Consider the following 72,089-nt stretch of genomic DNA (forward strand, 5'->3'; position numbering starts at 1 on the left):
ATGCTGTAGGAGACAGTGTCAAAGGCTTTACCAACATCCAGGTAGACAACATCCACAGCCTTTCCCTCATCCCCAAAGTGGATCATCTTGCTGTAGAAGGAGATCAGGTTTGCCAAGCAGGACCTGCTTTTCATGCTGGGTCTGATCCCCTGATTGTCCTGCACAAGCCACATGATGGTGCTCAGGATGATCTGCTCCATAACCTTCCCCAGCCCCAAGGTCAGGCTGACAGGTCTGTAGTTTCCCAGATCCTCCTTCCTGTCCTTCCTGTAGATGGGCATCAGGCTGACTAAACTCCTGTCTTCTGGGACCTCCCCAGTTAGCCAGGACTGTTGATAAGTGATAGAGAGCAGCTTGGTGAGCTCTTCCACCAGCTCCCTCAGTACCTTTGGGTGGATCCCACGTGGCCCCATAGACGTGTGTGTCTAAGTGGAGCAGCAGATCACTAACTGCACTATGGGGACTTCATTCTGCTCCTCACCCCAGACTTTGACCTCAAGTTGCTGAGTACCATGAGGGTAACTTGTCTTGGTATTAAAGACTGAGGTAAAGAAGACACTAAGTACCTCAACATTTTTGTCATCCTTTGCAGCAATGTTTCCTGCTGCATCCAATAAAGGATGGAGTTTATCCTTAGTCCTCCTTTTGTTTCTAATATATTTATAAAAATAGCTTTGTTTTTATAAATCTGTTTATATATATGTATATATATTTATATATATAAATGTAAGTGCCCATCTCAAGTTCTAGTTGGGTTTTTACCTAATTTTCTCCCTGTATAACCTAACTGCATTCCTATAGTCCACCTGAGTTTTCTGCCCCTTCTTCCAAAGATGGTAAATTCTTTCTCACCCTCAGTTCCAGCAAAAGCTCTCTATTCATCCAGGCCAGTAATCTTCCCCTTCTGGTTTGTCTTTCACCATACATGGATAGCCTGCTCCTGCACCTTTAAGACTTCATTCTTGAAGGATGCCCAGCCTTCCTGGACCACTTTGCCCTTGATCACTGCCTGTCAAATGTCAACCAGTCTCCTAAACAGGCCAAATTCTGCCCTCCAGATTTCCAAGGTAGCAGTTCTGCTGATCCTCCTCCTTACTTCTTCAAGAGTCAAAAACTCTTATCATCTCATGATCACTATACCCAAGACTGCCTCGCCCACCAGTCCTCCTCTGTTCATAAAACAGTGGACCGAGCGGGGCATCTCCCCTGGCTGGCTCACTTACCAGCTATGTCAGGAAGTTATTTTCCACACAGCCCAGGAACCTCCTAGGCTGTTTCCTCTCCACTGTTTCCAACGGACACCTGGTAAGTTGAAGTCCTCCATGAGAACGAGGGCTAGCAATCATGAGACTTCTTCCAGCTGCTTGTAGAATGTTTCATCTGTCTCTTCAACCTGGTTGAGTGGTCTATAATTGAATCCCACCAGGATATCCATCTTGTTAGCCTTACCCTGATCCTTACCCATAAACATTTTACCTTGTTGTTACTATCATTAAGCTGTAGACAGTCAAAACATTCCCTGACATACTGAGAGCTACCTCACCACTTCTCCTTCCTTGCCTGTTCCTTCTGAAGAGCTTATAGCCATCCATTGCAGCACTCCAGTCGTACAAGTCAACCCACCACGTTTCTGTGACAGTGACTATTTCACTGTCTTCCTGCTGCACGATGGCTTCCAGCTCATGTTTGTTGTCCATGCTTCAGGCATTGGCATAGATACACTTCAGCTGCACTATCGATCTCACTTCCAACACCGGCATGCCATCCCCAGGCTCACGTCTAACAAGCCTGGGTTTATCCCCTTCTTTCTCTGAATCACATTTAAAGCTTTCTCAGTGAGCCCTGCTATCTCCTGACGTAGGATCCTTTCCCCTCTTTGAAACAAATGAATCCTATCTGTTGCCACCAGTCCTGGTGCTATGTAAACTGACTCATGATCAAAACCTCCCAACATTTAGCCCACGACACCAGGCCTGATGCCAGGTATTGATCTGTGACCTTCCAATTACATGCACCATTGTTCCCTGCAGTTGGCAGGATGGAAGAAAACTACTTGAAGTCCTGATCCCGAAAGCAGTCACCCTAATGCCCTGAAGCCTCTTTGGGTTGCCCTCAGACTTATTGTTTGGACTTCATTGCTGCCCAGCTGAAAAAAATGTTAGTAACAGGGAGACAATCTGATGAAGAAATGTTTGGTTCTCATTTCCAGCAGCGCTAAGCTAGAAGCGTTCATTCACAAATACCTCTAAGGAAACAGTTTCCAATGAAGACACAATAGCAAGAGTGTTTATATCTAATAATTTTAGCCATATCCAGTCAATCTAAAGGTAGACTTTACCTTTAGACTTCAGACATATCTAAATATCTATAGAAGGCAAGTGAATCTCAATGGTTTATGTAATCATATTCCTCACATATATTTTATTATATTAGCAATCTTCAGGTATTTGTATTCACAGAACTATGGGATAATATAAAGAAAAGAAAGATGACCAAACCTTGCACTTACTGATGTCTTAGGATACTTCTATAAACAAATGATACGAAAACTTTGATCAGTACATACAGGTACAAGGTGGTCTGTGCTCTGTGTCAAAATGACATAATAATTAATACCCCTAATAATAATCTAATGTGTTTCTCTACTTGTCTATAAAGCACGACAATGGAGTACTCAGTCTTTATAATGTTATCAGATTCTTTCACTTCTTTGCAAGAAAACTGAGTAATCTCACCTTCATCTATCAAACAGGGCAATTGAAAAGCAAATGAAAATTTCCCATTGTGTAATGGATAAAACCTAAATATATACTTTATCTGAGAAGTTTTTTATTTGGAAAAGACTAATGAGCATGGAAATTATGCAGCACAGTATACGAATCCCAAAATCTTTTTCTGAATAAAGGGAAAGTTCTAATGCATAAAACTGAATATCTGGTACAGCCTTTGTCTCTAGATTCTCATTATAGCATGAACATATTAATTTACCCCTTTAAGAAATCATGATTCTTAATTTTCTTGAAGAGTATTAATTCAGAGACTTAACAAGACCAATAACCCAAGTGAATAGCAGCAACAAGATCTATCCAAGTGAAGCTTACTCTGCCTCTCATAGACATGCAAATAAATAAAAATATTAGATTATTAAGCAGTAAATGTATATTCATAGCAAAATTTCTCATAAATACACATTCCTAACTCATAAACAGATGCACTCTACATCTGAGATTCAATATCTCTTGAGTCTCATTTTATACATTTTGCTATGCAACACCACAAGTACTCCTTTTGGTATAGTGAATGCCTTTTCCTAGTGCTGTTGATGAGCTTTTTCAGAAGAACAAGGTAACTTTTGATCTTTTCAATTTCCTCAGCTTGAAAAATACTTTTTCACTTTACAATCTGGGCTAAATATTTGCAATAGCAATACCCCAGGCATACCAAAACATACAAATATTTTTGCTTTTACCTGTATTTTTCACCTAAATGGTCACTTGCTTACACAGGTCAGGTAAACAGTCAAACACTAACTGTCCACTTCATCTATGGTAACATAGTTCCTTCTGTGGAGGCACTGTCTGTCTTTGTGTTTATAACTTGTCCATGGATGTTTAACAGCTACTGGGTAGATTCCTCAGGAATTTGGCCACTACAGTAATTGCCTCTGGAAAATGAAAAAAAGTGTCAGATATAATTCTCTCTTCATATTTTTTAAAATTACATAATCATTACACCAGTCTGTTTCTGGCATTACCGGGTCACAAAGGTATTCAAATCTTCAGAGCTAAACAATTGTCTCATTGCTGGTACTTCTTTTGCATAAAAGATTTGATAACTATTGTTTTTCTAATAATTACCATAAATTCTGTACATTGCTTTCTAAATGTAAATAACTTAAAATTTTATAACCCAGTGTTAGATGGTGATGGACTTACATGGATTCATCCTTCCTCTCAGCCATATTATACTGGGGAAAAGGGTGCTGCTAGGCATGGCTTTGTGTGTCTGAATCTGGCCTGCAGAAGTGTGTACATTTCTCTATTACACTATGGCCAAAACAGTGAGAGAAAATATTCCTCCGAAGCCAAACGGACAGAAAATATTACTGCAGAGGAGAATGAACTGGAGCCAATACAGAGTTAAAATCCCCATAGAAGCCTCTGAATAATAAATAGACATGCAATTCATCTAACACAAACAAAACAGTTACTTTAAACTTACACTGTTGAAACCTGTATATTCAATAGATGAGCTGCATAATGTACTCAGTAAAATAAATACATGAATAAATGAACGCATAAGAGCCTTTAGATGGTTCAGTTGGCTTCCTATGGAGCTGACACCCTTGGTTAATGAATTCAGAACATTTAATATTTCCAAATAGAAGAACAAGAAACTGAAATGAAAGAGAAATGAGGCCAAAGCCCAAATCATCCTGGCAGTAGCATGCCCAATAATTAGTTTGTCTCATCAGAAAGTCACTACTTTTCGATGTTATTCTTAAACATTTTGAATAGTCATGTTCATATACAAATGTGCCTGGTTTAGGGGAGTGTTCTTATTTTCTGTTGTGTCATTATTCGAAGAAGAGATGAATGCACGTGACTTTTGTCTTCACTGAAGTATTACCTTATTATAAGCAACTACTTTGTCACTGTATTTTAAAAGAAGTGTTTTTCTTTCCTATGAAACATTTGGCCCAGAGTTCAGTTATTCACTGCTGCCCAAATTAGATCTGTATTTTCCATTCTTATGCAAATAATTTTTTTGTTGTTGTCGTCTTTCAAGCTGGTCTTACATTCTGCTTCAGTGACACATACATGTTGGGGGCTGAGCTCTGTGGGCTAAAATGGCCTCTTATCAAAACTGGGAGAAATCCTAATTTTCAGAAATGTATCTACATATGTTATCATGCATATTTTTAAGAGAATATGACACTGAAAAACGGATACAGTTTGACTTCCCCTATGTTAGGGAAAATGGCAGCCTAGTTTTAAGTATTTTCCCACAAATCCTGTCTTTCAAGCTGAAGAAGAGAAACATGCATTAGATTTCATAGCGAAATAGAATAATTTCAAACAGAATATTATTTGACTGCTAGATAAACCTGTTAAATTTGAAGTTTTGCTGTATGCTTCATGAATGAAAAAATCTATAGTAGGTTGATGTTGGCTGACTGCCAGACACCCACCCAGGCACTCTATCACTTGCCTTCAACAGGGCAGGGGGAGAAAACAAGACAAAAAAGCTTGTGGGTTGAGATAAACACAGGGAGATCACTTATCAGCTATGGGCATAACAGATTTGGTCTGGGGAAAATGAATTTAGTTCATAGTAAATTAAAACAGGGCTGGAATGTGTGAAACAGACAAGAGCAGATAAGAAATAAAGGCCTGCTCTCAGCCCTTATCAGGCTCAACTTCGCTCCCTCATCCCTGACTCCTCTACCTCTTCTCCTCTGAGCGGGATGGGGAATGGGGGGCTGTGGTCAGTCTATAACAGCTCCTCTCTGATGCTCCTTCCTCCTCACACTTTTCCCCCCACTCCAGCGTGGGACATTCCATGGACTGCAGTCCTTTAGGATAAACCTGTTTCAGTGTGGGCTTTCCATGGGTGGCAGTTCCTTCAGGGAATATCCACCTGTTGTGAAACAGGCTGTGCAAATTACAAAAAAACAACAAACCCAAAAAAAGTGTACTGGGAGGAAAAAAAGGAAAGTGAATGGCTCACATATGGAGGAAGAATCAGAAGAAAGTGTTTTCATTTAAAATAAGCCAATGGCATTAAGTGATGGACTTGTTTTCCTTCCTATTTTTTTTGTGTTTAAAAAAATCACTTGCATATCCTCCAAAGTTATTTCTCTAATAGCCCATTACAAATTACTAAGTGTAATTTTCAAAGATTTTTCACTAGAATCTTCTATTAACTGACTGTATGGCATTTTTTCTAATAAATATCCTCATATTTCTTCTCCCTTGCATAATGTACTGTATACTGAACTCTTATTTCAGTATCAATCTGTTATAAGGGTGTTGAACTCTATTTTTATCATTTCTTAATAACATAGAATAACTAGAAGATAAGGTTGGATACACTGACCAAAAATGCATAAAAGGCAAAAATGGAGACTTCAGATTCAGTTATTAACTTTGAATACAATAGTGATCTCTCAGTTTATGGGGATAATACAAAATACTTTGTTGCTTCCTCATAGTCCTGTTCATTTGTTCAGCCTATTTAGGATGATCAGACTACTTTCTAAGTATCACCTACCATCAAACCCTTACAAGGGCAGAGGTGAACTGGGATGCACATCGTATACATTTATGTTCTGGGAGGATGATATCTAGAGAGAATGTATATTTTAGAACTAAACTTTTAAAAAACTTATATGCCAAAATCCCATCTCATTCTCTCTGTAAATATCTATGTTTCCATAAAAGACAGGAAAGTAAGTCCAGGCACCAGTTCAGGAGGTTCCCCCCTCCCAGCATCATTTCAGCATCTTCCCCATTTAATGTCTAATGCATTCATAGCCTTTGGAACAAAACCTTAATTTGTTTCTTTCCCTTTCTTAAGATCCTGTTCCTATGAAGCCTTAAACCATTTTGTGTAAGGAGAACCTATTTTCTCCGGCAATTGCTGCCACCTGGGAGCCATTATGAAAAAATTTGGGGTAGAAAAATGTTTCTTTGAGCTGAATTCTGACACCAAAGTACATACTAAATGGAGGGAGCCCTAGGACTCAAAGTGGAGCTTGGTTATTTACCATCTCATCAGCTGGATGCTTAGCAGCTCATTTCTGGAATTTAGTCTATTTTTAAATAACTGAAGAACAATGCATTCCAAACCAGAGATAATGACTCAGGCTAGAAGTACAGCTGTAACCACAACAGCAACTACAAAGCAGAGTAGTCTGGAGCAGGCAGCTCTGAGCAGTCTGAATAAATTTTCAGCCTGTCCATCAGAGTAAGCAATCTGTACATAATTCACAGTACACAGGAAACCACTGTAGCCCAACATAATGTCATACAAATAGGTAGTAAAACAGTAGACACAAGATCCTGCAGTCAAAGCTAGAATACCTAACACATATGTAAGCCTCACTCCTGCCAGAAAGGATTTGTCATGCATATTTTTTTTGAGGGAAAAGACTTTTTTTTTTTTTTTTTTTTTTTAATAGAAAGCCATGAATTGTCACAGCACTCCAAACTATCAGGCTGCAACAAGGTCTTTTACCATCTCATACCAGCACACTCTTCATACCAGTCCCTCTGCTGCCTTCACCTCACCTCATCCAGAGCCTACTCTCTCCTCTTGCTTCTTCCTCTCTCCCCTTCTTCCTTGGCTGCTCTCTCTTCATTGGCTCTCAACCACTTAACTTAACCAGCCACACTTGCACCTCATCTACATCAGCTAACCCGCCGCCCCTGAAGCCAACCCTCAGCTGTATATTATCAATGATAATTAACCCAGCTTCATTCTACTACAGTGAATCATTCACTATTAAGAAGAAAAGCAATATATAAAGAAAATAAAAAAAGAAGAAAAATATCTGTGCTTTCTTTGTGTTTGTAGAATCAGTCATAGAGCAGCCAAGGTTGGAAGGGACCTTGAAAGATCATCTGGTCCAACCTTTTGTGGGAAAGGGAGCCTGGGTGAGATTATTGAGAACCCCGTCCAATTGCATCTTGAAAACCTCACACAAGGGGGACTCTACCACATCATTGGGGAAGTTGCTTCAGTGAATGATTGTTCCCACTGTAAAAAAATATCTTTTTTATGTCCAGATGGAACCTCTCCCTGTGTAACTTACCCATTATCCCTTGTCTTTTTCATGTGGCTCCTTGTGAAAAGAGAGCTTTCATCATCTTTCTAGTCACCTTTAAGTACTAGACTACTGTGATGAGGTTCCCCACTGAGCCTTGTCTTCTCCAGGGAGAAAAGACCCACTCCTTCAGTCTTCCCTCATAAGGCAGGTTTTACAGCCATCTGATCGTCTTCATGACCCTCCTTGGGACGCTCTACATTTTGTCCATGTCTTTTTTGAATTGTGGGGACCAGAACTGGACACAGGACTCCAGGTGTGGCCTGACAATTACTGTGTTAAATTAGTTTACATAGTAGACATCATTATAAACTCTTTTCTAGCCCTTTGAGACCCTGTGTTGACGTGAACTTCAAGTTGTACCATCTTTGTTCCCTCTGATGAGGATTTTGGTGATGTTATTTTATTTAGTGTTCTTTGACTGAAATAATAATATTTTGGACTCCATTTGGATTATCATGTTTTACCTCTGTTCTTTAATGGTACAATATTGGGAAATTACCAGACCATAAGAAAAGATGAGACTTACAAGAAGTTCTACTTGCAATTATATTAACATTGGTGCTGCACTGCAAATTAAGAAACTCCACCTGATGCAGAACTATATGTCTTGGATTCCTTTAGACACCGTTATGTGTTCACTGTGAGAAGCTCAACCACCCAAGCACTTACTGGCTTTTATTAATTCTGCCTGATTTTTTTCATAGTTAGGAGATTGTGTTTTAAAATACCCATGAAGCAGCCACATGCTACTGTGCACAGTTAATCTAAAGTGGTCTCTAGCAATCACTAGCAGCTATTGAGTCGCTCTAGAATAGAGAAGACATGGAACATTTTGTCCTCTACTAAAACTGAATTAATCTGGCTCTGTTTCGCAGCTAATACCACATGCTCTAGTGAATAACTATGTCTATTTGCACAAAGATGTGCATACAAGCACACACACAAGTTAATTTATGGTAATCTCACTTTTTCAGACATCTGCCATCATGATCCCTGATCCTCAATAGGTTTGGAAGTTCATTTCTGTTCAGGTAAGTGTTCAGTTTACCGAATACACACACACAGTCTGAACTTCCCATGCCTCTGGACTCTGCAAAAGGTGGCTGCAGCTTTCTCAAGATCCCCTGCAAGATGTCAGGTACTTCATGCTATAGAGCCTGATTCCCTCCGGAAAAATGTACATGAAAAAGAACTGACCCTCTGCACACAATTCTTTCTTCTGCAAGGAACGAAACAATAGGATCAACCTTAGGGACACAGTGCTCTTGAATGGAAAGATAGTTGTGCAGAAAAAAAGTCCAACAATATTAGAGATCAGAGCAATATTTTTGAAAGCTGTGTGCTTGCTGCCAGAGACCTCCTTTCACACATTTCTAAGATCAGGGAAACAAAAGAGTCGGTTTGAGGGTAAATTGTTATAAGAGATATTGTACTATTCTGTTGAATCTCCAATTGATCTACACACTGCAAAGTCAATCCTGAATGATGAGTGAGTGAAGTGTTGAGGAGTTAACCCAGATTCATCTCTTTCAATTTAGGCTGATAACCTGGGCCCAGAACTTTACCTTCATCACTCCTACCTTGAGGGATTTAACTGAAGTGCTTGAATGAGGGGCTTGGCCCTCCTAGGCTCCTTCTGTAGTCAAAGGGAGTGTTACTTAAATTTTCTGAATCTTTCACTCTTATTGAGTTGAAAAAGAGGAGGATTAGGATACCTAAGCTTTATTTTATTTGCCTCAAGCAAATACTTCAAGTAAGGAGGATTAAATCAAAACTTTGGAGCAGAGCAGTCATGGAGGAGATCCTCACTGTTGTGTCCAATGTCAGCCAAGAACCTCTGGTTTGTAGAATGCAATGTTTTTGCAGGCTCTCTTCAGACTTCTCATGCTCTTTACAATGCTTTTCCTAAGCAACCTCAGCTCCCAAACCTGCGGCCTTGGCTTGGCCGAGCCTGTAGGAGAAGCCATACATCTGTCATGTTGCCCTTGCCAGTGCTGTAGCCTAGATAGGCCTCCTGAGTGTCTTCTCATACCCTGTGGGCAACCCAAAACTTCTGGACATTGGGGTAGCAGGGATGCATTCTGGAGGACTGTCAATACACAAATATTTAGCTTGAGTCTTCACTTCTGGGAAGTTTTCCAGATACTAAGCTGATTGAAAGGAAAGTTCTGCTAGGGCAAGGACACTACATTTCCCCTCCAATGTAGATGGTGGGTAGTGCAAAAAAGCAAGTAGCTAATGTGCTGTGAAACGTAACTAGCCAGCTGACAGCATGGCTCATCATGCAACTGTGTCTTCATTTGGACATTCCCCATCCTTCTGACTTTTTCAAAAAATATTAGAACTCTCTGACTTCCACATGTAATATTTCTTTGTGTTAAGTGTAGATTTAATTTTTTTTTTTCTTAAAATAGTTTATGTAAGTTTCTAGACAGGAATTGGAGTCAATAGCATTATGTTTACATGGAAATCACAGAAATCATAGTAAATAGGGTCCCAAGAGGTCATCTAATTCATGTAGTTGCCCAAAGGCAAGATCAACTATGATGAAACTATTCTTGACAGTTTTTTGTCTCACCAGTTCTTGAAAACTTAGTGGCAGAAATTTGCACATTGTCCCTTGGCAGTGTACATTAGTGCTCTGCTGCTCCTATAGCTGGAAAGATTTCTCCCCGTTGCCAACATAAATCTCTCTTGCTGTCATTTAAGACCATTGCTTCCTGTCCTATCTGTGAGAAATAAGTAAAACAGTTTATTCCAATCAAGTATTTTGGGGTTTTTAAAGTTATAATTTTACTCTGAGTACCCTCCAGATTTATAAAGAGCATACCTGTTAATCTGTCCAGTTATGATGCCTTCTGCTTCTCCCACACACACATTACCAGCTACCTTTTCTTAGAAACCCTAATCGAGCTGGTCTGATATAATTTCTTCTTGAGAACTGTTGCTTCTCATCTTATTATTCTTTAGAGCTTTTTAAATGGATTTTTGTTTTTGCTGCTGGTGGTCGGGTTTTAAAAATATTATTATTTTGTATCTTTTTCTATATCTTTCTAGGAACTCTGAAAGTCTGATCTATAACTTCCTTGTTCATGCTTTCTCCTGCATCTCCTTTTATAGACTAATATTCTTTGCCTTTTTGGAGTTTCCTGAAAATGTACCTGTTCTCCACCAGTTCTCATAGATAATGCCAATATTGTTTGAGAATGTTTCAGACACTCCATAGGTATTCTAGATCAAATTTTATTTTGTTCGATTTAGTTTCAGCAAAACTTTTACAAGGAGTCTCTAAGCAGTTCTATGTTGAACTGTGTACCCCACTGTGAATGAGGCTGTCAGCCATCGGATCAGAGTTAAGGCTTTTTAGTGAAATTTGTAGTTGAAACCCTTCATAAACCAAATCTCCCATCATTCTCACTTTCATCAGTCAATAATGTTTTCTCCCCCTGAAATCCAAGTGTTCTCTTCCTTCTAATGTGGTGCTAACTGGCTTACCTGAGAACACACATTTTCCTCATTGTGCATAGCAATCTCTGCGCTGATTGTTAAGACATACAACTTTAATAAGCTTATACCAAAAATCCCAGCTGCCTCTCATGCCTTGCTGACTGCCAAATGTTCTAAGTGTCCCCAGAAAAAATCCCCAGCTTTCTTCTGACAGTTTGTGTAATACAAGGAATATTAGCCATGGAAAATACCATGTGACATCAAATAGTTAGCAATACAGAAATTAACCAAATTGAAATTTCAGTTAAAGAAGGGGTACTTGAACACTGTGTATTTGCTTTTACATTTGTATGAGTAGCCACTTGTATTTTCTAATGTGTCTGGAGCTGTGAAAGGCTCGCTGTTCTGTTGCAGTAGGATACCATGCAAAGTAATTAGCTGGTATTTTAATCAACATATAGTCAATAAGGGATAGTGCCTGAGAGTCTGCCAGACCATAGGAATCCATCTGACTAGAGAACTGGGGTTGTCTTCCTTTTCTGACATGAGTAACAGACTCAACTCTGCTGACAGTAAAACTCTGTGAGAACGGGGGAAACATACCCTTTCTTTGGACCAAAATATTAACTTCACCTTTTCTAATATTACCTTTTCATTCTTTCTCGAAGTGTTGTCTGGACTCCATTGGACACAAAGCTGGAGAAAATAAGCATGATGTAACAGAAAACCACTTTGTAATACTAGTTTTACCTTTCTATTGATGTTTTTTCCTGATCTCGCTAGAAAGTTACAGGAAATTAGTCCAGTCATTTATTCTGTCTAGTTCTCAAAAGGGGTTTAGGTCATGTTTACTTTGACAAAAGAAAAAAGTTCACTCTTTTTTTTTTTTTAAATTCATACTGCTTTGTTTGCCCTAAACTTGTGATAAAAAAGAAGTCATTATTCTTCCTTAAAAAAATTTAAGCAGGTTTGTAGAGCTTAATTTACAACAGAATTTTCAAACAAAAATTCAGAAGGGTGAGGTCCCATTTGGGAGGGGATTTTCATCAGAGAAATGTTCTCAGATATTAATTTTATGGCTTATTGAGAAAATACTTCTTTGAAATCTGACAATGTTTATGAAAAGCAAAATTGCTTTCCCCACTGGATGAGTCATACCTTAAATATTTATCTTCTATCTACTTTGCATTAATTCAAGATAAATATAGTGTGTGGTACAAGTCTTGATTTTATTTTGTCTGTGTTCAAGGACCCCAAAGAATCCACAGAAGATTTATTTTCTGGGAGGAAAGATCTGCTTCTCATCATCCGGTTACTCAGGTCGCATAAAAAAAGTTCAGTGCTTGACAGAATCTCAACTTCTAATCTTTGTTGGCAAGGTAGTGTCCAAATAACATGAAACCATGGCTTTTTGGCATTCTGCAATGAAAACTTAAGTGGTCTGTATTAATTATAAATAAACTGGCATGTCAGGACTTCAATGATACTGAACATTTATTACAGCAGTAAAGATTTCAGAGACATAAAGGGGCATTCAAAATTCACTGCCAGGGTTCAGTGCTCCAGAACAGATTGGAGTGAGACTGTGGACATACTGTTTCAGCATATAGAGGAGGCAAGGTTTGTGGGATTATCTTTCCAAACCAAATTAAACATGTTTGAAATTTGCTGACAAGGTTGATGGTCTTAATTTATTTTTTTTTCAGTGCACTTTAAAAATCTGGTCATGAAGAGATTTAAATTGCAGCTTATTCCATCCTATCTGTCCCAAACAAGTCAATCAAATTTCAGTCAGTGGCCAAGCAGTGAAGCAGGAATTAGATATTGTGAGGTATCAGCAAAGTCAAGATGGAATTGATAGTATTATAAGGACATGGAGAAATAGGGAACTTAGACTTGGGGAACAAAAGAAGATAAGAGAGGAAGTAGTTGTGGACCTAGCCACAGCAGAACAGGAAAGGTGGTAGGAAGGCAACCAACCAGTCCTGTAATGAAAGGAAGGCCTGAAAGAGTGAGAAACAAAAAATATAGAAAAGCAATTCCTAATGAAAAAAAGAAACACAGGGAGAAATAGTTCTCAACCAAATAGTTCTGGTACAAGCAGGGAAAAAAAGGCAGAGTAGAGCCATGCAAACTATAGTAATCCTGGTAAATATGGAGAGTTTATAGTCTCTTGGAACATATTATATGAGGTAATTTAACTTTTAAATCTTTAGAAGGTACCTGTTAATATTGTTTTGTCTTCAAGATATTTACAGATGTAAGAAGTAAACATTTTTCATTCAAGTGCATTATCCATCATGAAAGTGTAATATTTACTAAGCTCAAGGAAAATGTAATTTCAAATATATGCAGTCCTAGTTTTACATTGAAAGCAGAATTCTAATTCAGTTTCTGAGTTATTAAGTCCAAAGGGTAGCCAAAACAAGTCCTGAAGGCTGAGGAAAAGAAGACCATTTAAACAACTGGCAGTAGGAAAATGGAGTAGGGAGTAAGGCCAGGATGATGGCTCATGGTGTATGTCTGTTCCTGCCCATGTTCAAGTCATAGTTTATACACAAGCAGTCAAATTAAGATCAACATGAATACACAAAGCACAACACTTGTTTTCTAATGTGAACCTAGGGGAATACTGCTGTCACTGATATGTAAAATCAGTCTTAATTAATTAACATTGCTTCCTATTTTAGATTAATAACCATATGAGCCTTAAAATCATCAGCTTTGACTACTTTTTTTTATATACTACTACTGTATATTTACCTAAAACAGGTGCAATCAGTTGCCTCCTTACTGGCTTGAGTCTTGATTTTGTTTGGAGATGTACAGAGTTCAATGTTTGCAACAAAGCATTTCAGTGAAAGATACAGGGCTAAAGAAAGATGAAGTGATCACACTGTGTATTTGGCAAAGAAGTTGAAATAAAGCCCAGTATCCTGATTTCATGATTGCAAACTAATGCTGCCCATGCCCTTTTGCATAAATCTTAGCATCAGGCATATTTTTTATTTTTTCAAATATTCAGTGTACAGTCCTGTCCTCCTGCACTGGTGACCCTTTAAAGGTTTTCTCCTTTCTTTGAGAGATATTTCCTGGATGTCAGGAAAGGAAATTGAAGCAGCAAAAAATGTTTTTGCACACATCATTGCTGCTCAATTATTTTAGCTCCTGACCTCACCCTAGTCAATTAAGAAATCCTTGGAGCCTCAAGATAGCATCTGACTTGTGGAGTACTGGGTGCTTTCTGCTTCATTTGTTGTTCATAGTGCCTTAACAGGAAAGCATGCTTCACAAATTAAGAATGCTATGGAGACTGTGTTTGTGTCTGTGCACACACACACACACACACATACACACATGCTCATATACACATGTGCAGGTACACATGCACATATATATGTACACAAACACTATAACTGAATACAGTATATATCTCTTGGACATTGTGGTTTGATAACAGACCTGAAGTTTCTCAAATATTTTGTCATTTATTAGAAAAAATATAGAGACCCAAATAATTCTGTGTTTATATACCTATGTGTAAATATATATTTTAATGTATAAAGATATATCTGAATGTGTAAATGTGTATCTTTATATGTATGTCTGTGTCTAAATACATGTGTATGCCCTCTATACACACAACTGATGGCACGTGGGTTCAGCAGTTACTTTAAGCTTTGAAATAATATGACTAAGCACAGAAATAATGTAGATGTAAATTTCAGTTGGGAAGGAGGATACATTTTTATATATGTATATATGTATATATATATATTTAGCAAAAAATGGGGTCTGTTAAATGAATGCAGTTATTCTGCGAATAAAGGAATTGTGCAACTGAATGTAATTCCAAGCCATGCAGTAGACAGCGTGCATCCCACAGAGGGAAATGGTAATATGGAAAGGGCTACAGCCTTTCTATCCTACTTAGTAATTATCTATTTGTGGGCTTCATGGCACTAATTTTTCTTTTCATCTCTTACCCCTAGTCTCATGCAATGTATAAGACTTCAAAGAAAATGCTTTCTTTTCTTTGACCATGTAATTTTCTTCAACGGCCTCGTACAGGCTAAAGGATAAATAAAGAGTTCATCAGATATAATACCAGAAGACTAAAAGCAGAAACCCCATTTTCATGTGAGGTTTACTTCTTCAAACAGTGTGGCAATAACTTGGCATACGGCTATAGCAGGAGGCAAGGAGGGGACCTGTGTTTGCAGCATGCTGGCTTCTTGCTGTATAGGTGAGCTGCCAAAGATTGATCATACAGAGCAGAAGTGCAAATGAGTGCTGAATTACAACCCTATAGCACTAATGAGAACCCAAAGGCTACCTCCCCTGAAAAGCTGCAATTATTGCTGCTGGATCAGGCCCCAAAAATGCTGCTGACACAATATACTTTAAATTACATATTTATGTTGCAGGAAATGGCCCCTGTGGAAAATACATTGAACTGACCTTAAGACCATAAACCCATGTCCTCTCATCCCTTACTAGTTATGGAATTGATCCCCAGAAACCTTTTTAATTTTACTGTCATTTTACTCTTTCTCTTTTTAAGGGCTATGGGATAGCAGAGAGGAGTCTGAGAAGGGTGGAGCTGAGGTTGCTGTTAAATAACTGAATTTTAAGAAATTAACCTTGAAGGAAAAAAAAGAAAATTTCCAGTGAAAAGGGAGAGCTCACCTTTTTTGGCTTTCTCCTCTACTGAAGGAAAACCTCAGAGTCTCAGCCTTGGAAAAACACATCCTAAGCTGATACAAAGCAGCCTAGCTGTGCTGAGTGCAGTGCTGCTTCACTAGTGGAATTAGTTTTTCCTAAGCCTCGGAGTAGAGAAAAACCTTCATTGTCCTTTCCTTCATTTTCCTCATGCCTGTCATGAGAATCTTCTTTTACACTTCCCTTTGTCTTATAACTCACTGTCCTGTCAAATTGTCATGAGTAGTGCAACACCTGAGTCACCGATGTCAATTTTGCTTATTGTGCCTGACGTTTCAGTGCTTATTTGTGCTCTTTGTGGGCATATCTCATGTTTCTGTTCCTAGAGGTGGGACAGGAAAAAATAAGTTGTTTATTTTTCTTATTCATTAAAATTTTGAAATCTACTTACTCTTAAATGAAGCATACCTTCACATCAATGTAACACTTTTCTTCCTCTAGTGTCCTATTACCTTTGGAATTATGAATTAATTGTGTATCTCATACTAATTCTGAGCAGTAAAACCAAGCAGAGGAAGAAAAGACAAGATTCTTGAGTTCACACAACACATTTATGGTAGAACCAGAAAAAAAGCCAGACAGATTAAATCTTTTTCCTTTGCCCCTGTCAGTAAATCCAAGCCCTTAACAGTGTTCACTGTGAACAAGAGCTGGTTACAGCTGAAAACTGTGGGCAGGAGTCATCTGCATGGAATCACCATGAGAAAAACACTGTATGCATGGACAGAGTACTACTGAAGAAAAATAATCTAGAATTCAGGTTTTAATATCTTAATATTAAGGTCATTGGTTCCCAATAGGAAGTTCACTTTGAAGTATTTTCTTATCTTTGATTCAGACAACTTACCAAAGAGCTTAGATCTGAATAAAAAAAGTTTGATTACAGCCAGTATTTTGAATAGCCTGCCTAATGACTGGCGATTGTTCCTTCACAAGTGCACCTGAAGTGTGACACCAAAATGTGCCAGTGGCCAGATTATTTTTTTACATGTGTAGTTTTCCCCCCGTACATGACTTTAGTCATAAAACAAGTACCTTGTACAGTGAAAGTAAATGAGTCTGGCAGGTCTATGCTGGAAGTGAACATGGCCACAGATAAAGGTTCCTTGGCCTTCACTGTGAATCTCTGCTTTTTCAGAAAACTGTTCCTCTTTAGACCAGGTCTCTGAGAAGACTTATCTTCAGAGCTGGTCCCTGAATCTACCAGCTTTTCTGATGTTATACTTGCATCTATAAGAGTCCAGATGCTTAGTCAAGGCTAACGTGTTACAGGGATGAAACAATTTTGACTGTGACTGCTTCTATAAGTTATGTTGGAGGGGCTGTGTGAAGTTAACCTGGAGCTGTATGTGATCCAGACAAGAAGATAGGATGGGTAAAAGTGACTCAGCCTGTCTACACACACTATTTTGTTCTGGGTTAGCGGTGAATGAATGGCCTGATATGCCCTCAGTGCCATGCAGCTAGTAACCCAGGATCAGACTGGTTTTCCAAAGCACAGGAGTATATGTGTGGTGCTTGAATTGGAAGAAGAGCACTTGGAAAATGGGAGCAATAAAAGATGAAGCACTATACTAGTGTGCTTTGGATAAAATAGTATGGTTGTGGGGTCACAGCCTGACTATTTCCCACTCTCCTCCCTCTCCTGCCCAACTACAGTATAGCAGGACCCTGTTCTGGGCTGTGCTAATATGGAGTGCTATCCTAGCTAATTAGGTTTCCCTCATTTGGGCTAATTGGCCTGGACATTAAACTGATGTGCCTAAGCTATTTCCAATTCTAGACCCAACTTTTCAAGACAGATTGGGGAATTCTGCCCCAAGATATGTTGCATAGCTTAGGTAGTGCTTGTACTACCAAGACATATGGCCAGACACCACCTCCTTGCTCTTTTATTTTGGACCTCTGCATAGTGCCCTTTGGGTGTTTTTTTGAAAACCTGTACTTGGAAATGCTGCAAGAAACCAGTGGAACTGCCTGTTTGCCTGTCTCTGTGGACAGAGCCTTACACAGTGTGTGCTGCTGAAATATAAATAATAAATAAGATTCTCTCCTTGTGGATTCAGTTGTATGATCTACTAATGTAAAAGTGGTTTTAAGGATGCTTTTGTTGTGTATGTTGTTTAAAAATTAAGAAAGGTAGGTGACATATTTAAAGGCTTTCTTGAAAAGCAAAGTTGAAATTCAAATTTAATCTTACCCAATATTTGAAATGTTTTTATTTGGGGCCTGGGTTTAGCTTTGTCATCAAATTAATAGATAATTTTAAAATGCTCAGAGGAACAACTACGTCAGAGGGGAGGCAAAGACAGTTTAGAATAAGCTGATATAAGTACATATCAATATAAATATGTGTGTACGTATACATATATATATTTATACATATGCGTATAAACTATAAGTAGTATCTGTATAACTATACCACAATTTGAAAACTTGGCCTGTGTGACTTCCATTAAGGGCAATCTGTCCAGTAGAATGAACAGTGTATCAGTAAAATTAGTCTTACAGCTTTCCCATCACTTCTCTGATGCCTACTTACTTAAAAACTGAGGGAAGTGAAATCTTTAGACTTTCTATATGAGTAAAGAGAAGTTGACTTGCTAAGTTCTATGGGGTTTTTTGTTGGTGTTTTTTGTTTTTTGTGGGTTTTTTGGTGGGTTTTTTTTGTTGGTTTTTTTTGGTTGTTTTTTTTTTTTTTGTAGAAGACATTACTTGAGCTTCTTGACAGTGTGGGAGGGTGAATGGGAAGATTCTTTTGGACCAAGAAAAATGGCTTTAAACAAGAAAAGGAAGATTTATATGAACTAAGATATACTGCTTTAAAGATAAAAATTATGTTCCCTTACCACGAAAAGAAAGTATCAACACCAAAAAAGTCTTAAAAAATACAGAAGCAGAAGAGCACTCAAAAATTAAACATGACTGCAAAAGGACTTTGTCTGAAAAAGTTACCACTGAAAGATTCTTGCAGATCTGTCTGGACTTTAGTATTTTTATCTCCTTTCCCAGTAACATTTGCTAAGCTTTATCAAAGAAAAAATGCAGAGTGCTCTTGACTTCAGGAATGAAATCCAACTCCCAAATTATTTCCTGATTTCCAGTGAAATCTTTGGCAGTGGGAACTGTATTCAATTCATAGTACATAACCTATACAGAATAGGTTAACTTGCAAATGTATTTATGAGGTCCTTTTGAATTGTTTTCTGTTAGTGTTCTTCAAAATGTCAGGTAATGTGGAAATATCCACATACATTTGTATTGATATCACTGTTTCACTGAAGCTCTAAGCAATGCTTTATTTCTCATCTTTTAGTTTTAATGAGAGCATGCTGCTTGCTTCTAATAGAGCTGAGTAAACAATCTACGCACATTTTATTCAATTACTTTAGCTCTTTTTCTTCTTATGGTAATTACCTATGAGCGGACAATGATTGCTACCGTTTGTCTGTTCCTCCCAACTGCTCACTGATTATTCTGCACAAGCAACTTGTAGCCTGTGTTATTGCAAACCGACTGCTTGCAAGTATTCCTTTGGGGATCACTATTTGGTTGCCTACAGCCAAGTACTTGTTTCTTTTCCATGATTGGATGATCTACTTTGTCACAAAACACATTCTATTTAATAAATTCGTAGCTTCATCCTGCAACATACTCTTTAGACCAGCAATCTGGAGCTATGCAGTAATAATGGGAACTTACATATTAAATACAATATCTGCCATAAAAAAATAAATCCTGATAAATACAGTCATTCCAAAGCTGACATGCCATTCTCTGTCCAGGCATTTATTCAATTGTGCTGGTGGCGTTATCAATTAAAGTGTTTCTTTCATTCAGATTTCTGTCAATATAATTTCAATTGCCATTAGGGACTGAAAATTAGCTCATAATAAGACTTTTCACATTTGACATTGTTTCTTTAATGGATTGTAATGTTTTCTTTTAGCCCCAGGATTCACTTTATATGGAAAGTGCAATGGACAAATTACTAGGGTTTGCATCAAAGCAAACACAATTCTGAAAGTTTTGTGAAACAGTATTCTGAACTATTGGAAACAAAATTATTCCAAAATTATTAACCCATTTAAAAATAACTTTTGGTTTGAGTCATATTAAAAATAAATATGAAAAAAGTTAAAGAAAATCTGGATGATTTGGATCCTTAGGAGAGCCTCCTATGCAGTCTGGCTTTATCTGTGTATCTGTTGCCACAGCCAAGGTCACTCCTCTACAGTCAGCATGATTTGAAACAGGTTGCTGATGACCTTTTTCGATAATACAGCATGTAACACCATACAGATATCTGCTCTACCTTAACATAAAAACGCAACAGTAATTAAGCCATAGACTTGAATGTTTTTCTTGGAGCTCATTTTTCTCATCAAGTCTGGTTATTGGCTGAAGAAACTTATTTCAGTTCACCTCAGTTTCTTGTGTTTCTCATTATTTCATAGCCTGGTACCTGGTATTGAGGTTCCTATTTTGCTTCATAGTAGATGAACAGGTCTGTCCGCTTGGTAATGGATTGTGCTGTCAAACAGTAGGGCATGAGGAGAGTTTCCCAGGAGTGATTTCTGAGGCTTTGATTTGTCCCTGAACTGAATACTCTGTAGCGGGTGTAACAGAAGCAATTCTGAAAAGCTGCAGTAGATTACAAAATGCGTCTTTATGATGAGAGACCATGGTAACTCAAAATTCTTTTACAAAACTCTATAGATGAAATTTTTGAAATTTGATGAAACCTTTTGAAATTACCTCTCCTGCCATACAATTTAAGCAAATGCCAGTAGGCTAAGTAAAGTTATTACAACTTTTAAATTTAGTACTTGCTATGATATTTTCTACATCAGATCCAAGAAATTACTTAAGTCCAGCTCTGGTTTCTGTTTCCAGGCCTGCACCTCTCCTGTAGTGTAACAGCGCGTAGGGCACTTACCTTCAGACTTTAGTTTCTCCAGCTGTAAAATGATGTCTACCATTGTTTGGGGTTTTTTTTAAGGTGTTTGTAGACTCATGAATGAAAGGAACTATTCATAAGCCAGTGACTTTTGTCTACTACTTGACATCCAACTGGACATTTTGCCTTTAGCATACCCCTAGATATTGAACAGATTGTCTTAATTAATCTAAATAATTTAAAGGGATTAGGCCAGATCTTGACATTAAATTTTTGCTATAATATCTTGAGGCAGAAGGCATGGATTTGAAGTTTTATGAGACAAATATTTGAATATTCTAATTTTCCATGACAATAGGAAGTGATTCACAGCATTTGGGATCATCTAAATAAAAATAAATACAACATACATGTGAAGCTGACTTTAAGGAGTTCTTTGTGGTTTTAAAAGCAGAACCAAGTTTTCTGACCCCAGAAAGATAGCATCTTGTCATACATCAAACACCAGACAATCCAATCAGAATGTCCTTTAGGTGATGGGTACCAATGAAAAAGAATGAGAGGTTAATGTTGAGCCCTGCAGTGCTGTCATGGAAAGAAATAGATATGAAACAGTGGCAGCATTTATGAAGCAGCTTTGAAGTTTTGGTCCCACTAGACTTTAGATGGAAATTTGCCATGGCTTAGATTTCATTGTCTCTATTACTAGAGGTTTCAGTAGCCAGATGGTCAGGGAAAATCTAAAGTTGCATGCACACTTTTTAAAGGTTAGTGATATGTGGAAAAAGATACTGTTACTTACACATTATCTTTAAAGTGAAGATAATGCTCAATGACACAAGACCAAAGCATGTCTTATTATGCATTATGCTTTACTGTTATGCTCATTATTGCTGTGCTAATTCTTCCCAGGAAGGTTTTGATTTTCTTTCCAGATGCTGCAAATTGAACTGGATTGTTGTAGTCAAGAACTGATTTTTCAAGTTTGTTATTTTGTTTTTAACTCTATCAAACTTCAGCTTGCCAGAAATATTGAGAGTCTCCTGAAACACAATTCAGCTGACAAATCAAATGAAGCTGGGTTGTCAGGCTGTAAATTACAAATGTAAAAAGTCGTAATATCTCTAGAAATGCAAAAATAAGAAACCCCAATAAACAAATTGTATGTATCTTAGTAAATATAAAGATTGACTTAAATTTTCTAAGTCATACTATACTAGAGTAGTGTCTGACTATTTCCCACTTCTGGTCTTTTAAGACATTTAAAAGCAGATTGACTGTCCCTGCTGATTATGCTCAGTATTCTGTATCCTGAGACAAGGACAGAAAAACCCTCAGGAGCTGACTGCCTGTAATGCCCCTTCTCTTAGGAAGTTAGCTGAACTTCTTTTAATGAATATAAGAGCTCTTTGCTGTTAAATTACCTTCACTACTTTTAACTGAACACAGATTGTAAAAACTGTTTCTCCATGAAAGCTTGGAATTGTGTTTTTTTAAAATGTATATACAGTATGTATGTGGTAAAATTACCCACTTTCTGCAGGAGAGTTGACCACATAAGAAACAGGTTTCTTTTATTTTTGAACCAGAACTGAAAAATGTTTTCTTATGAAATGCTTATATTCCTCGTGTGAGCTATACTTCAAGTTTATTGTTTATCTCAAGAGGTAGAATACTCAAGTAGATTAGGCCATTTGTGATGCCCTTGTGAAAACTGCAAAATATGCCCTTCCTCTTCAAGGAAGAGGAGAAATAAAATTATAGAATAGGAAGTGGTGTGCAAATAAGGAACCTTCTACAAAGAAAACACTCAGTTAATTTTCTTTATACTTTGCCAAGACATGCAAAGCATAACTTCTGTGAAGTTCTATAGCTCTTCATAATTTATGATATAACAGTTTTGATACAGTATAAGTAATATATAAAAAAGTTCAAGGTTATGGAAGGGCTGCCTTTGAAAAGGAATGCCTTTCTTTTACAAGAAATACAAAAAAGATGTATCAACTAGGCATTGTCAATGGGTATAGTGCAGACACAAGAAAAACATGATTCTGTTCTTTCTCATCTGAGGGAGTCATGTTATTTCATTTTAACTCACGAGTGACAGCTGAGTATAAACTGAAACCAGGGACCATCATCTAAGTCTATTCAAGCCAACAGAAAGATCTGTACGGATCCCAGTTGTGGTCCCACTGAAGTCAGTACTAAAGCCCACAGTGGTGCCAACTTGTTCTCAAATCATATAGCTACAAAACATATGTGGTGCAAGGAAAAAAACCCCAATATTAAAAAAAAAAAAAAAAAAAAAAAAAAAAAGTGGCAGGTGTTTTTAGAACTGAATGGGGCAGCATTGCACTGTCAGTTACAAAGATACTAAACAGCAAGTGATCCTAGCGACTAATTTCTCAGTTCCAGGTAATTGTAAGCATGGTGAGGTAACAAAGCCAACAATAAATTGTTTTCCTATGAACAAAACAAGTGTGCGATTTTTTTAAAGGAATTTTATTGATCCAAATATTGATCCTTAATACAGCAAAACAACTTACTCCTTTCTTGCCAACCCCCAAGCAAACTGTAGTTAAAATTATAAAGCACAAACCCCTGTTTTTAAACTATAAAGTCTTGATGTATAACAGTAATAGCATAGCCCTGACTCTATGTAAGTGTTGCTAAAATCCTCACAGGGAAAAGCTGCAGTACACTATGGATGTCTACTGAGTCTTCATTGCTTATACATTCAGCCAGTTCCCTCATGAAATGCATTTTCTTCTCATTATTATTATTATACACATTCTATTGCTGTTGCTTCTTGTAGCAGCATGGCTTGTGGTACAGCCACGCTGGGGAATCTGTCGGGGATGAAAACTATCACTTGAGCAACCAGATGGGGCCTCATTCAGTAATGCATTAAAAGGCTCGCTGAGCATGCCTCATTTTTTTTCTGAGCAGGCTACTAAGGAAGAATTCAGACAAATTTCTTAATTTTCCTTTCAGAATGGTTTTCCCTATTCTACATAGATTTTAATGGGAAAAGGGCCTAGTTATTGCTGCCTCTCTACATGTCTTCTAGCAATATACAAATGCTGAAGACTAGATTGTGATCTCATTGTGTTCTAAGTTATGTTACTGAATGCTGAAAAAAAAAAAAGTTTGGCCGGTTTCTTTGTTTCTTTATCTCCACATATCAGGAGTAGAACTAATACTGTATTATTAGATGCCCACAGACTAATGATATAGTCTAAAGGATGGTCATAACTAATAGGCAGGAGCCAGGGTAGTCCCAAGACAAAGGACAGGAACATGGCGCATGAGCTCTTTAACAGTCAGTAGTTTGAAGAGGCTGAGCTCTGCCTACTTTTTGGTTTTATTTGCTCTCCTAATAGAGCAGACAGAGAACAGCAACAATAAATGGCTACCAAAGTCATAATATTTACAGAACACCATCTCTGTTGCAGGGATGCAAGCATACACCCCCCCCCCCCCCCTTACCCATAATGTGCCCCTACATCCTCTGGTGGACCTGATTTAGCAGGATAACAAGCCTGAGTAGCTCAAACCTTTCGTAGGGCATGCACCTCTGACATAGGCATGATCCTCCAGACCGTACCCTGCTCAATTAATCAAATACTGCAGGATATCTGGGTATATCCCAGGATCCAAAATAACCCAGCCACAATATTCCCTCCAGCCTTAGACCATAAGTGGAGGCAGAAGTTGAGGTTGTGGCTGGAAGGGATCTAGTTCAACAGGTTTAACATGGAGACATGAGCAACAGTGTAAGTCTGGAGAGACATGGAAGCTACAAGTGAAATACAACCAGACTAACCGAGGCCATTTTATATGGGTCCAGGTAACGGTGCTCCAAGTTTAGAGGGATGAACTGAACAAATGTGTTCACCAGATGACCAAACATAGTCCCCAGCCACAAAGTCCTGTGCTGGTTGCCTACATCTATCTGAACAGACCATGTAATCAGCCCCTGCTCTTTCCAGGTGCTCTTGAAGAAACTAATGTAGATGTTGCAGACACTCAAATGAATCCTCAGGGGAAAACTTCTGGACAGCTGAGAGAGTAGATGGGTGGCCACAGGGATGACACACACCATACTGTGTGTAAAGAGAGGTCTGCTGTGGGGAAGGGTGGACACTACTGTTATAGGCAAATTCTGCCAAAAAGAACAGAATTATCCAGTCATACTGGTGGCAACTAAAGAAGAGGATAATACTACAGGATCTGTTCACCCACTCTGTACAACCATTTGATTGCAGGTGATGCAGGGTGGGAAGAGAGAGTTGCACCCCCCGTAGGCCCATAAACCTCTTCCAGATCCAGGCATCGAACTGGGCCCCCTGATCTGTCACCATGTGATCTGACAGACCATGTCAATGAAACACATATTGCAAAGAAAAACTTGCAGTCTGAGGGGCTATGGGCACCTTCACTAGTGGAACAAAAATAGCTTCCTTCAAAAACAAGTCCACCACCACAAGCACTGCCCCTGGGACTTAGATAGGTCTGCATAAAAACTGAAATAATTTTCTCTTCAAGCAAGTTGTCAAGGCCTGTCCGAGAAGAGACAAGAACAAGGGATGTGAGTGATCAACAGGCAATAGATTAAAGAGGCTGAGCTCTGCCCACTTGCCAGTTTTATTAGCTCTCCTGATAACAGTAATAACAATGGCTACCAAAAATGTGATACTTAGAGAACATCATCACCTCTGAAGGGATACAAGCATAACCCTGACAGCAGAACATCTAAGATACATCTTTAAGACATGGGTTGAACCACTTCAAGAAATTAATTATGAGCTCATGTCTATATCAATACAGACAATAGGCAAAAGGAACATTTTTATAATTTGCTAGCAAAATATAGCATTTTGGTGCATTCAGTATTCTGAATGAATTACTGAAAAATTTCTTAGAGTTATTTTTCACAGTAGTCAGTCCTTGAAACCTGTGCCACTTTTACTGGACACACTTTTAAGTGAGATCTTTGGATAGTATAAGCTGCATAACTCCACTAAAATCTATGAAATTGCAATGCTTTACATGAACTGAGAGTTTGATCACTGCAAGCTATAAAATAAATTTAAGTTCTCTAACAGAATTGGCTGCACTCTTAGATTCCAGTTTCTACAGTGAAAACAGTTCCTATTATGAATTCAGATTTGGATTACAGCATGTATTTTATATTGCCCACTTAAATTTGTGGTTCCAATTAATATGTCTTCTGGGAAGCTCATTTGATGGTAAATCTGTGCCCAATTTTCACCTGTATCCATAAACCAATGTTAAAAAAAAGCCACAATACACTTTTTTTTACCACAAATGGGTATTTTGTATCCTTGCATACTCTAACAAGTCTCATGGTAACCGTGAAGTGTGTGATGGAATGGAAAACATGCAAGTATGTTCCTAAACTTAAGAAAGCTGACTTAATCCCATTTTTAAAACAACTGGCCTTTGTGGCTTGAGAGGAAGAAACTATGCTTTCCTTTTTTCTTTTTTTTTTCCCCTCCCATTTCAAAAAATCTGAGACACTGATCTGAGGTCTATTGAAGTAGAAGAAAAGACTCCCATTGATTACAGTAGGATTTGGTTCATTCTTTAAAGTCTTAAGCACTTACCTTTGAAAATAAGGAGTACATGTAATCAAGTAAAATGTCTATAGCATTTTCGTAAAAAAAACAGCAAGATACTTCTGCAAAATGAGTCAATAAATGTATTTGGGTTGTCAGTTCTGCATATCATAAAAACCTTTTAGATACACAATCCAGACAAGTACATAATCCTGGAAATAACAAGTATTAGGTAGAGGAAGGTGGAAATACATGAAAACTTTTCACTGTCTGCCCCACTGAAGAGATACTTCTGCTCATTCCATTTCCTGCTCCCTGTCTTACTGCCATTATAAATTGTAATCACTGTGATCACTGAGAAGAGACACCTTTTTTTTTTTCTTTTTTTCGTTGATTGCCAATGCATTAAGATCCTCATGAGAAGATTTACTAGGCAATGTAATTTCTTGTCTTGCTTCAGTCCACCTGAAAGAGAGGTGGGGCAGGCAAATCCTTTAGTTATGGCAGCCTGCATCTTTTTCCTGCCTGTGAACTTGTGCTACTACTGGAATCAAATCTTGAGTAATGAGCCTTTGTCTACCATGCAAAGGAGTTGTGATTTTAAGCCATTTATAAATATGTATTGGTTTGTTGACTGGAAATACTTTGGTACTGGAAGGAACAAAGGGAACACGTTCCATCTGTTGGAGGGCTTCATTCCCAGCTAAGCACAATCACAAAATACATCAGTAGACCTGGCAAATCTGCCTGGAATCAGCTTCAGAAGCTGATGTGGTCATGTTTCCTGGCACACCAGAGCATGCTAAAGTCCCTAAAGCTAAACCTCAGCTAAAGGTTGTCTATGGCATTTCAGGCATTTTGGAACTTTTTAATATGGAATGGTGTACAGCTCAAATCTGAACATAAATCCTTTCATGGTAGTTAAAGGGTTGGGTACATCATTCTAGGAAGGTAAAAGATATTCTGAAGGCAATGAAGGAGAACAAATGGCAAGCCAGTTAGAACAAATTCAGAAAATGACAGGTGTTTTCTCTAGTTGCCAAAACCCTAGAAGTTCAGATACAATCCCAACACTGTATAAACTTAAGAAATAATTGATCACATTTTACAAAATATTTAAAACATCCTGTACCTATTAATGAATAAAAAAAAGGGCCCCAATTCACACCTTTTTTGGAGAAGTTTTCTCCAAAATGTCTGATGTCATCTTCCTTTTTCTCCAGTGTTTCTTGCATAAAGCAGTGAAAAGTATTGCATGTGATGGGCATGAAGGTAACAATAGGTATGTTTAGATCTGTGGCAAAGGCGTTGAGTATTTTCGCTGACTTATTTCTGGCCTTCAAGAGGATTTTAAAAAGTAAGTTCTTCAAGGAGGGTCTGAGAGTCTTTGGCACTCATCTCTTTTTAAATTTATAATAGATAACTAAAGCCTGTAAAGACTTCTGAAAATTCTCACTCACAATTTTTAATACAGCTTTGTTTTCAATAAGTGTAAGTATGGACTTGTTTTATTCTTTACTGAATTTAGTTCCAAATCTCCCTAAAAAGTTTAAAGAAATAATGTAAAATATAAAAACAATATGAAAAAAGTGCCCTATTAAATTTTGACATATAAAAGAGTTCAAGCCTAAAACTGCAATGTAAAAAAATGTCATACTGATTATAAGAATAATAATAGGGATGACTGTAAATACTTTAGTGACTTCCATGATACTCTTCATCCATCCCTAAGCACAGTGAAAAGTATTTAGCCCTCCACAGAAGAACTGATTTTTCCCAGCTGGAGACAGCCTAAATAGAATTGAAAATAAATAGATCTGAAATTACCAAACTCCCAATTATTTAGTTTAAAATTTAAACAAAAATTGACTCCCTGTAACCTACACAAGAAATTAAATAACTATTATTTTTTTTTGTCCTAGTTCCACTCAAAGTCACCAGTGCAAACCTCCCTGATCTATGATATGGGCCAAGCTTTTGCAACTTGTACAGATGAAGTTCAGCACAAACTGAAGAATAAAAGTCAGAGAAGTGGAGGTGTCTGCTCCATTCACCCATTACATTAAGAAAGGAAAACACTACTCAAAGCTGAAGTTGTGAATGAACTTCACTTTTACCACAGTTCCTTTATATGCTTAATATCTGTGATGTTATTGAGCTGGACACTGAGATTTACATTAAGCTTAAACAAAGTATTTTCCTTTCCAAAATTAGCTTTTTCATCCTCCTTCTCCCTTCCATCCACTCACCCTTCAGGTTTTTGTGGTTTTGTCTGCTCTGTTTATTTATGTTTTCTTTTTATTTCTTTCTACCTTTATCTCTGCAAACTTTTGACTTTGAGACATATTAATCTCTGATTTTTCTTTATATAAACCCATTGAACATTACCTAAAATGGTAATGTTGTCTTTAAAAGTGATTAAACTAAAATCTAAGTATATCAAATGTCACAGAGTATATATATGTTTAATAAACTTGGGATTTACAAATCTTTTCTTCATTCTATACTCATAAAGCAATGGAAAATGTTTACATTGCTGCATGTCACATATGTTGTCTACACCCCCAAATGTCTAAATTACATAATTTTATACATTTTAACTAAAAGCTGCCAAGGTAAACTTATGAAATTAAATACAAATGTTAGTTTATAGGTCTATGCCTCCTACTGAACCAAGCAGGAGCAATAAAAAGGACCTTTCAGGACTAATGTTATACCCCTTCATGTGAAACCAAAGATTTCCTCCATCTAGAGAGCAAAATGCCTTAAGTTCTGCAACTTTATTTAACCATATCATGAGGATTTAGTCCCATTAGTTTTCTTCATCTTACCCAACTAGTAACAGCCATGTAACATGCTGTGATTTCTTTTGTTTATGTTGAAATCTTTCCATAAGCACTAGGGATTGCTCTATAAAATGCTGAAACAACGCAAACTAAAAGCCTGCCGTGTTCTTTCTTGCTCAGCCTACTGGTAATCTATCATTTGAGGATTACCATTATTAAGTTGACCCTAATTTTGAGTAATTACTGGAGACATTTAGACTTCAAACTGGCGAAGCTGGAAGTCCTGCTTAGAAGGTTGGGCTAGAGTCATTACAGAGAATCTTCTGTCACTGTATGAGAATTTCATCAGCTTGTTATTGGGTTGCATGCATTTCAATTTCCCTGGCAGAAATTCCTAAAGCTTTATTTTTGCTTCAACTATAAAATATATGATTGGGTTTGTTTATTTGCATTTTGTTAGCAATAGTTTTTCTCCTGCTTTTCTTGTAATAATAGTGGGAATTTGTGTTTGTTATCTCCTTCATCATAGGTATTCATAATGCTTCATTGCTTTTCAGCATGTTTTATGACAGTGAAGCTAATGGCATGCATTTAATGGACTGCAGTCACAATTCCTCTGTAGCTCATAAGAACATGTATACTAGTGAAGTATATAAAATACAACTTTTTCAAATTGGTAACATTTAGTAGAATTTATATCTTATTTAGCTTGGCATAAGAAAATATCATGCAAAATAAAAAGCAGTAACAAACCAAATCCTACATCGCTGGGTGTATATAGTTGTGCAAAACTCTCTCTCTCTCTCTCTCACTCTCTGTGCAAGTCCTCTTAAAAACTGGTAAATCTTAATTTAATCTACCAGTATTTAGCCTCAGTGGCTTCCCAAGATACTGTACACCTTATATACTTCTCATATTGGTATAAAACATACTTATCTGGAATGAAATTTTTAGCAAGTAACAAATTTTTAATTATGAAGTATTTGAGCCAATCCTATTACAAAAAGTACGTTTGAACGTCATAGAGGATAAAGCAGAGTGCTGCTATGTGAGAGCCCTTACCCTGTCTTGACATGAAACTTTCCTGATGATTTACAGCTGGGCAAAGCATGCTGCCTTTCTGAAGTTGTCAGTTTTCACTGCTGTAAGCAACTAAAAGTTTAAAGTTAAGTTAGTACTCATCTAGCTTGGCTTCTGTAGACAGTATCTTCTAAGTGGGTCAAGGTAAAGCTTTTCCGGCAAGTCATTTACTAAACTTAGGTCAATAGCTATCAATAATAACTGAATATTCTTCTGTAATGGCCTTCACTATAAATGAGAAGGTAGCTAGTTTTACTGTTTGTGGCTGATCCCACCAGAATAAATTGAGGAGAGAGAACAGAAGGAAAGAAAAAGTGAAAGTTTAAGGGGTCACCCCTCAGGGGAAGCTGTATAACGGCTCTGGAGAGTTCCCAGTTGGCTTCAGTTCTAGTAACTAGAGTAAAATCCTGGTTTCCCAGCTTTGTAGGCAAAATTTGTACTGATTTCCTCAGAGTAAAGTGTGGTCTTTCTTTCCCTCCATCCTTCTACCCTCAACTTATGGGCTTAAGCAAAAACATAAATCATTGCTCTTATTTATTGAGAGCCCAGTTGGGATTATTCCCCTGAAATCCTGTGCCAATAGGAGTGCTGTGAGAGCAGAACCAGTTCACGCTTCTGTTTTCATGTTTACCCAGCAAATCCTCCGGCACTACATCCTTGTATACACTATGAAATCAGGCATTTGTCTATTCTACAGGACACTTGCCTTGCTGGTGGCTAAGGACATTACAAAGCACAAGGCGTTTCAAGCTGTGCTATTTCTGCTTCCCTCTGGGAGCCATTTTTCTGCAGATAATCTGCTTTTTATTCCTCATATGATATTCTTGCAAAGTTTACATTTACCACAATACTTGGAACGTTATCTTTAAATAGATACAAGATTCATTCCTGTAAAGAAGCTCATTTAAGCACCGCATTATAAACAAAATACTACCAAATCTTCCCTTTGGAAGAAAAAAATAAACTCTGCAAATTTATTTAAAAAATAGCAGTGATGCTAATGATGAGTAGGTCAGATTTGCAGGTTATTAACCTCAAGAGTGCTTTATTAAACAGGCAAATATTATAGTAATTTTAATAGCTGGATTAATTCCTGAGTAGGTCACAATTAAGGCCTCTGTTAATAGGCTTTGGAGAAGACATTTTGAATATCTCATTGCAAGGGTTGTGAATAAAAATATTATTATGATACTTCAGGTCTCTGCACCTGGACTTGGGAATTTACACCAAAGGAAAAAGCATCAATAAGACAGAGTCCTGTTTGCAATGGAAATACAGTGCTTTTAGCATTTGTGGGCTTGAAATTAGAGCACTGGATCTTCATCATAAAAAGGTAAGCAATTTATAAGTTTATACTTAGAATGTATTTGTCAATTAGTTATTTGTATACATACTAATAAATTTAGTTGTTAGTATTTATACAAAGTGACTCATCACACCAGAGAAACTGAAAACTATGTAATTTATCTGATCAGTCAGTCATAACTAACCAAAATATAAATGTTGGATACTGTAGACATCAACATCAATCTTTTCACCAAAAACCCAATGAAGACAAACAAAGCCAGCAAAAAAAAAGATGGGGAAATTCTGATAACAAACACAAAGACAGTTCTGAGTTGCCATAAGCATGCAGTAAGTAAAACCAGTAGATTTGTTGGCTAAAGTATTTACCCCATTCTATTCATAGTACATTTTACTTCAGCTTTCAACAGAAATATATGAAGACCTGCTCAATCACAAGAAGTTTGGGGCATGTTTAGAGAAACATTACACTGAGATTTGTTTAATGCAGAAATTAACTTTTTTTTCTAAAGAAAACTCCAAAACTGTGACCTCTGTTATCCCTGCAGGTTTACATGAAAGGGGAAAAGGACTGTATAGGATGCACACAGCTCTGGAAAACTATAAGATTTGATATAATTATTTTAAAAAAAAAAAAATAAAAGCAGTAATCACACTGCTATGACATACCTGATTTTTTTTCTCTTAAAATATGTCTATATTTTGCTTTTTCAGCATTACAGTACCACTTACATCACCTTGATGCCTTCATTCTGATAGCTATGAGTCAGGGCATAATTTTTTGTGGAACATCCTCTAATTCTTTATAGTCGTAGTCTGTAATCCTTTGCACATTAAGTGTCAGAAATCATACCAACATGCCTGTATTTAACTACCCAGTCTTGTCCTGATGACTTTTCTGAAACAATCAGTAAAATAAAGTTTTATTTAGAGCTGAATCATATAAATTCCAGGTAATATCTTGCATTAGATATCTAGTCCACCAGGATAATCAATCGTTGCCAGTAATTAGAACATGCACCATTTTTTTGCAGCGAAAATGTTCACTGCACAAAGTTGACAGCCTGTATGCTAAATGTAGCTGAGTGACAGTTTAAACAGAAATTTTTTACAGTCAATCAGGCTACAAAAGGATTATTTAGAGTATCCTTGCCCTTTTTTTTTTTTTTCTTTTAACTATTGATGGACAGTCATTTCAACCATTAAAATAATGCATTGATGAACTTGTCCACCTCAAAGGAGCAAAACTCAGCAAAATGGGCTACCCTAATTAAGTTGATGAAATAACTGCTGCCTATTCAATCTCTATCAGTGCCAGTAGAAACCAGAAATATTTTAATTTATTTTGAAACTGTTGAACCAAAGAGATATTAGCTGTGGGGCTGTTCTTGCAAATTGCTGAGCACCTCTGGGAGACACTCTGTGTTTCAAACTCTCATCATACCACTGGGAATGGAGAATGCTGAATAGAGGAGAAAAATAATGCAAAATAGTTTCTGCAAATATTTGCCTATATTTGAAATAAGACCAGTGTTGCTTTGTTTGCACCTTATTTTATAGTGAAGCTCGATAAGCACTGGCAGTATAAAAGTGAATTACAATATTAATACTTGCAATACTAACATGATCATTCAGTCAGTGAAAAAACAGAAAAAATGTCATGACACACCTGACCGTCTAGGTCTGTTGGCACAGATGATTTTCTAACAGTGTCATAGGTAAGAGATCGAATTTTGTGCTGGATGAATTTTGGGGTTGCTCTGTGTTAAATGTTGCTAATGGAATTCCCACAACAGATGATCATACAAGGGTGGTAATGCAGAGATGATAATCAGCCCTCATTTATTTATCAGTATGATTCAGTAGCAAAGTTTTCAAATTTAGAAAACTAGATGCATTGATTACTGTAACATCACTGTTTTGTATCTTGCTTCTATGAGCACATTTCCTGTTTTGCAATAAAGCTCTTCTTTGTAATCTAGAAGTATCTGCCCATATACAAAAGAAGACACTTGGGTTCTAGATTTCAGTTTTCTGCAGCTTCCACCTGCTTGGTCAGGTCCACACCAGTCTTTTAAAATATGCTTAAGGATTATATGACATAAATAATAAGAATGAATTTATAGACTAATAAAAAACCCCAAAACCTAACAACTAGCAATTAAGAGAACAGGGGCATATATGATGTCAAATGATCTGTATTTTGTATTGTAATTTACTAAAGCAGTAATAAATAAAATAAAATAAAATAAAATAAAATAAAATAAAATAAAATAAAATAAAATAAATAAAATAAAATAAAATAAAATAAATAAAATAAAATAAAATAACATAAAATAAAATAAAATAACATAAAATAACATAAAATAAAATAATAAAATACTGTTCCATTTTAAATTCCTGTTGTATTTATAAATATCTCTTCTTTGATCCATTAGAGAAAAAAAGCAGAAAAATCACACATTTGCATTCTTTCTACAGCCACAAACCATAAATCCAGGCTGTTAGCACGACTTGAGTTATTCCCTCTTTGCATTTTTTGGTTTTACATCATTATAATTCCATTTGCTGCAGTGATGTTGCTCTTGATTTATCTTGGCAGAAGTTAATTGCAAATAAAAAGCTTTTTTGTTTTTCCCCTTTACTTTTCCCTCCTTTTTTCAAACAATTGGCTAGTTAAACCAGTTATGCTGAAATACACCTCTGTCATATTTCACCTTTCCCTCAAACACAGATATGACTGCAGGCTTGGCTTTCACAAAGTGATCCTGAATTAGAAATTAAGCTCAGCATGTCACATAGCAAACTGAATGAGTCTTATTCTGAGGAAAGTAAAAGCAGACCTGTAAAACTAACGTTGAAAACCTTACCTGACCGAGATGAAGGACTCACATTCTGTTCACTGTATGAGCATCTTGCAGTTCTCTTCCTCCTCCTCCTTTCCCCTTTACCTATCTGGAGTGTCTGCAGCTTGGGACAGGGTTTCTTTTCACAAGACCTGATAGGCCAGGGGGAGTCTTATGCAGGCTGAAAACTGTAAGCACCATTTCATCTGAACATAGCACATTGGAATGATCCCTAACTAGTGCTGCTGCATCCCTTAAAACTACCTTTGCAAAACTATGTTGCAAAACAGCACAGTCTAGCTGCAAAATTTCTGCGCTCTTCCCTTCATGCTGGTGTGCTTCTGCCACAGCCTACCACATCCTCTTGTCATCTGCCAGCATTTCCAGATCTTCACCACAATCTTCGCAGGTCCCAGTCTCCCCCCTAGCCAGTAGTCAAATCCTCCCTGGATGCCATTCATCTCAGTCAAAGTTACCAATCCCGCCTTATTGTAATGGAAAATTTCCTATGAAACACATATACATTTAGGGTTCTGCAGCCTTCTCCTGAAAAGACAAGGATGTTTGAGAAGGTAGGAAGTTCTTTGATATCACTTGGGTAACATTTCCTGATCTCATTTACTCCAGACTGAGGGTGTCTGCCCTCCGAGTCACCAATGCACTCATCGTCTGCCAAGGTTTAATAAAGAGCTATTAATAACCACATGGCAGCTTTTGTTTCAAGGTTACCAAATAAAAAATTACCTAAGCAGGTAGAGGACAAATAAGCTATAACTTCAGATTTAGGACTTACGTGAAGTCTTAGATCACTTTTCAAAGGGTAAGTATCTCAGTTGAGTGGGTGTCCCTGTCACAGTCTTCAATGAAAAAGCAAAGACTGAAATGATAGAGTGCCGTATATTATAAATCTTTAGGATTATTTCCTCTGGTGGACAAACTTAAGGAAGTTCTACATAAGATAACAGAAAAAAACCTGGCATTTATGTGTGAGGAGTTTGTGTTATCAGTCAGCTGGGCCCTATAATGCCCTGTGTTCCATTTTATACCTGAAGTATTAAATGGTTTCTGAATAACACTCTGTTGAGGAGAAGTAAGTATAAATTTCTTGGTTTTAAACTGAGTCCACGTGTGCAAAAAATATTTTCTTCTTTCTTTCATTAGAACAAATGATCTATCAGCTTGCAAAGAAAAACTCTCAGTTCTTGCCAGTTTTCTTCACGTATTTATAGAATATGTGACCAGGCTGTGCCTTCCAAGTTGCAGTTAACGTCTTTTATTTGCATTGTGCTGCTACTGAAGAGTCCAATGACAAACCTAGGCCCTATTTTACTGGATCTTGTGGAAATGACAGAACAAAAAGGACGGCCTAGCAGATAAGAGTTGACTGAGAATCTGCTTTTACACCTTCCGGTTTCCCTTAATGTAAACTGGGTTGGCAAGGCTGAAATTAATACAGTTGGTCTCCTTTAATATGGAAGTAAGGAAGCACAGACTTTAAAAGCATGTTGATGAAAAACAGGGTGAGCATGTCTTTTTCCCCTCAACCCACCACTCCCTTCCCATGTGCTGGCCTTGCTGAAGTCCATGTGATCTACAAACTGCCATATCTTCTTACGAACATTTAATGGGCAGGATTTAACAGTGATTATCCAGGTTAGCACTTGGGAAACATGGCCTGAAGGTAAAAATTACGAAGAACTGCTTGACGTTCACCATGAAACTCAGTAGAGAGTACAATACACAGGAGAGAAAACCTACCAAGCAATTTTAAGTGTTATTTGTCAAGTTCATTAATAAATGTAGAGAATTTTAAAAAGGAAATTATGCTTCCTGAAGTCCTGAGGGATTTTGCTACCAACTGTCTGAAAATTATAATTTTTATAGATAAGCCAATTAAAGGGAAATAAGGCTTTTGCATCATACCGTGAGTACTAAACAGGGAATTTAAAAGGATCTGTTTCTGCTTAATAATTTAATAAGATTTTGTGTTTTGTATTCTCACAATGGGCAGTTCAAGACCAAAACCTTTTCTATAATTTCAATTAGAAGTGAGTTATTTATTGATTTGGGACATATGAGGACAGGATTCTTTATGGCTGTATGTAGCTTTCCAGTAGCAACTATTTTGGTTTGAAGAGGAGACAAATGGTGATTCATAGTCCTGCAAAAAGGTGATAAGGACAGAGTGCAAATACAGTTCTTCAGTTACTGGCCCAATCCCACTGGCTCTGAACAGTGCAAAAGCTCTTTTTTACCACAGTGGGCTTTGGATCCGCCTGTTAACTACGCCTCTCTCACTCAAACTAGAGGTGGCAATATGATAAATGTGTCACCTGACATTTTTGTCATTGGAAAGGGAGAATCCTGAGTAACCTTGTTAGTCCAAAATAAGTTGTATGCATCTCTTCAGGAAATTTCATACCAGAAACACTCAGCCAACCTCCATTCCTTCAGTTAAGCTCAGATTGTGAACCTAGAATGCTTTGCTGTGCATAAACACATAATTCAGTTTTACAGTGGAGCATCCAAGGAAAACATACTGCTATGAACACAGAGGGAGAGAAAAAAGGAAAGAGACACAGAGAGAGACATCACTGTGGGTTATCTAGTATGCATGGAGACATACCCACGTGCCCAGGAGAGGCTTTATTTGAGCCTACCGAGGTTAGCTTCTGAAGATGCACAAGATAAAAGACCTTTCTATGAGTCTTTGTTTATGATTGTAACTAGTCAAAGTACTTTTGTTTGAATTATTTTTTTTTTGCTTTTTCATATAAATGAGTTTTTTGAATAAAAAGAATGTTTCAATGAGTAATTTTTGTTAGCTCCTCCAAAAAAATTCCCCAACAATTAACAGATTTGGGGGTTTGTAGTTTTATTCAGTTTCAGCTTTTTGTTAAATAACTGATTCCATAGTCAGTTTAAAGAAAAACTATCTTAAAGAAACCTGATCTCCACCTTTCAATAAATTATACAGGGAATATGTGAGCAGGTAAACTACAGACACACTAAACTCTTCCAAATAGATTATGTATGTGTTGTCCTACTGCCACAATATGATACCTATTCAAGGCTTCATAAGAGCATAAAACAATTTATCTGGTCCTCATTCTTGGAATGACAGCAGAGCAGGATCTGGGGAAAGGCAGCTGGAGGAAGAAAGAGCATGCTACTCTGTTCCTCCTCTCCCCTCTGCACCTCCTGCCCTTTCAAGTGATCTGATGATTCTGCTCTGCCACAAGCATGCCAGCGCAGCTTCTTCTACAGAAAAGCAAAAAAGGTGCACCTGGATTAAAAAAATGGAAAAGCCTCCAGGCAAAGAGAAAGAAGAAAAAGGGGTGTGGGGTTAATGAGCTCATGCAAACTTCTAGGGAATCCTTCTTAACCTCCCAAAATAATTTCAGCTACTGCCTTTTGTGAAGGTGGAAGTAGAGAGTTGTTCTCCGTTTCCCACTGTTCAGGCAAGGGATAGTGATGAACCACTTGGACAACATACTCTGTTCAAACAATGATGCTTTTCTCCTAGACACAAGCAGAATGTGCACCTGCAATTGCCTACATGTTCTGGGAAGTCTTTGAGCATAAACTGACACTTAGTTTGCCTAGACAAAAAGGCTGGCCCTCAGTAAGCACCTGTGAATTCTGCTGGGCAGAGTGGAGCAGAAAACGTATGAAGAGTCACACAAGCTAGGCAGCTTGAAACATTTTTGCCCCAGCCTTGTGGATGGGAGAAAAGATTTTGTTTTGACATCTGACCCAGGGACCTGAGTAACATGATCATACGTTACTTATCAGTTAATATGGTTCAGTGCAATAGCCTGTTTGTTTTCTCTCTGTTCTACTTACACTTGAAGAAATGAAGACTATAATGTACGCTTCCAGGAAAGGAACACAATAAAGCAATATACTACTCTTTGGTAGAAAGAAAACCCCTGGCATAGCCATGTCTTACCTATATGCTGCCATCTGAGAATTCTGCACATGCCTTTTATCACAATGTACAATTGTACTGCTCACAAATATGAAAGGACTACACTTTATATCATAGCTATATGAGTGTACATGTGCAGGTGTCTACATGCACATGCGTTCCTCTGGTTCTGTATTTGGATTTAGTTTGATGTTCCTTGTTTCTTCCTGTGTCACACCTGCACTATCTATGTACAAGGAAGCAATCATAATAATGATTGACCTGTCTGTCATGCTTGAACTGCTCCTGACAAAAGGCTGGGCTGAAGGAAGAGAATGTGAAGCTGTTAACCTATAACAGCAGAAACTGAATAAAGAAAGATCTAAGATGGCTCAAGATTGCAATAAAATTAAGAGAAGATGTGGAAAAAATAAAAGCTAGTATGTAGGCATTAAATCTGAACCCAATAGTACATCATGAAATATTATCATTGCTTTAATGACCCAAAAGTGACACTGCTTTTTTACCAGCTAAAAGATCGTTTCGAGAAAGACAAAGTGCAGCTGAGTGCAGAATGTGGTCCTCTCATGTAATTCCCCTGAATGAGGAAGGTAGACCTAAGAGTGACATGTAAAGTTGGCTTTGACTTTTTTTCCTTTTAAGGTGAGTTTCTGACTTCAAATGTTACTCACAAAGGCAAACTGTGAGCTTTCACGGACTTGCTGTCAGGAAGTGGGGGAGGGGCAGGGTGGTGGTGATGGTTTCTGCACCATCTAATACCTTTATGCCATTTCCAGAATTATCATTCACAGACTGAATGTAAATACTGATGGTATACAGCATTACACTGAAGCTCATATTTTTCTTTTTGAACCATTATGTCTGGTTTTATATGCTGTTTCCTTTTTTTTTTTTTTTTTTTTTTTTTTTTTTTTTTTTTTTTCCCAGGGACAGCTTCATTCAGAATAATGGAGCACTGGGTATTAAATGAGTGTGCCTGTAGTCCAATGAACTCAGTATGCTGCTCATCCTGTTACTATACTTAATCTAAATAACCTTTTTTATGCTCTGCTGGAATGGCATTTTCAAAAGGCTATATGGTAGTAAATGACTGTATATGTCAGTAAGGATTTGCTAGACAAATCAAATCTTCCTGACAAGTACATTTATTCATTACTATTTACTACACACTCCAGTTTGAAGGACAATTTTTGTGATCGGATCATTAACATTTACTGTCATTTTGGCAACATTTTCCAACTTTTCTCTTTACCTCCTTTTTTTCCTGTTGTATGCTTAGCAGCCTCTGCTTAACAGAAGTTTGCTTTACAAGGATTATATCACCAATGTGTTAAAACAGATTTTTTCCCCTGTCAGGCTGGTTTATTGCACAGAAGGTGTCTAAGTATTAAAGTAAATGTTAAATACAAAGTTCCCAAGTGTGACATTAAGAACCTACTACAGTTACAGCCTTGATAAACACAAGAGAATATTTTCTTATGAGATCACCACTTCTTGACGGGCATATTTACATATATTTTTTTTTTAGGCCAGATCCTCAGTAGATATAAATCAATACCTTGATCACAAACTGAAGGCTTGCCTCTGACATTGAGAAATACCATGCAATTATGTGGAGCTTGAATGTATTTTCCTTTTTTTTATTATTTATTTATTGTGACCTCATTTGAATAAAATCAATTTCAGTAAACTTTTACTTCGTAAAACTTAAATGAGGAAAATAAGGAGTTTTCCTGGTAGGAGCAATTTTTCCTTTATCTCATCAAGTGTAACATGAAAGAAGAGCTCATAAAATTGCTGGGTAAGTGCTAGAGATTGTGGGAAGCAGAGTTCAGGAATAAAAGCATGGTGCTAAGGCAGCTAGGACATCAGAAGAGAAGAACCAAGATCACAGTTATGAAGAACCTAGCTTCCTTCACCAAAAGGCACAGCACAATAGAATTACATCACTAGAATTTTTGGTAAATTTATTAATTGAGAAAAATACCCTGTCTCTAGGGTATTTCCAAGCTAAAACACCTTTATATAACAAGCTCACAGTTGATTTCCAAGTTAAAACCTTCTTATAATAAAGATCACAAAAAATATGCAAGTAGTCAAAGAAACCTCCCACGGTCAAAACTATCAGAAGTTCCTTTCACTTTGAAGTGTGGCACCTGACATGGTACAGAATGTTCAAGGTACCAATTTAAAGCCAGTGACACAATTTTCAAATGATCAAAACAAGGAAGGATTAAAGGGTATCTCAACGGCTTGCAAAATAAGTGGTGGGTCACCAGGATTTACCTAAGAATTGTGGTATCTTCAAAATAAGGTTGTGACATCTTCAAAATAAAACTAATTGCTAAAAAATCAAATAATAAAAATAAAATAAAATAAAATTAATAAATAAATACTATAAACACTGTTAATGCAACAGAGATCCAAATAGCAGACTGCATCCAATGCTGCTTTATTTCTCATCCGGGCTAACTGGAAAATACTGAGGCATTGAACAAAATGATAAAAATTTGGGGTGGAGAAGGAGAACTCGAAGGAATTACACCTTCATGTGAACTGCCACCTTGCTGGTTAAATTCTGATTGCCTATTAATCAGTACTAATTAAGTTTCAGAGTAAATTAAACACAAAATGAAAATTTGCCAATAAAATTGAAATAATGAAAATAATTTAACAGATTATATTTAACATATTTTTTTTACAAATCTTAATTTTTTAGGGTTTTTTTTAGAGGAAAGTCCAAACACTGACAAAACTGCCAGTTTTCCCTAAGCAGTCTAACACGGTTCCCCAACCAGCACTACAATCTGTCTGCTCACTTGGCTAGCTATAAGTAAATAACTTGGATGCACAGACAGCCCAACCCACCTGTTGTCCCCAGGATGGCTATGGGGAGACCTTGGGAAACTGGGAGTCCTGACAGCCATGGCTTGAGCCAGAGTTTCTGGTCAATGGAAATTACTTTCAAGACAAACAAGAAGTCTGCTTGGAAAATTGGTTAAAACCGTGCTGCTCCTGAGAAACATTTTAATTGTGACAAAATGCCATGGAGAAGTTTCACCTGAAGTATTTTTACTGTTTCTCATTAGAGCAGCTTGAGTTTCCTATTTCCAGATGAGCTTGTAAGCAGGTCCATTAGGGAGATCATCCTCCAACTGGTAGACCTGGTGTAGAGTCAGGCAGAGAAGACACAAAGAACCCTGGGTTGTCTGTTTTTCATTTTCTTTCCTTACAATTGCATTTTGAATGTGAAAGCTTTTCTCCATTTTCTTGAAGCAACCCCCACAAGTTATAAGCCTTTTTTTTTTTTTTTTATAAGCCTCATTTGCTGCTGCACTTTGCAGTGTTGTCAACTTCGCCTCTCCCTCAGATTAACCCAATACCAGACTGTACAACCAGGCATGTGGTGTTGTGAGTAGTGTTGCTGTAAATACATTAGTCAGAGATTCATAAAGGAGGAAATATAACTGAACAGGTCAGAGAAAGCAAATGCTGGATGCTAACTTAATTTACACAATGTAAAACACCACCAATGAAATTTAAACCAAAGGTAAATAAGAAGAACTCCATAGACTGTGAAAAAAAAAATATCCCAAGGTGATACAATATTATAATAAAAAATTAACATAATATTCTGGATGAAAAATTAACCATGTGTGATCTGGTAAGACTGTCCTTAAAATTACTTTAGCCCAATGAGGTCATGGTTGCCTTTTTGAATTATTCATCCTTCATCCTGCCTTTCAGTCTTACAATTCTCTGTTTGAGAATACAATGCAAAAATTTGTGTGAATATCTGGTGCTGCACAGACCTTTCAAAAGAGACATAGTATTTTGCCCTTCACCTGTAAGCACAGGAACACAGCATTGGAACACTGACCTTACCAAGCTGTCGGCTCTCGATTTCTCAGAGTTTCAGTAATCCTAGGTAGGGTAGCTTATTTTTTCTTAGATAAAAGTTATTTTGTTTGAACTGGAAAGGGATTTGCTGTGGAGCTGTTTAAAAACAAACAAGCATAACATATTGGCAGAGATATATACAAAAGATTCCTGCATACTGCATCTAGGGTGGTGTCTGGGAATTCAGTGTGAATCCCTCTTAATAAACTTTAGCTTCCCAGATTTATGCATAGATAGAAAACCTTGTTTGTGTTGGTCTGATCTTTGTTTCTAGGCATACCCGCAATATAAGCAGACTTGGGAACCATGCCGTACACAGGGTTTTATTGTGGTTTCTTTTTTATTACTCCATATCAGCACCAGAATATTAACATCAAAAATATAGTAGTGCTTTTAAGTCTTATCTTGCTAACCTTATCTTGGAAGTGCACAGGATGTGGGCTATATCACTGCTATTTAAAAGGCAAAAAGGATACAAGGGCTATCTGCCTTCACAAGCTTACTGTTTGTTCCACTGAAGAAGTGAAGAAAAGAAAGAAAGGTGATAACATCTAGGGGGGGGGGGAAACCCTACAAGCAGACTATCTTTGACTTCTCAAGGATATTAAAATCTCACAGTTTTGTTTCCTGTTCCATGGGTTGTGCATCATGTAGTCCTACAAATCTTGGAAATTAGAGAGATGCAGGATCTGTTGTACTTGCTTACTTCCAGGCAGTTGCTATTTACCATCAGGCCAGGCAGCTCCATCTGTTGTGTTTGAACAAGTCCTAGAAACTCCACACGCTGATTTTAGAGCTGTGCCATTTTCCCAGTCCCCACCATCATCTTATATCAGGTTCCTTCTTCTATCAAAACCTGGGAGAAGAAAAAAGGCACGTAAAACATAAGTATCCACCTCAGGCAGAAACATAGGAACTTATGACATGTCTGAGCTCCTGCCTATGGTGTGCTGCAGAACTAGTCATAAAAATAACTGTTCCCTGCAGGTGTTCCTGTATCAAAAATGGCAAGTGCAAATAACAGAGACTTTGCAAGTTGGAAAATTAAGTTGCTCATCTTTGCAATTATTATTCCTTAAGATAATTAGGTTTTTAATCATAGATTGGAAGAGGTCGGGGAGAAGGGACAAATAAAAGTAATCTTCCAAACAAAGTGCCAGTGGCAGTTAAGTCAATCCAAACTGTGACTATCCAGCAAAGGCATATCTACCCAAGAGATAACGGGAACTCCAGACCTTTCTTTCCCCACTTTTTCTCTCACAGTTTCTGTCTCTTACAGTTTAAATTTACCTTCTCTTTTAGAAAATACATGACAGCAGAACATCCAGCTGGATGGAAATGGAAAATTCAATAGCTTTTGTGATTTAAATCAATACGATTTAACAGGTGGTTGTTTTGCTATTCACATTTGAAAAATCACTGTAATTATAATTCTACCATAATGAAGTGTTCTTTACATTCACAGTCTTTGACAATCCTTCCTTAATTGCTAACCTTCCTCATATTTCTGGTAGTAATAGATCTCTGAGAATCCTCTCCCACTCATGGGAAAGTTTCTTGGCCTACCTTAACACAGCATTGCATCAGATTTCCAGGAGCTACCGTCCTTAATACTTGAGGTCTTTGTGGATGTTGCCGCTGGTGACAAATCCACTGGTTTACAGTCTACAAAGCTCACAGTGGTAAGTCAGGCTTTAGCCTTCTGACCATATTTAAAGCTGAAGCTAACAAGAAGTGAGAAGAAAAAGTAACAACAACCATTCTTCTAAAAAAATCACTTAGGTGAAAAAAATATTTTGTTTACCATGCTTTATTCTGCAGTTATATTATTAATGCTCAGGCCTTCTTATAAGTTCAGGATCTACAGGTTAAAATGCTATTTGAGATGACTTTAAGTTATGGTCCTACAAATTAAAAAGCTTATATAATCTGGGGTGACACAAGGACCATGCAAAGAAATGTGCTTGGATGTGTCCTTCTGTGGTGCTGTGCTCCTCTGTTCTGCCATTTTGGCCTAATATGAAAACAGGAATTGGTCTGATTGAAATGTGGTGTTGAGGACCAGTAATTAATATTCCACCCCACCCACTCCCTTTCCACCCTTCACACATCATTTTGACTCATCTTAAATGTCAGAAATGTAAGTCTGAACATTTTGGGGAGGTTTGGGGTGATTTTCTAAAATATAAAGGACTGTAACTTGTATATGACATGTTTTGGCAACCTTGAGTCCAGATGTAGCCAATTTCCACCGTGTCTTTTAATTTAATTAAAGGGCTGAAAATAATGAAGTTTAAAAACAAGGTTGTTGATAGCCTGGTAAAAAGTTTTCCAAAAGACAATCAGAGCCGTATCATGCCCCTACAGTATGGTACACTAACTACATGGCTTTTTTCCCCACCCCCCATCCTCCTCACTCCCCCAAGTACAGTCTCTCAGTAGCAAGATGAAGGCTTCCACCCTCCTGATCTGTGGAGGGTGTAGTGTCAACTGTTTGTAGATCGAGCATCCCTACCAGCATACACAGCCACAAATCACTGCAACAGCCTGGAAAAAATTACGCTTTCCTTTTCTATCAATGGGGTTGCTGTAAGCTCCAAAACTGGGGTAGTGTGAGTGGCATCTTGTCAATTTTCTTGTTATTTTCTGCTTTATTCATCTACCTTATTTTCCATACTTTATAAACAGGTTAGTTGAATAATTTTGTACTCTTCTGTTTTTCTGTTCTAGAATATTATAAACACAAAATTCCCCCTTGAATTCACTCTAGTACCAGATTTTGTTAATCAATACTAGATTTCAGTGTAACTGAAGGCAATTTGACCTAAAATGCAATATTGAAGTTTAGGACCCAGGTCTTTCTCAAACACAGATACTTATTAGAAGACAAACAGGCTTGCATATATCTTTGAGTTCTTCCTTTTCAAAGAACCATGTGGCTTCTAAACATATCCATGGGTTAATTTCTAAACCCAGGGTTACAATAATTTTATGTACAAATAAGGCTTTGTTTGCTTAATAAACTAAACAAATGGTTTCTTTATTTTGTTCAACCTTTTAGAGATAATTTTTCTACTGCCTTCCAGTGAAGTGATTACTTATTCATTTTGACTGTGTTTACTGCACCATCAAGTATTATTTTCCTTCTATCAGGCTTATTTTGAGATTAACCTGTGGGTTTGGTGTTTGATCAGAAAACCTTCTACCTGGGGAGTCCAACAGTGTCTGAGTCCTAAATGACTGGTTTAAGCCTTCCTGTCTTTCCAGTTTATAAAAGAAGGATAATAAGCACTTCACAAACAGGGCTCCTGTGAGGATTCATCAGTTAATATTTGAAGACAAGCATGCTGATGATTTAGCATTTACCTATATGAATGTGTGACTTTGGAGTTTAAGTTTCATTGCTGCATTTTCTGTCAACAGAATTACTAACAGGTGAAGGGATATCTCACACAAGATGTTCTCCAGTAAATGCATCCTCTGGCATGCATGATACTACTTAAGCACCCACAATTTCTTCAGCTTCACAGCAAGACCTCTAGCTTTGCTGGTGAAGGTAATAGCACGTTGTACACTTTAACCTGCACTCAAACACTTAGCTTTAACTGGTTCAGAAGCTGTTAGGTGCAAATGAGGTGTAAAAGAATACCCCAGCAGATGTACACATGTAGGGCCTAATTAAAGACTTCAGGGGGTACCAGATCAGGACACGACAGGCTTTTATGTAGTAATTTGGTCTTTGTATGAGAAAATTTATGAGTTCAGCAACGTAATAGATGTCAATCTGCATATCTGTGAGACTATTGCAACCTGTAGCTGAAGTTCACTTACACATACAGCTGCGGTCAATAAATGCATAAACAAATTAGATCAATTATTTCAAGTTGCTGTAACCAACCTTCCTTCCTGAGAACTAGCAATTAATGAATGAAATGGATTAGCGAGCAAGGTAAGGAGTAAAGACTTGCTGAACAGGTAGAGCAGCACACATCTGTAACGTTGTCGAGAATCAGCAGAAGAAGCAATGCTATTTTTAAGAGCGCTGCAGTGTCTTACTCTGCCTGGATCTTCCCTTATTTTCTTAGTCCTCTTTCTCTTTCCTTCTTTTTTTTTAATTTTTTTTTTTTTACCTTGCTTCTAATTTTAACTGAACAACAAATATCCCTCAGCCAAGTGAAATCTCTATATTCTAAGAATGTCAGGGTGTCAGAGGAACTCAGAAAGGTGTTACTTACAAAAGTTATTTGAATCAGATATTCATCCTCACTCTCCTTTCCTTATTCCTATGCTCTTCTGCAAGGTACCAGTGTATTCATTCCCATTCTTATCCAGCTTCTATAGGATGGGCTTTGCAATGATGATTATTTCATTTTAGTACACTTTTTGAATCAACTATTCCTTTTTCTCCTGTTCTTTCTGGGGTTTATTTTCTTCTTATGTCAGTTTTTAAGAAAGAACTTTTTTTTTCTGACACTGACTTAAGATTTGTTTCAATGGCCTCAACTTTTGTACAATGTCCCAGCAGTGTTTAAATTAAATGCTATAAATTGACTGTCCATCATAAAGCTGCTAGGAAAAAATCATAAATCAAATTAACACCAAGCTTCACAAATGGAAATCATAAACTATGATCATGTCTATATGTATGAGCATTCACACAACAGTTATTAAATTCCTGAAATTCTATCCCAAAAAAGAATGTAATCACAATCTCTAGCTTTGTTTCTTGGAATTTTTTTCCCCCTTTGTTTCATTCAAGATCCAGGTTTGGAACTTGGCAGCAATATTCCATGGTAGGCTATTACTGGTAATGCTATGTTGAATGACATCTGGGATGAAATAATTCAGATTTGATTACTGCTACAGTGTATTATTCCCAGAAGCAGGAGGGAATTGTGTACACTCTCGGTCATGGACGAAATCCCAGCCTAAGCTGAAACTCCCGAATCAACAAAAAATTATGCAGAATCAAGTATGTTACACAGTTAAATGAAGTATCTTTGATCTAACAATGTGCTGCTTGTGCTTAAAGAAAGAAAAGTTCTGCTAGTTCTATGTTATGGACTGCTTAAAAATAGAGATGTGTGCACTGCCATATATTTTCTGTAACACAGATCTGATTGAGATCTGTAATAAATTTTGGGTCCAATTTCTGCTACCCAGAACCTTTTAGAATTCACCAGAGGGTGATTTTGGCAGCCTGTCAGCAGGAAAACAAGAGAATGAGTTGGGAAACATTCATAAAAGTTGAAAACAACAGCTTTTGAAGCATTTGAATTATCATTCACATGCATGCGAAGAGGCTGCCAGATGAGAAAATAAGAAAAAAGGCTGATGGGAGATAACAGAAGACCAGAAAAGAGACATTGGAAAATTATATTCAGAAACCTGATGTGAAATTTAAACTGTTGTCTTTTTTCTAAGCTCTTTCTAGGTGGCATCTCTCTCAAACCCAGAAAAGGAGTCCTTATGCCCTGTATCCACATACACACACTGTGCTTGAACACCCACATTGGAACAGATTCCCATCGTTGTCTGCTTCAGCTGAGAAAATCATTAGGTCTCAACCGAGAGAGGAGGAAGATCATAATCGTCACTCAAAAAAGACAAAGTCAAAACAGTAAGGAAGGCAGCTACAGCCACTATGACCAGCTAACTTCTGCTTGGCAAGGAGACGGAGGAACTGCTGGTACCCCATTGTGACAAGTGCTACGCCTTCCGTCTTATCTTCTTTGTTACCACATACAGAAGAAACATGTTCACAACTATGAGCAAATACAAATGAGATGCTTAAAAGAGGAACATGCTTTGTAGCAGGCTGTTCTCAAACTGCAAATTTTCAAGCATTCTGTCTTCTTTTACTGAAAAGCCTAACCCCCCCCAAAAAAAAACGAACATGTTTTTTGCTGTTTTCCTCCCTCCTTATTTTGCTCTCCCTCCTCATTTTTTTCCTAATTACTATTACTAAGGAAATAAAAAACCAAAACAAAACAAAAAACTATTAAAAAAGTGCCAGAATACAAGGAAAATTATGCAGAAAAACTAAAACCAGATTTTCCTCTGCTGAATAGTTTTTTGCTCAGTAAGTGTTGGTTGCCTGTACACACACCAACATGTCAATACACCAGAAAAATAGAGTACATATGAATATAAACTCTTGGTATCCCTGGCAAGGACAAAATTCTGAAAAATATTCAAAAATTATCTCAAAATCCATATCTATAACTTTTGTATAAATATATACATTTACATTTCAGTGTGTTATTCAAGCAAGCTGAATGGAATGCACACAGATATAGTATACTGATTTCTCAAAAGAAAATGCACAATCTGTCAGGGCAAAGGATTTTCAGCCTAAAAGACACTTTTTATCACAGAGAAACAAAAACCACTCAGAAAGTTATTGAAGAGGCACAAGGTAAGGACTTGAGGTAACATTTGCAGAAGAAAACTCAAAACTATTGGCTTGCATAGCGCTTGGATTCAGTATTTCTCCCTGTGGCAGTATTAGAGGCCTTTAATGACAAAATAGATTATATTTACAGTTCTTTTAAAGCTTATTTACTCCATGTTAAAGTAGTAAAAATACCCTTAGTCTATGTAAAAATAAGCCTTACATATCTGAGGTAAATGACTCGGACCTTCTCCAGAATAGCACAAATTAAAAAGATTCCAGATTTTTAAATATGTTTCTTAAATCTCTGACTTTTTTAGCCCCACAGGAGTTCCTGCACCGGCTGTGAGGCAGCGTAGGTGTCTAGTTTGGAAGGTGTGGCAGCATCAATATGTTGGTCTAGAGGTCTTCAAAAATCCCAGAGGCCGTTGCATGGGAAATTATTAACTTTTCAACCTTTACCTTCATCTTACATTTCGATAAGAAAATCAGCTAACCACATGTAGTACACAAATAAGAGAAAAGCCAAAAACAGAGTTTAAAATTTTCTGTGTTTTATTTTTGAAAATTTCATTGATAGTTTTCTTTAACCTGAACTCTCAGAGACGGGAGTGATTTGACATGCACATGCCCTTGCACCTTGGTGGCTGCACTGGCTCCCGGTCTAAGAGCAACTTAGCTTTGCTTTACTGGCTCGGGTGCAGCTAATTCCTGCCAGTGTGTTATGGTGTGCAACCTGTCACTGACTGCCATGAGGCTGCTGATGTCTTCTCCACCATCAGTTCTGCACTGTGGATCAACATCCAACCTGGGAGGAGGCTGAATGGTACAAGGGGAAATGGACTTACCCACAAGCAGGAGTCAGAGACAAAAACAGGAGCATTAAGCACCTGTAAGATACTGCAAAGTCTCAGGGTTGCATTGCTGTTACCTTTCTTAATTTTTTTTTTTTGTTGTTTGGCTTTTGTGATGAAAAATCTTAGATGTTAAGGAAAAATATCAGGATTTTAACATGGGAAGTTCCACTTTTGTTGACACTAGTTTTCCCCCACCAAAAAAACCAAACCAAACCAAAACAAACCAAAACAAACAAACACCACCCCCACCCAAAAAAAAAAAACCCACCAAAAAAAAAAAAAAAAAAAAACCCAAAGAAACCACCAAACCCAACAACTGCACCCAACAACTGCTCTGGGGATTTCTTTGTAGTGCTGTCATCAGGGCCTGGTTGTGTGGCGTATTGTATCCCTCAGATACCAGCTAGAGAGAGCTAAGTGCAATAAAGATTTCTGTTCATATTTCTAAATGTCATGGTTCAGTATATTTACTTGTGTTAATGGTGATCAATTCATGTATTATCTGTTAGATGCTCCTGACATACACTGGACAGAAATTTTAAAAATAAAAACCTAAACCCTTAAATATTAAATTCTTAATATGCACAATTTCATCCTCAGAGTTCAGGACCAAAGGAAACCATCTTCAAAAGATAGTGGTTTTACCATTACATGTACAGTTCTTATTTCTGCTGCTAAAATTACAGACCTGCTGTCTTACTATTAAAAAAATGCATGTGTACAATGCTGTTTGTACAAACTTGTGTTCTGGAAAGCATATCCTCTGTACAAGATTTCACACTAGACTCTTAACTACATCCAAATGGAGGTCTTGATCATACTACTATGTTTTGTGACCTAATTATTTCAAAACACTCCAAAAATTAAACCAGAAAAAAATGGTTTTAAAATACAGCTAAAATACTTAAATTACCTTATCTTTCTTCCCTAAATAAGCATGCCATGAAAACATCACAGTCTGCTGGATCAAAACTAATAATCTTTTCCTTCATGTTTTCAGAAGAATTTTGTTGACTAATAGAAAATAGATAGAAATAAACTTATATCAAATTATTTGTTCATTTCTTCCAACTTTCAGAATCAAGGAGGAAAGAAGAGGAAGCTTTTAATGACCCCTCTTTTAAGAACAGAAATGCTGAAGTAGCAAAAGAAAGATGATTTTCACGACAGCTCTAGCCTGCTTGAAACCATGGAGAAGTATTTTGCCAAAATCCTGATAAGCAAAGGGATGGCTTCAGATAAGCTTTTTGTGGGACTTGATTCATCACTGTATAGGTAGCTCCAGGCCTATATTAATTCCACAGTAATTGTGGGAGTGTTGTATAGGTATAATACAGTTGCTACGACAGTAATGTGTCAACGTTCTGGTTTATTCTTTGAACTGCAGAATGTTCATCCATAACTTGTTCTGAAACAGGACCTATGATCAAATTTCTGAAATTATTTTTCTTATTATTTTTCTTTTTCTCTTGTTTTCTTGGTTTGTTTTTGCTTTTTTTTCTTCTTTTCTTTCTTTTTGGACTGTCATGATCAACCGAGTTTTGCTTGTAAAGCTGAAATGACCAGATTTCATACTCTATTTATCTTTAATGCAGGCAGTGAGACAAAGTTAACAAAAATTAGTATCTAGCATTACACTCGATCCTAAAGAATGCAGGTCAGTAATATTAAAAATCACTTTAGCGGGCGGGTGCTTAAGTGAGACACCCAGTAAGAGTCTGAAATCAGACCAGAAACACCTCAACAAGCTGTAAGTTTCTCTTAACTTTTATCAGGGAAAAATTGTGTATACTTCATTAACTTAAATAGAATTAGATCCAGACAGTGAAATGTATCCAGTGACATTAGTATATCAACAGTACTTGAAAAAGGCATTCATAATGTTAAAAATTTTGTTTACTCCTTTTGCTAACAATAATCTACTGAAGTTTTGTCATCTGCTTATATTAAACACTCTTCATTTTTAAACAAGAAATCCAGGGCATATAATTTTAAAAATTTGCAGTAATGACTAACTAATCTTGACAAAGTAAGCATAAAAGCATGATACTTTTGGTGATATAGACCTTTTTATTGTTTCTCCAAGTGCAGAGAGAGCCAAGAAATAACAGTGACTGTAAAAGTAAGAACTATAAAGATAAAGTTCAGTTTTCTTGTCAGGATACTTGAATTAAATGTGCTGCTAGGTTGAACAATAATAAGGATAATAATAATAATGACAACAACAATAATAATAATTATAACAACAGTAATGTCACTGGTGTAAATGGACATAGCTCTAACATTTATACCAGACAGCATTAGCAAGACTTCATGTCAAAAAATGTATGATTTTTCAAAAATATATATTGATGGCTGTGTAATACTGAAATTATAATGCCTTGTTGTTCTGGAAACACTGAGATTTCATGGAACCACTAAGATAACTGTATTTTCTCCAAAAGGGATGACTGAGTCTTTCAGCCCAAACAGAGGTGAAATAATTTCATTTGGTGACACGGAAACTGTCTCATAAGCAGCAATCCCATCTCCCAGCACTCCCAGCCCCACTCCCTTCCCAGGCATGTTTGCTGCCTGATACATCCTGTTCTGTTTTAGCCTTGTTCCCCTGTTATCCCTGCTGAACTCATCTTCCCTGCTGTCAGGTTAGCTCTATTTAAGGGAACAGTGAAAGATGCAGTACTATGTCCACATTGAAGGAGGGAATCCCTTTTCTGCAGCCACCAAAGTGGCATGTCCACCCCCCCTCCTGCCCCATTATTACTTACCAGAAGGGACACACTTGCCTCCTGGCGTAAATGGCTGTGCAGCCTGTGTGAAGTGCCAGTGGGACCACTCATTACCTTCTGAATCACTACAAAATGCATTGACAGAACTACAGGATTTTCTTAAAATAAATTGATGTGCACATTGGTTTATTTTATGAGAATACAAAAATCTATAGAAAAATTGAAATTCAGAAAGCTGAGAAAGAGAAATAGAGAGGGAGATCTCATGATTGCATTCACTATAAATAAAGAGATATTATTTAGCTGTCAGTTTTAATTAAGGCACACATTTCTTCTCTATATCATCAGATTTACAGGCACATCCATTCAGCATGGATCAATCATTTACTCTGTGGACAATCTTCACAACTGCATTTTGATAAGAAAACATTTAGTTGAACAGAGTGAATTATAAAATATGGAATAATATATACCATGTATCAACTCTGGGTAAGGGAAAAATATTTTTCAGTTATTGATAAAGACAGTCTCATTCATTTTCATATCTTTTCCTGTGTATGTAAGCATACAAACCAGCATGCTTGTCATATAATATTTAATTTTTTAAAAATATGGTGGAAATGGATATCTGCTAATACAACTTCCAATAAAACTTATTAGAAAGCAGCTATGGTAAAGAGTAAAAAAGCATTAAAATTTTAATCTTGCTATTAATAGTGTCAAATCTGGTCAAAATATAGCTTGGGAATAACCAGGATAGCCAGTTTAGGTCACAGAACCAAGTGAAGTTCATGAAACTCTAGGATCACTGTAACTGGGAAAATATTATATGATTTCTTTTAAAAAAAGTCTTTTTTAATAATAGGTATTTTTGCAGCCTTTATGATTCTTGAAACTCTTCCATTGAATATCCCTTCCCTTCCCTTCCCTTCCCTTCCCTTCCCTTCCCTTCCCTTCCCTTCCCTTCCCTTCCCTTCCCTTCCCTTCCCTTCCCTTCCCTTCCCTTCCCTTCCCTTCCCTTCCCTTCCCTTCCCTTCCCTTCCCTTCCCTTCCCTTCCCTTCCCTTCCCTTCCCTTCCCTTCCCTTCCCTTCCCTTCCCTTCCCGTGATATTGTATACATTACTAAGTTCTGCTAATGAAGTCTGTGTGATTCAGTAAAGGTTTTTAAATTTTAAAATTTAAATTTTAAATTTCAAAATTTAAAAAATTAAAGGCAAAATAAACCCAAGGTTTTTATTTTACTGTTGCCTTTTTCTGAAAAAAAAAAAATCTATTTTGAAATTTTATAGGAAAGTTGTTTGAAAATGTTGCTGTCAGTTCTAATATCAGGTCTGTGCCTTTGGTAGTAAATATGGCAATTCACATAGCAGCACATTTTTTCTTCTGCCAACAGAATTTGTTTTGTTTTGCCACTATTTCAGTAACCATAAGAGTTTTCATGTAGACAACTGGAGCACTTTGGGATTGACCAGAACTGCTCGGGAAACCTCTAGAGAACTCATGGGTCTGCTGAACACTTGGTTGCCTTTCCTGTGCTCTGTGCTTACTGTGGTGCGGATGGTAAAAGGGAAGAAAATCAAGAAACTAATGTATGAGGGGCCTGACTGCCGTGGTCTGAGGAATCCAAGTAGGACTGCACAGCTATTTTTCTTCTCTGATTTTCTGTTCTCATGGAGTTCCGATGTTTATACTGCCAGCTAGAGCGATCAAGTGCCAAAAAAAAGGATTCTGTAAATCTTTTAACGCAGATGAAAAGCAGCATGTTATTTATAGAGATGAAGAAAGTCTGCCTTGCCCTTTTCCATCTTGAATTGTGAGATACACCAATGCAACACGCTCTGCTCTTGTGCAGTACCTTTCTCAGTATTTCACCACATGTAGTTTTACTTTTGGGTTGGAGAAGTCTGTCTCAGTAACAATTCTGAAAGAAAAGAATAAATGTGGTAAATGTTTGCTTCATGAACAGCCTTCTGCCCCAAGCAGCACCCACTGTCTGTTTCTTCCCCACCCCTTCCACCCTCAGTGCAGAAAACCATAGCCCCAGGTACCACTGCTGGGGCAAGATGGGTATGAAAAAGACAGCTACCAAAGGATTAGCTAGGAGGCAGATTTTATTTATCCTGGAACCAGTCTCCTCTTTCTTAACCACAGTCCATCTTTTAAGTCAGCTCTGGAAATCAATACAGAATTCCAGTGGGAGAAGCACCACTCTCCCAGTGCTCTTCCTACCAGGATTGTGAAACTTCTGATATTGTTTATTGTATAATACCAACATGAAAAAGGTTAGCTTGCTTTATAAATAGTGCCTTTTATCGCCACCCAGAAGAGGACACTAATTTGCATACTTCCCCAAGTTTTATGGGAGCGCTACCTTAACTGCTTCAGAAGCACATTCATGAAGCCATTCCCTTCACTCTGGTACAGCTCACAGCCGCATGATATAATAAAAAGTCAGTCTGGGGTAAAGGGTTACCATAACTTAGGATCACATTTTGGGCAATCAGCTCATCCATTCCCTCCAGCATTTACGCGTAAACTTAAACCTGTCACATGCAGAGAACATTGCCACATTTCAGCAAAGGCTTATTAACCACTATTCTTCATAAGTTTAAATTAAAAGACAGACTTACTCAAGTTCTTTCTTCACCTTTTTGAGGATGCAGTTTCCTGCAGTCAGACATGTTTATTGGCTACACCATGCCAGCTTCAGGTAACGCTGCTGCTATTTGTTACATTTGCAGCCACTTTTTAATGTGGTATCTTAAATACCAAATGCATGCATTTAGTTCATCTGAAAATAAAACTCAAGGGACACAGAGTAATGATAAATGAAATTGTGTCAAGTGGAAGAGGTATCTAGTCAGCACCAAAGGAATTAAAGTTTGTCTCTGCATTATTTAATTAACAGTCTGCAGGAGGGGTTAATAAATGTTACCAATATTAGCAGTTCATATGAGCTATTAAGAAGAAGCAATCCATCCTGCGATCTGTAAAGAGGACTGGAAGGCAGAAAGCTCAGCACTCTCTCCCTGGCCTTGCCAGAGAATCCGTGTGCAGTTCTAAGCATATCTCTTTTGTCGCATCTTCTAAACTGTCCAGTCACTCAGATATCCGTGTTTTGGTTCTAGGGTCCAAATAAATCTTACACTGAGCTTTCAGAGACACTGAGCATCCACTGCAACTGATGTTCCAGCAAAGTAAGCTAGCCTGAGCTCGCAAAAGTTGTACTGAGAAACAGCTTCTGCCTTGAATACAGTGTCAGTCCAGGATGATGCAGTCAACAGGATCACCTTCTCTTCACCACAGGGAATGAGGGTATCCAGGGCTCCTGCTGAAACAGGTCACCTACACCAGCTGTGCACACCATTGGTGCTAAGTCACTGAGCAAGTTGGAAAGAGCATGTTTAGCTGTGTTTCCTCTGGATTATTAATGTAGCTGTGCTAAGAAATTAATAACATTTCATCAGTGGTGGTCTCAAACTGCTGTGCCAGAAAGGTCAACTACATAAAGAATTAAAAGCAAAAAGCAACAAAAACCTACACAGCACTCAAGGAACCAACCAAAAATCCCAATGTTCCAAAGAAATTCCATTGCCATCTAATTTTTAACGACAGGTACAAGCATATTAGTTTGACTGTATTTACTTTTAATATTTTTTCCTGTAATTGTAGTACTGCATCGTTGGATTTTTTTTCCCCTGTTCATATTTTACTTGATATTTGGAGTGTTCCAAAGGGACATTTAAAACTGCAAAGGACATTATTGTGCAGAATGATTCTCTAACACATTTAGATGCCCTCTTCCTGTTCATTTCAATGAATGGTGCCATAAAAATAACCCTGGTATCTCTGACAAGTTTTGAAACTGCATTTTCACAATGCTTCAAGAACAGAGTGTGTTCATATTGGTGTTTTAGTCCATATCAGGAGTGTGCTTTTGAAGCAAGTAGCTCGATCATTCCCACGTACCACATAATTTGTTTCATACTGTGTGGCAGTCTAAGACTGCATGAACAAAATCCTTTTTGGATTAAATTAAACTCAAAGATGACCACCAAGAGCACAACTAACCTGGTCCAAATGCTGGTGGGGTTTTAGACCATGGGACTACCCTACATTTAGCCTGAAATAACATTCCTTCCCTATAAAATGTGTAGTATAGACCTTGAATTCTATACACTAACAGGTTCCTTCAGAGATCCAATTCATAAAGATGCAGGTCAAGACCGCTAGGACAGGAAAGTATTGACACAGCTCAGAGGAAAAAAAAAGCAAAGGAAAAAAAGAGATCTTTAGAACAACTTTAGGAACTAACCAGCAGCAAGTAAAATCTTCGCTTCCTCAAATTTCATGGACACAAAACAGCAAGTCCTCCCAAAGCCACATAGTAACCCAGTACATAATATTTGCAAGAACATCTGCTGCACAAAGTAATTGAAGTGCATTTTTTAAGCCACAGATACATCTGAAAACACTCTCACTAAGATCCTGCTGTCAAAGAAGCTTGCCTGACTAACACTGATTTCAAGCAGACCCTCTACCACAAAACTGCATTACCAGTTCCTAAATCTGTGTAACTCTGTGGAGGTGCATCTTTTTTGCCATCTGAGTGCTGTGCATAAATGCATGCAGGTACTGGACACCAAAAAAGAGGTCCAATCCTTTCCAACAGTACTGAGTTCAACAGATTTTTAAAAGTGCAATGTCGTCAGGTTATTCAGCATCTGTTTTCCTACTAGACAAGATTTAAATGGCATGTTTATTTAAAACAGAGATCTGCAGTAACAGACCAAAGCTACAAACAGCTTAAATGAAAAATAAATTACTAAGTCTGCTGCTAATAATTCATCTTTGCAAGCATTTGAGGTTCACTAATTAGCCTTGAAAGTCTGTCCCTGATCTGGCATGATCAGGGGAAGTCTCAGAGTTCTGTTTTAGCTTTATGCCATTGTTGACTGTAAATACTAGAGGTGCAGAGCAGACTTTTAGCCCACGCTGGGCAGGGTCTCTCTCCATCTCAATTTCTTCAGCTTTTTCTCTGCTATAACTGGGCATGGAAGACCTCACGGTAATGTGGAGGATTAAGACATCTCCTTTCTTTGTCAGCCTTAGAATATCTTGATTAACATTTCAATCACATCTCATAATTAGCATATTCCCAGGAGATTTCAGGCTGCTTTTCTTTTTCAGAAGCCTCTAAAGATGCACAAATAAAATCGCACATTTTGTATACCATATTGTAGGGAATATAAGTACAATGTTCTTCACAGTGAACTTACTGCTATTTGCTGTCAATGAACACCATTCATAGGAAAATACTAGTATAAAAGGTGACTTGTGGAATGGAGTGCTTGTGCTAAGTCACACCTTCTTTCCTGAAAACATGTCTTTTATTTTAGGATATAATCATATGGAACATATATACTGGTAAACTAAATGGTGCTCTTCAGAATGCCATTGTTCATATTCTATTAATAACTGAATAGTCATTAGCATAGTTTTGGCCCAACAAATGAAGCCTTTCCTAAACATTTCTTGGGCGTAAATTGGGAGTCAACAAAAAGCAAGGACTGTTCTCCACTTGTCCCCTGTTGGAAGCTTAGTTGTTAGTAGCCCACGTTTAGGACAAGAGAACTTAACAATAGGAAGGGGTCCAGACTAGGCCAGCTAACCTGAGAAGAAGAAAACAAGCCCTACCACTGTTCATTTTACTAGCATATATGTAGCCACAACATCCCAGCATTTTTTTTAGTGCAAATAAGGTCAGTAAATGACTCAAGAATGTATCTGAACATCATCTTTTGCATGACTAAGAAGCTTTCAACTGAAGAAGCTATTTTTTTAGTTTACAGTGTGACCTCTGTATTTAACTCAGGTAGTTTCCTTCCTGAGTAGAGGTTGTAGAAAGAGAAGATCACGGTTGGTGCCCTTCTATCATCTGTTGAAGCTAACCTCAGATGCACTTGTAGCCACAGGTGCACTTGAAGCATCTGATACTGGATGAAAGCTTACCTGTTCAACACCACAGCACCTTGCAATAACAGTTTCTCTGCAACAAAACCCTGGAGAAAGTGTTCTGGAAAGACATAAAAGTTGTCTTTGAGCAGTTTACAGAAAGTTTGCTACAGAAAGACTCTTAATCCTGTGATATTGATCTGGAAGCTGTAGGAGAAACTTTCTAATAAAAAAAAAATGAAGTAAAAAAAAAGTAAAAAAGAGGAGAAATTGCACAAAAAAATAGGTTATTCTGCTCTTATATTTTCAAATTATTGTCCAGTTTTTATTATATAATTCCTATTAATACCAGTAGGTTTTGTGATATGCAGGTAAATCCTTGTGAAAAACTTTATAAATATTTACAAATGCCAAATGACTGGATATTAGATAGGAAACAACTAACTTCTGTCCCCCAACCTACTTTTCCCCAGAAGTAGATATTTTTAAAAAAGTAAATCTTAAAATGTTAAAAAAATAAATTTTTGTAATTGTATGCAACCTTTCCTCTTATTTTATTGTCCTGGTCCTGTATTTGTGATTTAAATACACTGCAGTAGAAAATGTAGGATTATCACAACAGATCTGTGTGAGAAGGAGATTAATTTTGAACCAAAATGAAGACTGTCCCTTGCTAGGACAAATCAGATGCTTGAGGCAGAGTCCTGGCTACCTGTAGATATGGGTTTGGCACAGCAGACAAAAGAAGAAAGAGCATGGCTGTTGCAGAAAGTAAGCAGAAGCAGCAAACAAACAAGCCATACTGGTGAAACAGCAATAGATGTGCCATAAAAGAAGAAGAAGCAGACTCCTGTCCATGAACAGATGCTGAAACAGAAATTAACTTTGCAGCAAAGCCAAACAATGCCAAAACTGCAGTCCTGTGGATGAAAGGGCAGAAATCCAAACGAAATCAGCATCTCATTCTGATCCACCCACTGCTCATACAAAAGTACCGATAAGGGGGCATTGCCTATCAGACTTATAGTTTATCATAATGGGCTTAAAATGCAAATACTGGAGTATCATTATGCATTTGGGCTCCAATATCCACAATCTCAGCTGCTACACTTTGGTGCATGACATCCCCTGTTGACTATGTACATTTATATATGCATATATATACATATATACACACACCCCCCTATTTATTCACCAAAGAAATCAGAGGGACTGGATTCTGTTTGTTATAGTCTCAAGAAACATCTGCTCTTCTCTGGGCCTTCAAACAGATATTTTCGTTTGCATTTTCATAAGATACAGGGTAGAACACTAGTCACGTTAAAGTCATTGAGAGAATTCCCACCAGCTTCAGTGATATCCAGCTTCAGTGATATTACAGTTTGACTTCCCATATCTTTCAGGCCTGCCACAAATCTTGCACAGTCACTGGTCTTTGCTTAAGTTTTTTTTCACCACCTCCTTATTTGTTTGCTTTTGCTTTGTGATTAAAGCTGATCTACTGTTTTTTACAGACTGAAAAGTTGAGAATGCTGGTTCAATTGCATGAAACATTTTCTGGAATGTAAAGATAAACAAAATTTTTTTACACTTTTTTTTTCTAAATACTTTATTTTTACAATGTCAAAGAACCTTCTTTCAGTGACTGTTTTGATTTGTTTGTTGTTTTTTTTTTAGGAATATTTACCACATCCAACAAAAACCTTATTATCCTGTAGCTGATATTAAAAAGGTCAGAAAAAGTATGAAAGACATTGTTTACTCTTAATGAAATTAAGCAAGCCATGGGACTAATTAGAGATATCTAAAGTTCATGATTTGGAACTGGCATCTTGTAAGAAATTGCATCTTTTTGCCCCAGTTTGAGATGAAAGGCATTTCTGAACTAGAATGAAGACTAGGAACTCCAGGTAGCTATTCATCTCATCTTGAACTCCAGGGGCTTCAGGAGAACCAAAAATTAATTTCACATTATTTAGACTACAACACAATTGTCCATGGTTTATACAAGATGTTTCTTCCTAATCAGGATCTACGCTGAAGAGCTGCGTTCTTTGCTGCCAGTTACAGCAATTATTCCCCTTGCAACTTCACACCTGCCCAGTGCTGACCTTCAGATTTGCCAATGCAAAACAACACCTGTTTGAAAGGAAGCTACCAAAACATTCTGAAAGAAATGCTGTCACCCAATTTGTAAAGCTAGTGGTGGTGGTAGTGACAGGGATTAAAAATCTGCTTTAAACACTTCCAGAGCCCTACAGCTAGGCTGCAAATGAGAACAATGTTCCCCTCCAAACTTGCAGAGCTACTGCCAGTGTCCACTCACAACCACCTAATCCTGTAGCAACATCTGGACATTATTTCTCATGTCTGAAAAATAAAACAGGGTGGCTCAGGTGCAAAACTCAGTCTTGTGGAATACTTACCTTGCTGCTTATTCTCACACTTTAAGCAGCCTGTAAAGAAATGAGAGCTCAGTCCAAGACAACATAGCTCTTTTTCAGTGGTAGTAGGACATTTATACCAGCTGAAAATAAAGCCCATATGTTTGGAACTAAAGAATGACAGGTTATTCTTCATTAAAAATGTATTGTCCTGACTGTACACAGCAATGTTTTGCAGACAGACAAGTGCAAACATGTAAACCCCTCCATTCAGCTTGATATTGTGCAAATTATGAGGTGAGGATATACAGCACTAAAAGCAACAATTATGTTAATTATGTAATCACAGGGGTGATAGATTCTTGTAAAGTATAAAGATCTATGGTCTAGTATGAGTGATTATCCTAACACCTTCTTTTCTCATGAGTGAACTGAGCTTGACTTACAGGTGGGGTTTGGGAGGCTGACACCCGAAGACTGCCTCATAGCAGTGTAGCATGGAGTTGTCTATATGCCATGAGATGAACACAACTCAATGTCAGCTTCAAATCACTGCATCTCCCAAATTCAGCCTCTACCTGACTGGGAAATTTCTGCCTTCTAGTTGTGGATTGCCTCTTCAGGCTCATTCAAGATCATTTCTCTCTTAAAATAAATTTTCTACATTTCTGTTAGAGGAAAACTAAAATAGAAAATAAACAAAATACTATACCCAAATATATCAGATGCACTCTTCTTTGGTTGTGTTACTCTGCTCTGTTCCTTGATTTGGAGAATTGAAATGTAGGTTATTTTAAATATGTGAGAGATTAGGTGCATGTCCTAAGAGACAAAGAAAGCTTCACAAGTCCACAGCGAAACTGCTAGCTCCTGCTTGTATTATGTATTGAGCTTTGTGGGAAAGTATGCTAAATCAAACAAAACTTTCCAACCATTTCAGTTTCCTGTTATATACAGAAGGGGGGAAAATACAGAAAAAGAAAAAGTTCTTCCTTTCTACTAGTCCAGTTTCACATATTTTGAACTTCTAGCTTTTTCCTAGCTTCTCTTTGTTAAGCAGCAGAGCTTCTGTGGTTTGGAAAGAAAGTGCTAAAAGGGAGATCGTAGTCATATTTGTGTGTATGTGTGTTATTTCATTAACATATATGCAAAAAAATTCCCATCATTATTTGAATGTAATAAGTAGGACCTTTTTTCCTGTGAATATTTAGTGGCATTAATTCCTTTTTGCCTATATTGCTTTCCCTTTACATTTGCTTTCACTGAACCATCTAGGAATTAAGTTTTACCAACATGAATATTCATTCTTTCTGTTACCTCTGGTGGCTTTGGATCAAGCCCAGAGCACAGTTGCAAATGTATGTACATGAATATTTACAGGTGCCAGATTTTATATCCACATTTGCAAATACTGCACTAGAAGTGGTTTCTTCGTTTCCAGTCACAAACATGACAGTGCCATATCTCTCTTTTGACCTATCACAACAGCTCCAGTCTGAAATGATGATTATTCATGGAAGACTGTGCATGATCAAAACAGAGTTAAAAAGATTTGCCAAAACAAAATACAGTGAATAATTGTGAATAATAAATTCCAGGAAATTGCAGTCTGAGAGCAGGCTTTCCACAGGCTTAGAAGGAACATCAAATAAGTTCTTTGTCAGCTCTTCTCAGTACCCACTGCATCAATTTTCTTACTGCAAAACAGTTCACAAAATCCAGCATAATCTTTAAAGCGCATCAAACTTCCGACATTACATCTGTTAAGTGAATAAGCAGTATGAAACTCAGACATGGCATTACCCCCATTGCTCTGTCTCTGCTGCCCATCATTCACAATGGGTATGCAGCATTTCTGAGTACAGTGTATCCATATGACAGCCTGAGATAATGCCACCAAGGCTGGAGCTGAGCTTCAAGACTGATAGAGCCGACCACACCAAAGAAATTATGTAGACAGTCACAGAGTCACTAAAAATAGCAAAGGACTGGAGGAAAATTTACTTTTTGTCTTCTCTGTTATTGCCCATCAGCAAATGTGTTGACTTTGAAGATATTTAGTACCCACGAGACTACCAATGCTACAAGCTTGATCTGTCTCCTGTGGGTGTAATTTTACTGCAATGCTCCCAGTGAAGGAACTCCACCAAAAGTTTCAGATCAATGAACAAACAATTACAATGTTATAATAAACCTTTATAATTAAAATATTAAATTGCCAATAGAGGGAAAAATATGAGATTAAACTTGGCATATATTTTTCTTTGGGAGTTCTCCTTTTTTTTTTTTTTTTTTTTTTTCTAAACTCTACTCTCTGTAGTGGTGAGAAGGAAAGAATTTGCTTTGTGTTACAGGATGGTCTCCAGACCTGCAGAACTCACCTTTTCAAAGAGGATTTCCCCTATCCTGCAAGCAGCTGTCACACTTGCAGCAGAAGCAGCAGCTTAGCACTGCTCTTCTGCTCCTAGAAAGTAGGCAGAGGCCTGACTCTTCCCTGGCTTAAATTGGTTTTATAAATCCATGGATGTTAGTAGATTTTTCCATCTGAGCACAATCCTGATTGCAGAGTTCATCTGTCATTTAGAGCAAGGACACTGGCATCTGGATTCATGGGTTGAACTCTCTGCTACAGCACTGAGAAGCTTCATGCCTTCAGGCAAGTCACTTAAACCTGGTGTTTCAATTTATCCTTCTACAAAATAAGTATAAATAACACTGTTCTCAGTGGGGTGTTTTGAGGTCAAATTCTGATCTTATTTTGGCAAAACTAGCACTTCTGCAGCTGATGGAATTAGGCTAAAGTAAAATCACCACAAGTGTCTTTCACTGTAAAGTACTTTACAGACTACATACAATGCAAAATGATGCATTGCAACCAACTCGGAGATAAAAGAGGCAGACCAACTGGTACAAGGGACTAAACACTGTCATGCAGAGGGTTGAAAAAATCCAGGGATCACAGGAGGAATGCTTAACTTGATTAAAATGGTAATCGCATCTTTCTAACTGCTATGCAGGAAGAGAGAGTCTTGGTGTTAAGATTATATCAGATATCTTTGCACATCAAACAGCAATGAATGTGACTCAGAAGGAGGGTTTTTTTCCATTTGGAACAACTGCTTTCAGTTTGGTTCTGCCACATGTAAGGCTAAAACCTGTATTTTGCTAACAAAATTAGGTTTTAGGCCCTGCCAGCACAATCAGTCCCTGGGAACTGCAAAATCCCATGCAGAACCACTTGTGCCCGGTCCCCTTTATCACAGGCTGGTGTGTCACACACACCGCCTGCATCTCTCCTGCGATGCCCCATCAGGTCCCTTGGTCACCCCTCAGCCCACTCCTGTGCCCCTCTGTCAACCCGGAGCCAGACCGCTCAGCCTTCCTCTCCTTCCACTCATTTCTCACCCTTGCTGCTGCTCACCACAACTCTGATCTCTCACTTCCTCCCCACTGCACATGCACACATTAAAACATTCACAGCTTTTACAGCTGTGAGCCAGGAAGAAAAGGCATGATAATTTAATCCACTATTTTTTTACCATTGCAGATTTCAGTGCTTATGCTCAGTCTGCCCCAGGCAGTACTCCCCGAGATATTAGTTGCAACTAAAGAAAAGAGCAAAGTAATACTGAAACATTTGGGGAAAAGAACAAATATAAATCACGTATCAAGCACTACTGGGAGTGTTTGAAAGCACATGGAAAGCAAACGGCATGTAAATCTGAGCTCAAAAATCAGCTGCTTAAAAAACCAACCATAATTAAAAACAAACAAACCACCCTATGCTGTTATTGCAATTATTATCAATTAGTTGAAAAGAGGCTTACTTTGTTTCATTTCATGTGCATACACAATTACAAACATGCATGCAGCTTTCTTAAAGCAGCTCCTTTGCTTTAACCTTCATTTGTTCTTCACAGCTGGAATAAATGGTTAATCTCTCAGGGGATCATGCATGCTATTTGTTATTGATTTTATAGCTCAATAACATACTAGAGCTGTGAACAGGTTCGTATCAGATTAGGAAACAACCACTTAGAAGCAGACACCAGCTGTGCACTTGTGATAAATTACATTTTTTCCCTATGAATTTTATACCTAGTTATAGTTAGTTTACAGGATTTAGCACCATATGGGCTGCCTGCTAGTGAGGTAACAACCCAAAACACACTTTCCTTAGTGAAAGAAGCAACCTGTAGCTGGACATTTTTCTTTTAGAATACTGTGTCATAATTATCGATTTGGAAATCATGAAATGTTTGGCATACACCTTTGTGGTTTGGATTTAACTTAAACACTGAGGTTGTATGAAACAGCAATACACAGATGGTAAATGTGATAACATTAATATGCAGAGAACTTGGAACCAATGTATTCTAAATATAGGGTCCTTTTGAAAAAAGGCTTTATTTTTTCCTAGAGCTGTTGAAAAGAACCCTCTCTGAGGTTTGTGGTGAGGGAAGAAAATCTCAGACTATGCATTGCATTCCAAAGATCAGCGTTATAGTGCTATGCTTACCATTAAAACCTTTCCAAGCATCACTTCAAGGTAATTAAAGTTCTTGCAATATTTTTATAATGTAAGACAAACTATTCTTAGACAAAAAGATGTAATTCTAAAAAAAAAAAATAAAATAATGGAAACACTTTATCACAATAAAGGACCCAGAAACATTATGAATAAAGTGTATTTCACTCAGAGCTTTTCACTTGCTCTGTTATTTCCCAGTATTGGTTATGATGTTATATAGCAACACGCAAGACACTCTCTGTTGAAAAAAACCAAACACATAAACCTACACATATGTATATGCATTCTCCTCTGGTTTTCTACCAGCATTGTGGACCCCAGTTATGTGATACAATCAGTAAACCTAGATATGGAAAGATTTGATAATTCTTCCTGTATGTTATTGCTCTGCCACAACGAAATTGTTACCTGATATGCATTCAAAGGTGCTGCTCCCAGTGTGATGAGATTATTATCCCTGGAAATTGTCTAGGCCACTTATATACTTATTGTTTAGACTAAGCTAAAGTATCCTGCTGAGCTGGCAGCATACTGTACAAACCTTATTTCTATTCTCTTCCACCCTGGTTAGAGGTTTCCTGATATAAAATGAATTATCTGAGCATAAATCTGATGACAAAACTCACTGACTAATGAATGGGTACATCATCATAATTCTAGCCTTAGTGAAAGGTAAATTTGAGGACTAGATTTTGCTATAGGTTACTATATAGGTTTAAATGCGGGGAAAATGTAATAAAAAACCTCCCTTAGTTTATGAGAACATACTGTAAGAAAACTGAAGTTTAAATTTAAATAGGCCTAAAGATCCCAAATCTGAATTTGCTAATCAGATTAAAATGCCACTTATTTGTAAAGTAACCTTACATAAATACACATTTCATTAGCTTTTGGATTTAATATAAGGTGTTCACAAGATTCTGCAGTAAAAGAAGTTGCTATACTACAGCTAACATTCAAGAGTCAACAGATACTCCTACAGCTGAGTGAATAATTAAAAAATATTGAATAACTTATTCAAAACTATGAAATTCATCAACTAAATTACTTGACTAATACATCTATGAATTATGAACTGACTATGCTGGGTGAATAATACATTAATAATTAATATGAAAAATATAATTAAATTCTTCAAATTAATTACTCGGAGAATATGAGAAACCATAATTATTCTCTATACTGTAGTCAAAGAATAGAATGTCTGAGTAGTCTGTATGCTCTTCAAGTCTTATAATTTTTCAGTGCAATGTATAGGGTATATCTTTATAATTACGGAGTACTGGGGTGATATCTCAAATATCGCTTCAGGCTAAGAATGAAGAAACATGTCATAATTGAACAAAATAACATATGTTTTAATAGAAATATGCTAATGGTGGGATGCGTAGCACATCCTAGTTGGCAAAGACTTGCTCTGTCTCTGAACCAATTGAGCAAGGAATGCCCACCAGAGGGAATTTTTGACAAGCAGTCAGATACTGGGGCTGTGTAAATTGCATTTACTAATTCTGACCATAGGTTACTGTTAAACACCAGCTTGTAGGGTGCCTGAATCAAGAATTGAGCATGGTTCAAGAATGTGCAGCGACTCGGCCTCCCGCCTGCCCTCAGTGTTGGTGCCCGGGTGCCCACCCAGACACAGCTGGGGGCTCTGTTTTCAAGCACTCCTGCAGTAGATAGCTCAGGTTTTAGGACCCCGCTTTGCAAGGACTTCTGGCATGCTTTTGGATCAAGCTACAGTGCATCCAGCCACCTAAGAAGGAAAATGTGCACATCAAGGGGCCTGACGTTCTTAGGTCTGCTCCAGGACTTGCACATCACTTAACAGTACAAACCAGCCTCAGTGACCAAGCGTGTGCGCAGGCAGCTGCAGACAGTTTGAACAGCCCGTGTGACTGCACTTGCACTCACAATGTTTGTCACTGCCGTGAAGATATTGCAATGGCAACCCCTTTTCCTTTTGGGACAGGGGCCAGCTAGGAAGAGGCGGATGTTGTCTGTAGGGTGCTGAGCCCCTCATTTCTCATGGTGGCAACTTTACACTGAGCACAGTTTATGAGGAGTAACAGGGAAATCAGCCTTGCAAACTAAAAGTGGAAAAAAAAAACGGGGCTCTATTTAAGAACTTTCCTTGCCTGTCTTTACATTTGTCACAATTTTATATAAGACCATGTAGCTATTTCCTGATGGACTCTGGCATTCATCATAAAAATGCACTTGCATTCTCCATGCACACAGAGTATAAAGTTATGCTCAAATATGCAGTGATACCCAGTGATGCCAGAGAGAGTTAGGGCTATGGACAGAAGTCAGTGCTACGTGTGGGCCATAGCATAGCTCTAATGAGGACTGCTGTTGAAGACAGTGCTTTTTAGAAGTCTAAAACCATGATGTTTTAACAGATTTTTTCAACTGTCCTTCAGCGATAGAGGGGGGAATGTTGATTTATCATGCATTAAATGTAAAAAGTTAGCACATTCCTTACACTATTATGAATGGAAGATGCCAATTAACCACAAAACTAGCCAGATACCTCATCCTTCTGTATACTATTGCTATCTTGAAAGTATAAAGTGTTTATAATATTGTTTGATGGAATGAGGAAAACCTACCTGTCTTTATCTCCACATGTTTTGCTTTGACCAAATGGTTTTGCTTTCAAATGTAAAATATTTTTAAAGATTCTGAAACAAACAAGAAAAAAACCCCAAAACCCAAAACAGTCCTTTTCTCAGAAGAAAATCAACCTCTGTTTCTCCACTTTCATAACCTGCCACACCTACTCACCTAATCCCCACTCCCAGAAACTGAGTATCCAGGTTACAAAATAAGTTTCCTTAAGTCTGAAGATTCTTTAAAGGATATTTCAAACAGCCTTCTAGTCCATGGTCTGATCTGGCTGGTTAATGAGCAAACAAAAACTGTCCTGAAAGTAACTGTCCCTGACTATAAAGACATACCCTAAATTATTTATCCCTAGATACTGGATCCATTACACTGCAATTTTCAATCACTGTCTTCTTAGTCTCTCACACCCCCAGACCTGTCTTTATCCTCTAAAGTTTCCCCATTATCCCCAACCTCAGAAATAAACTCCCAGTTTTTCCTGTACTATACTAGAGGTCAATTCTTACAGTTTGTGAAAGATTCCAATTACATGGAATAACTAATAAGCTATCCATTTAATCTGATTAAACACAGCCATTTTTATTCTCTGCACTCCTTTCCATTTCCAGGTATCAAACACACTAACTAGAGAGAATACATGTTTTTGGGAGCATAGCTATGCTTCTTTCTCAGTAACCTTGTGTATATTACTACAGGGTACGATTCTTCAGAAATAAAATAAGTTGCTCTCCAAATGGACAACTGCTTCTACAAAAGCAACTAGTGATGTTTACGTATGACTTTGTGTAACCAGCTTGCTACTTCCTTCTCATCTCCTGGCCTGAGACACAATTCTGTACATAGGCTTGAAACTGGCAATTACATCCTAATTCTGCCAGGCACTGAGCATCCTCTCCAAAATGCTGAGTCTTCTGGAGCACTAATGACTTCAGTGGGAGTGAAGAAGCTCAATTCCCCACAGGGCTGAGGCACAGCTTCTTTCACTGGGGATTTCAAGTACTGTTTATTCCTATGGATTTTCATGCCCTATCAGTCCTTGAAGGTGACACAGGAGAAAACATGATGACAACAGGGCATGACAAATCTCAGGGAAGATTTGAATGTAAATACTCTCCCGTGAAATGTAGATATTATTGGAATAACCTGAACAAATCATGAAATTGGCTGGCAAGGGCATGGCATCATTATCACAGTACAATATCTTCAAGGAGAAATTGTGTAAGGCGTTTTATAAGATTTATTACATTTCTGAAATGAAATAAAATATTAGACCTCTAAAATTTTTTATTTAAATTCTATCAGTAACTTCCTGCATTCCTTACATTCCTTCTCCCCGCCCAATGAATTAGCCATTATCATATTTTTGTCTGAGATAAAAATGAATGATCTGCTTTTGATTAAAAAAAAAAAAAAAAGGAAAGGAAAAGAAAAAGAAACCTTCTGCATAACTTTGAACTATGAATCAGCCTTGGAGCTCTCATTAAAAATTCCCTAACTTTTAATTGCAGAACACAGTCTCTGCTATCTCTGGACTGCGAAGTGAGATTCCTGGCAATTACTCAAAGGCAAAAATGGTGAGGGGAAAAAAAAAAAAAAAAAGAAAAGGCATTATTATTACCATAATTTAAGACACAGGTGGGGTGTGAGTACAGTCATCCAAGTTAGAAGTTGCAAGTATCTGAACTTTGCTTCATCACCAAGTCCCTCTGCTGACTTTTGGCAAATGGCATTCATTCTTCAACTTGTTTCACCAGTTGAAAGTTTCTAGTAAACACTTACTGTGCTGACGTATTATGTTTGAAGGTATTCTGACAGCTCTGAATGTGTATTTGTAGGAGCAAAGACTGTAATACAATGCAAGGCAATTTGAAGAGAAGAAATCATCAGTTACTGGAGCAACTTTCCTTATAAGTCTTTGCCCAAGGCTACTCTTTCTGGTATAACAGGCAACAGTAATGTTGATAAGGTTCCCCATTATAAAGCCAAAGAAACTTTTAAGAAAATCCTTTACTATGGTTTCTTTGCAGTTACTTAATTCAAGAAATAGAACACAACACAGACAATGTGAAGGTTCAGGTGGAAATCTGTGTTTGTTCAAGATTCCATCACCATTACCAGATTCTTGTGCTGATGACAATGAGGAACCTGATTCAGAGAGGAAAATCTTCTGAAAAGCAAGAAAGTGACAAACAAGTTGGGAAGTCAGAGAATGAGGCGATGTGTGAGAAAAAAAACCACCTCTGAATGAGTCATAAAATGCTCTACAGAGCAGAACTTTCAAGTGTATCTGAAAATAAATATTTCTCCGTTTTTCTCAGTATGTTTCTGATTCAGTCTAATATACCTACGGTTCAATCAGAAATGCATAAAGGCTGCCATTGGTGGCCATATCCACAGGAATGCCATCCAAACTAACTTAGATCTGAAAGCACAGAGATACAGGGTGAAATGGAGGCTGGAATTCAATACCTGCAAACTTAAGGCACCGTAGCGACTGTACCCTTCTATGACTTTGCTTTTCTGGGGTTCCTTCGGACCTTAGGATAAGCTTGGCTACAGAGAGGTTCCCGTTTTATCCTGACAAAAAGCTGAGAGTGCTTTCTTTCTAATGACACAGATAACCCTGGGGATTCTAGTGCTATAGAAGGCGTGAAGAAGCTGGCTAGTTAGGCAAGCCACTCCAAAAGGGCAGCAGGACTGGGAAAGATAATGAAAGCAGAGGGCTCTGAGGCTCAGAAAAAGGAGAAGAAGCAACCATGTGCTGTAAAAGCAGACATTTAAAGAAAGAAATGTGTGTTTTTCTTTTCTCTCAGGAGTTCTCTACACTCACTCCTAAAGTATGACACGTGTAGATGTATAAAACTAAACGATCAAGCACTGAGTTCACTAGGGAGTTCAGTGTAACCAGATTGGCATTAGTTGAGACTGAGCAGAAGCTATCCAGAAAGACAGAGCTTAATATGGAGGTTCTGATTTATCTGGTGGGCTGCACTTCCCCATCAGAACAGGACTTTTCCAAATGATTAAGAGTTGGCTTTACCTTCTCTAGAACAGGCAAATTTCCCTGAGTGGACAAAGAGGATGCAAATCTGTTGGAGTAAAAATGAAACCTGCGGTGATAGGAAAAGCTGTTTGTTAGGAACCACATATCCTTTTAGGGTCATTGAAGTACCCTATCTGCCTCCAGTTCTCACAGGAGCTGCAGCTAGAATTTTCACATTTCATCAGTCTTAATACAAGCAACTATGACCACACCGCTGATGAGCTTGTAACAGTTTCACCCCTAGCAATGGGTAAGTACTTCAAGGACTACTTCCCCTGGAAAAATTCTGACAGCTCACTTTTACTTAAGGCAGAAACTGAGATTAGCGCCAGCAATTATGTGGTCATATAGATAAGGATGGTTAAATGCTGGCTCTGCCCCAGACTGGCTTACTTTATTTCTGTACTTACAATCCCTTTACATCTGACTATTAAAATTAATCAAAATTCTGTCGGCTCACAAGCCCATTGCTTAATATTTTCTGTAGTCATTTTCAACAGGTAAGGCAAATACAGACAGTCAGGGTTCTCCATTGGCTTCTAGCTGTGGAAGTACTCTGTGCTGCAATTAATCCTACTAAGCCAACACACAAAGCTGAGTATATATGGGCCCAGCTGTTACTATAACATGGGCTTTTATGCATCATATTTCTAAATGCTCACCGCCTTCTCTAAGTGCAACAGCACCAACCTAGCATCAGAAAAAAAGAAAAAAATAAAAATATTTTTAAAATCTGTTTTTAACTCTGGGTTTATTTGATCATTCATTACTTCATTCAATATCACCAAGACCCCCTATTGGATATATTGATTCAAAGCATTTTGTTAGATATCAAAAAATCAGTAAAAGTAACATAAGATGGTCCAGACACAGCCTTATGAGATTATTATCGAAACTAGGAAAACAGAGTTGCTATGTAAACAATCAAGTCAAATAAGTATAACATTGCTTTACTTCCAGATGTTGTTTCTCAGCATTTACCACTCACCTGGCTACCTTACTCCTCATCCTCCAAAGGCCCTTTGCAGATACTGAAAAAAATTCAGACTGTAGCCCCAGTTCTTATACATGCACACAGGAAACTGGAAAAGGATATTACATAGTGGAAGCTGTTGCCACCCGTTGGGAGTGACAGCTTCAGGCAGCAGGTTAACGTTTCTGTGCTGGCTGTGCAATCTACAGGGAGAGAAAGGACAACTCCACCTGGGAAGGAGTCAGAGCACCAAAGTGGTGCT

This window comes from Falco cherrug, chromosome 3 (assembly GCF_023634085.1).
Source record: "Falco cherrug isolate bFalChe1 chromosome 3, bFalChe1.pri, whole genome shotgun sequence".
Classification (NCBI taxonomy): Eukaryota; Metazoa; Chordata; class Aves; order Falconiformes; family Falconidae; genus Falco; species Falco cherrug.